Here is a 71,094-nt window from a genome sequence, read left to right as displayed (position 1 = left end):
CCGCTGCGCTCTGCGGCGGGGCGCGGCTGCCCGCGCAGCCGGCTCGCCGGGGCGGCGCAGCATCGCTGCCCGCGGCGAGGCCTTTGTGGCCCCCTCCTCCCCGCAGGTCGGGGTCTCGCCTTGCCGGCAGTGGAGGGAAGGGCGAGGGCTTGGACTGAAAATCAGGTGGTTGAAATAAAGGATGGTACCATTTTTACTGAACAATTAGATGCAGTGAGAAAGACCTGACAGCCCTGGGATTGGTGAGGCAGCGCTGTCTCGGATGACAGCCTCGCCTTAGGGTCCCTGCGCTGCCTTGGAGACCAGAGAGCTCCCAGCAAGGCTCAGAGATAGGGTAAAACCGAAGCAGTTCTGTTAAACCACATGGACCTCATCCACAGATCTCTGACTTCGCAGACTTGACAAATGAAGAGAGACAATCTGAATCTTGCTTTGCCTGAAACAAAGAATCTGTGGTTTTGGTCCGTTTCTGATTGCAGTGGGCCTAATAAAAAAAATAAATAATAATAATAGAAAAAAGAAGCGTCTGCAAGGCAGGGATGTTCTCTCCCTCTGTGGGAAGGGGRCTGGGAACAGTAGGGGGAGGGAATAGGGGTTCCTAGGATACAAGTGATTTAGATGAATAACCAAAGGGAAATACAGACTCAGCCTGATTTCATTTTTCCCTTCCCATCTTCCTAACTATGTACTGCAAAGATTTTTCAAAACTGTAATATTGGACCTAAGATGTTGGTGGCAATATAGAGGAAAGTTTAGGAAGCTGAGCTTATGCAGATCATAATGGAATTTGGGAAATGTTTTGAATAAAATAGCTTGTTTGCAGTGCATATGAAACARAAGAGTCATAGAGCATCCATTTTAAAAGTCTCAGATGAGGATATTTAGCAACTAGTAAAATCTTTTAAGATAATCTTCTTTGCATGAGAGCAAAAGAGATCCAGTAAATATTCTCTAAGTGCTTCCTAAGTAAAGATTCTAATTAGTCTGTTTTGTTTGAAGTTACCTGTAACAACTTCATAGCATACAGCTGGCAAAGCGAAGAACAGAATGACAGATTCATTTATGTTAGATGACAGCATGCCATATTACATGTTTTGTACAAAGTTGCACAGTTAGGACAGTGTGTTGTTCAATTTAAGTAACTTATGATTAGGAAAATCTATGCAGGAGGGATTTTGTTAGGAGATGGAATACCATGTATTAAAAATAATGATGTGTTATAGCAGAAATCTTGATATTCTTTCCACTATCTAGAATGCTGAAGCTGTCAAAGAAAAAAAAAAAGGGTAAAATGTAATTTAGTGAGTTATAGTGTACTGACATTGCTGAAGATGCAGCGATTTATTACAGGATAGCATAATGCGTAAAAGAAATGTCCACATGTAAAATATCAGTGTTGTATGCAGTATCTGCTGATCATTTTATAGCTTCAGTTAGCACAGCATTGCAGTATCCGCAGTTCGGCTGGTATAAGCCTGGATGAAATTGTTCATACCGAGGAACTATTATGTTTAAAACATTTATTTATACTAACTTCTGTCACTTTTAAGGTATTGGCTCATAATTGGGTAACACAAATTCAGCTGACAAGATTTCCTTTACAGTATGCACACTGTAAGCTTTTAGTCTGAATATTTAGCATGTTCCCACTGCAATACTACTTATTTTTCTGCAGTGCTACAAAGTAGCAGTAGCTACAAACTTCCACTAAAGCTGTAGGCTGTTAGCTGTATTCAAGCTCCAAGAGGTCTGTTCTATTTAGAGATTGATTTAGCAGGTGCATCTGTGGTGTAACTGCACTTTACACAGCTCTGAAGGATGTGGCCRGGATGCCTCTCAAGCTCAACTGTCAGCGGGAGCTGGAATAGGCTGCTGAGGCCTTGGATACCAGCGCAAGTCCGAGCAGCCTTCAGGAGGCATGCTCTGTGCAGGGAGACCAGGATGCTACAAAAGACCTGATCTGTATGTGTAAATGTCAAGATTTAAGTTCTATTTCCCTTTCTAATTGTGTCACTTTTGGTGACACATGTTTTTTTGGGGGGAGGGCTGGGGGTGTTAATGAGTTGACTGGTATCTTATCTTGTGTGTTTTTTTCTACTGAGTGCTTTTTTTTGTTCTTGTTGAGGTAATGTGACCTGTGACAGCCAGCTTCTCCTACTATGATGGATATGCTGTTGAAATTTTTCCTTCCTTCTGGAGGTCATCTCTGCTGTTGCATTTATGTCCAGAATTTTTACGGTTTCTTTCAAAGCTACAATTTTGGCCAAATATCTAGGTTTTCTCCAGTTCCTTATTCTTGTAAGCTGTTTCCTGTGATTAGTTCCTTTTTTGTTGTCCTTTACTATGGTATTGCTTATTCTAATTGTGCTAGTCAACTACCTCTTTATTAAAACCCATTTTCAAAATGTATTTTTTATTTTAAACCAATAATAGCTTAAGGCTTCATCACTTCTCATGTCTGCATCTGAATTGGTTCTACCTCTTGATGATGTGTCGGATGGAGTTTCAGCAATGTTTGATTTCAAAGAAGTGCCACATCTGTGGTTTCAGAATGTTCTCTCTGACTGTATTGGTATGTAAGCATAGAGGAGCAACAAAGCTTATATGGTTACTTACAAAAGCTCTACGGACTTTCAGTGAATAGTCATGGAAAAAGTGAAGAGAATAAAAAACAATGCACTCAAGTGATGCTGCCTCCAAGTAGGCAAACAAGAACAGTCATGATCTTAATCAASTATGGGCCATCATAACCTTTTGGGGAAGCTTGAATCTACTCATTTTGTTTATTTTTAAAATGTAAATTAAACACTGGCATATACCATATGTCTGCTAGTGAGTATCTTACAGTTCTTAGTCAAATCTTTTGACTTTTTTTTAATCTATTCATAAAGGATTTCAACTGTTTACATGTTCAGCTTTTGTCATTTGTCCCTTTCCTGTTTAACAGCCTTGCCAGTGAAAGTAGAAATGATGAAATATGTGGGTGCACTAKCACATAGGCCTGTTCAGCTATATTTCTCCAACAGTAAAAGAGACCTGAAGAAGACATGAAATCTATTGTGCTTAAGGAACGAGCTTTGAAACTCATTGACCACGATTCTGAATTGCACGCCACCTTCTCAGGCTTTTTACTGAAGAATGTGCAGCCGTTCAGTGATGTAAGGTCAAAGGTGTTGGTGTGTGTGCTCAGGAATTGCTACTGTCATGCATGAGCTTAAGTGATCTGAGGTCTCTGTGACATACCTGTAGATCCCACCTTAATAATAAATGCTCTGACTTTTCGGCTGTTAAATTGAAACTGCCCTTTAATTTCTCCCATTGCTTTTCCCTGTGCCAGGAAATCTAAGTTGTCTTTCTCAATGACCACACACATTTTAGTCTTAAAAAGAGTGTTTCATAGTTCTCATAATCAAAATATGTCAGCTATGGTCCATGGTGTTAAGAAACATAAATGATATGCACTTAAAATAAATAAATGCCAATTTTGAATTTTACCATAGCTACTCATAAAGCAGTAACTTAGTAACATGTTAAAATTAGGTTGACAGTAGTGGACTGTGTAACAAATAGGTATTATAACAGGAAAATCCTCCAAAGTCTATCTCAGAGGGATTTGAAGAAAATTTTCATGTAAGGGAAAAGGAAAATGCAGTCTGTTCTAATACAAAGTAGGTAAATAAATAAATGAAGATACTCAGAATATGGATGAGAAAGGCTAAAAAGCCTTTGTTTCTGTTTTGCAGATTGCTCTGTTAAGGACTGCATAAGGGTGCGTCAAGAACTGCTTTAAGAAACTGCTTTATGAAACCATTGGTGTGCTGCTGTGATCTGGTCATGTATGATAACCATTTGGTGCTCACTGGCCCAGATCAGTGGCTCCATTGTGATTGCTTTGCACTGCTCTGGGCACACAGATCAATGTGCATCTTAATTTGCAAGTACAAGAGACCTGGATACTGAAATTGGCTAGGATGCTGCAGCAATGACTTCTGTGCATCCTCTCTTTCAGGCTGCCTGTACGAAGAAGGTGGTATTTGGGGTACATGTGCTTAAAAACCCGCAATCCCTGGCTGCACAATCATCTTCTTGAAGCCAAAAGCTTCTCTTAATAACTTTGGGCAAATCTGTCGTTACCTTAAATTATATTAGAATCTGAATTGATTTTCTACTGCTCTTTAAAGCAGGGTCATAAGAAAGGCTTGTATCCATCACTTCCCCAAGTCCCATTAGACATGAACCACTGGTGAACGTTTCACACTCTTTGGATGAGTGAAAGGGATGCTATACAAGGTATAAGACAATGAAAAACTATAAGTGAGGTTCTTGGGAAATCACATCAAGCCTACAATTTTGTTGTTTTTTATTGGACCAAAGGCAAGGGATGCTGCCTTTTTTTACTCAGGATTTATTTAACCTTTGCGTTCTCATTTTTATTAGTTGCATGACATAATTTCACTGTAGAAGAAATAGTCTGTGATATTCATTTATTATGTTGGTGTAAAAAAAACAAAACAAACAAAAACCCCAAAAAGCTTCTCCTGCATGTGTTTTTAAGTTAAGAATGAGAAATGTGCAATAYTAATCTTACTTGCCCTTTTAACAGGCTCCATCTGGATATTTCATAGCACTCTCCTAGCTATCTCACCACCATCTCTTCGCTCCTCCTCCACCCCCACTAGAAGATAGATAAATCAAGGGGCTTTTTAAATCATCAGGAAAGGTCACCTGAAAGAGACTGGACGTGGGAATAAATTGTGATAAATAATGCATTGCATGGGATGCATTACAGTTTCCAGTAAACATTCCCTTTAGTAAACCAACTTTCCGGGTCTCAGTCAGACACCACTTACTCCTCCTTCCTTTTAGTCTCTTCGGAATATGGGCTGAGAATTTGTCTCTGAACACATCTTCCCACCTGTCAATTTTTCATTCTCAGGGTATTTCTTTGAGTTGTTTTTTTGTCCAGTTCAAGGAAAGCTGGGGGTTTCAAGTGCTTCAGTTCTTAGGAAGGAGATTTGCCTGCATGGTAGACTACATGCCATTAACTTCCAATATAAAATTTGTAGTCAGCTTTTAGACATCTTATACTTCCAGCTGTGCAAAATGGAGAGTTGACAGTGATAAAACTAAAAAGCAAATGCTGAAGTGAAGCTCCATTGCTCTTACTTGTATCTGTTGTTTCTTCTATCAGTAATTCCTCAATGCCTTGATCAACACTCACAGACTGTGTCCTGGACATAAAATTTCCTCGGAGTTTTTACAGACATTTCTAAAAATTTTCATTTGGAGTCCAGACAGAAGTATATGTCAGTGTAATTTACAATAACGCTCTCATGTGATCTGTGAAAGTTTACATGCTCCTGTCTCTGAAGAGCAGCTCTGTCTCTATTGCATTAATCTACTCAACATTTTTTTCTGTGAAACAAAGCAAGGTAAATTATTCTCCTTACAGGAGAAGTACCGCATAGGAAATCATCTGGGAACACTGCTTAGATTTATCCCTTTCTTACATTGTTTTGGGGGACGGAGTAGTCTTTCCTATCCTAAATCTGTTGAGAAGGGGGCTTGGGCAGTGTGTGGGAGTCACCCATTCTGCCAAGGATGGCTTTCCAGAGGGGGTGCCATGTGGAGCACCCCCTATTCACCTGTTCTGCATGGCCTTCTATCATGAGGCTCTGTGTATTCCCATCTGTACTTTTTTTCCATTCCATGTGAAGTATTTGGGTGTATCCCCCTTGTTGCAGCAATAGGGTTAGCTCTCTGAAGTAACAGAAAATAAGAACACAAAGATCACAGTTGTGTTAGTAAGTCCTTGCCATCCCCTAGTCATTTTGGGGGCAGTGCATTCCCATGGCAGGTTGATCTTGTGAATTTCTTCTTAGTTTGAGGATTCTTGATGCTTTATCCGTGCTTACAGACTTAAATGATTGTGGTTACACTACAATGACAGGCAGATAGCCCCATTTCCTTGTGCAGATCTAGGAAAAAATTTAACACCTCTTCCTTAAGTTTCCATGGATACCTTAGTGGAACACACACATTATAATCAAAACAGTAGGGAATACCATTTACAAAAGCTTTCAGTATTGCCCTAATGGAATAGTCACATTCAGAAAATAACCTTCTGTAGTAGCTCTTGCTTACTCAGCTATACTCCTGTTATGATTTCAGCCTAACTCCTTTGCAGAATGTGCCGTCTGCTCGCCACTATGAAAGCGTAACTCTCAGTTGACTAGTTAAAATCTGGTTGGTTAGTATTGGTCTCTGTGTGACGTATATGCATAGTCATGATATTTGAATTTAATCCTGATGGGTGCTTGTGTTAAAAACTTTGGAAATGGATTCTGATCAATGACTGCTTAATTTTGTGATCTCTGCAAAGCCTAAAAATTTACTCTCTCTCCTGTTTGCAGCCTCTCTTCTTGTAAGGTGTTTTCCTTTAAACCTGAAAGCTGATCTGTTTTCAGGATTGTGAGATAAAGAGAATAAAGAAACACAAGTTTGGTTTTGATTTAGCTATGAAATGTCACTCAGAAGCTGACTCAGTAGTACTAGATTATAGATTAACCACTGGCTTTGCCAATGATTTGTCAAATTTGACACTACCTTTCGCAGTTTTGCAACCACTAATATTCTCTTATTTTTCATCCTTGAGTAAAAGCAGGATTAATAGCTTTGCAGAATATCAAGGGTTTTACAAATAGTATTTCTCATGCTGAACACTAGGTAGTCTATTACTTCTCACAGTCTGGTTTTCCTTTTTAGCCTCCCTCTTTGATTTTTTGGGAAGGGTTTGTTTTCTCCTTCTGTCAAGACTAAAAATGTGCAAATTATGTTTGAGATTCCTGAAGACTGTCAAAATGACCTTAGAGGACAAATGTCTTCAAACGTTTTTCTCCATTTTCTGTGAAAAAACAGTCATTGTGTTCATCTAGCTCAATGCATTATAAGGTATTTCATGAATTTAAGAATGATGGATAACTAAACAACCTTTTTCCTCTATAAGCAAACAGTACTTCCAGCACTGTTCTTATTTGTACGTGTTAGATACATGGTCTAGAGATGCTGAACAGTAGTTTTTGTTCAGTCTTTGAATAATATTGCTTTAGATATCATGGAATCTAGGAAAGTAAATCTATAATTGCTTTATTTTCAATATACAGTGGCATAAGTTCTTGAGAGGGTTATTAGGTAGGTGTTYAGACAAAATACAGTTTTTTGTAACTCTTAATATCTTGTTTTTTTGCTCTTTTCAACTAGTAAATGTGGTATTTCACAAAGAGACTAACATTACAAGTACTCTGTTTTATGAGTGTGGCCCTGGAAACTTAATCTCACTATTGCTATTCCTGACAAGCTTGCAATGAACTAAGTAGATGAGATAGATGATGACAGATGTGATGACCTTTTTCTAAGAGGATATATTTTCACAGAACCCGGATTCTATATGTTGATATTTCTTTGTTTTCTGTTCTTATGTCTTTTTCTTTGGGTACAGGGAAGAGATAAGAAAACATAGGAAAAGATATTGTTTGCACAGAGGCTAGTTAGTGCAAAAATGTTTGAAGGAAGCGGGTTCATAGATGAATTTGCAGAAGGAAGAGTAGGTTGACTAGTGTGTGTTAAAGGTGCTTGTTGCAGAATTACGTGGACTATTTAGGGTGAACCTGGAGAGTTGTCTTCCACCACCTTCATCAGAAGCATAAGTTGTCCTTAACCCACCTTCATCATAGCATAAAACCTGGTGAAGTAGCTACTTTCTCCATCTGATCTGTAAAGTAAAATCAGTTTTGTCTGTTCTGGAATAGTATGTGGGTGCAGAAGAACTCAAATCTAGGAACAGCAAGACTGCTACTGCAGAGTTCCCCAAACTCAAAAGATCTCACCTCCATCCCTGGAAAGATGATGGAACAGATCATTCTGGATGTCATCTCCAGACATATGGAGGAAAAGAAGGTGATCAGGAGTAGCCAGCATGGATTCACCAATGGGAAATCCTGCTTAACCAACCTGATAGCCTTCTAGGATGGAATGACTGGCTGGGTAGATGAGGGGAGAGCAGTGGACATTGTATACCTTGATTTCAGTGAGGTTTTTGACAGTGTTTCCCATAACATCCTCCTAGATAAGCTCAGGAAGTGTGGGTCAGACGAGTGGAGAGTGAGATGAATTGAGAACTGGCTGAAAGGCAGATCAGAGGGTTGTTATCAGTGGCGCGGAGTCTAGTTGGAGGCCTGTGGCTAGTGGCGTCCCCCAGGGCTCAGTACTGGGTCCCGTCTTGTTCAACCTTTTCACCAGTGACCTGGATGAGGGGACAGAGTGCCACCTCAGCAAGTTTGCCGATGATACCAAGCTGGGAGGAGTGGCTGACAAACCAGAGGGCTGTGCTGCCATTCAGAGAGACCTGGACAGGCTGGAGAGTTGGGCGGAGAGGAACCTCACGAGGCTCAACAAGGGCAAGTGCAGAGTCCTGCACCTAGGGAGAAATAACCCTAGGTACTAGTGCAGATTGGGGATTGACCTTCTGGAGAGCAGCTCTGCACAGAAGGACCTGGGAGTGCTGGTGGATGGCAAGTTGACCATGAGCCAGCAATGTGCCCTTGTGGCCAAGAAAGCCAATGGTCTCCTGAGGTGCATTGGGAAGAGTGTTGCCATCAGGTGGAGGGAGGTGATCCTACCCCTCTACGCAGCCCTTGTGAGGCCTCATCTGGAGTACTGTGTCCAGTTCTGGGCTCCCCAGGACAAGAGAGACATGGAGCTACTGGAGAGAGTCCAGCATCGGGCTACAAAGATGATCAGAGGGCTGGAGCAYCTGCCCTAKGAGGAACGGCTGCGAGAGCTGGGCCTSTTCAGCCTGGGGAAGAGAAGGCTGAGTGGGGATGTTTTCAATGTGTATAAGTACCTGAAGGGAGGGTGTCAAGGRGATGGGGACAAACTCTTTTCAGTTGTCCCATGTGACAGGAGAAGAGGCAATGGGCAGAAATTGAAGCACAGGAAGTTCCGCCTGAACGTGAGGGGGAATTTCTTCCCTGTGAGAGTGATGGAGCACTGGCACAGGTTGCGCAGAGAGGTTGTGGAGTCTCCTTCTCTGGAGATCTTCAAGGCCTTCCTGRATGCGACCCTGTCTACCATGCTCTAGGTGACCCTGCTTGAGCAGGGAAGTTGGACTGAATGATCTCTGGAGGTCCCTTCCAAACTTACCAATTCTATGATCTGGGGTGTGAGCAGATTCCAAGCAAGTGGAGAAACATCAGGCCTGGGGGAGGAAGAGGAAGCTGTCAAAAGCCAGAAGGATTTCAGGGCATTCAGAGTGGAGCTGGATTTATGAGTTTATAGCATAGATGGGGAGATAGTCTGATTTTTAAAGCAGCTTGAAGGTCAGATTTATCTGTTGGCCTGACTGAGGACATACAGACCCGGTTGTGAACTATGCATAGAAGCATGATTATTCTGTTTTAGTTCTTCCAAAGCTGAGGTCAGGACTAACATAGGTAAAATAGTTTAGATTACGCTCTTTCAAAGAGGGAAAAGAGGTGGACTTAATCCATGTGGCATAATCAGTTTTTCTGCAAGTTGCTGTGTCTTTCTTTCATCTTAAATTAAGTTCACAGAGAACAGGTGATGTCTTCTAGTTACCTTCTGCTGGTGAAGTGCAAGAAAATGAGTATTACCCACAGAATGATGTGATGAACCTAGATTTTTTTCTAGCACTCTTAGCAATAGCATTAAAAGAATTACATGATCTTCAAAAGCTTGATAGCGTAGTGCAAAAGTAATTCCTCTAGTTAAATTGTAAATATTATGTGAGGCAGTGTAGAAGTGTAAATGAGGAAGAGTATAACTTGTAATGAGAAACATGGCTTATTTTTAGAATTTTATCCAAAGTTTTTTTTTTGCTTTTTTGCATGTGTGCTTTAATTGATATCAATGAGATGAATATGAGCTTTTTGTGTGATTGATTATTATGAAGTGATGTTGGAAAACTTGGATTTAGATCAGAGATTAGCTGTGGCTGTATCCATAGAAAGGAAGTGTATTACAGTCTTAAGAAACCAGCTGGATGCCTACTGGCATTTTAAAAAGAACACAACTCAGATTCTATTGATGTTAATAGCAGTGGTATTATTGGTTTCAGTAGAAACAGGAAATTCTTATGATATAAAATATGGGATATTTTTATTATGCGTAAGAATGCTTTTAAGTAGATTTTCTGTATTTCCTTTTCTCTGTCTGTTTTTTTCTGTAAATATTTTCACGGTCCATCTTTGTATTTGCAGTAAAATGCTCAAGGTTGTCGTGATCCATTTGGAAGCTGTGACATTTTGACCCTAATGCAAAGTCTCAGCAATAGAAAAAGCTGAATAAGATTTTCTTCATCAATGCAGCAGTTATCAGCTAATAGCGGTATGGTAAATCCTTTTCTTGTTGTGCAAACATCATTAGCAAGCTTTGCTTGCAGCAAAGTGGTTGTTGATACTTAAAATGATACACAATATTTTGAATGAAAATATTTTGAATTGTATTCTTTAGTGCACGAGGGCTACCCCTTTACCCATATTTCTGTAGGCATATCCTTTTTTCTTTCAGAAATGTTGTCCGAGCAATGAAGAATTTGTCCATTTAGCTAAGATTTTGGATTGACTTGCAACCTGATTGAGACAGTAGTTATATATATATAGTATAGCAGTCACTTTCACCAGCTGCTTGATGGCTGGAAATTCCGGAGAGCTCACCATTAGATATGTGCAAATGATTTATATGTGCATATGTATGACCTGTGGAAAAAGATTAGCATGTGCGTAGTAGGTTCACGTAACTTGGATTTATTGCACTCATAAAGATCAGCTGCCTATGGTGCATTTTTAGTAGGTCTAATGCATCCTGACTTACTTTGTGCATCTGGTTCATCAGCCAACAAATAGCTAAGCGGCCCAGTGGATTTGGCACATGGAAGAGTGCGTATGTGCTACACAAATTGGAAAGAATTACAGCAGCTCTAATTCTGAGGCAGTGTAGTATAGTGCAGGAATACTCAGCTGGGAGTTTGGGAGAGTCTAGGGTATGGCATATAAATCTTCCCAGTGGGTCCCCAAGCTCAGTCAGAGGTTCAGATCTATGCAGTGAATGGAATTTATTGAATTGTGCGTTATGGAGTGAAATAATTGATTTAGGAATATACATTAATATACTAATTCCATACTTAGGAGTAACATTGTGAATACACTTAAAATGCTAAAAGTATCACCTGGAAGAGAAATAGCATTGATCTTACTGTTAATTCAGAAAAGCACAGGGAGAGTCTAAGTAGTAGGGGTTGGGTTTGTGACTGCTGTAGCAGAATCACGGTAGTAAGAATGACCTTAAGATATTAAGATTGGGATATAACATACTCTCTATTGTTTAGGCATGTTAGCGTGGAGGTGATTTCACAGTGATGTTGCCTATTTTCAGGGTTGCAAAACAGCCGTAAGAGATCCAGACCGTGATGAATCCCATGGCTTTCACCTTCTAGTGGAAGTCAGGTCCCAGAAGGTTCAGCAGGTACACTTCTCTCCCAGCTAAGCCTTCTCCTTTGTAGGAGACTTTATTGCAGAGTGTGCTTGAAAAACACTGGGGCTTCTGATGGAAAATTTGAGGCTTGGTACCTTAATTTTTCTGTGCCTGCCCACTTTTAAGTTATTCCTCTTCTGCTTGATAAACCAATGACATGAAACCCATTCAACAGTTTCCCCTCCTTTTCCAACCTGACTGGATTGCTGTGCTTTATGCTGTTTAGTAGCATATCCTGCTTCCTGAATCATTGCTTTTATTTGTTGTGTTAAATTCTTACTCAGAGACAATGCATACTTGCAAAAACTTTAGCTTATCTCTTGGCCATATTATTTGGGTTATAGGGAATTGCCTATCAGCAGTTAAGCCACTGTTGAAATGAACGGTTCCCCTTGATAGGTGAAGCAAAAAAATCTCTTACTAGTGCCTGACATAGCTGAATTTAATACAATTAAATATTCAATAAAACCAGATTTTGTGCAGTTACTTGAAGAACTTTAGTTTTAGTACCACCCTAGTGACTTGTGACAGTGAGATTTAGCAGTCATTTTTCTTAAAGCAACTTTAAGGCTGCTATCTTTAAACTGACCATCTGGGCCCATGGTGAGCTATGTGTCTGATGCTTTGAGTGGATTGCTAAAACTGATTTATCCTGTGATGAATAGAAGCATGTTACAGGAGTTCCCAAATATTCATAACAGACTGATTGTCTGCCTAAGGAGATCAGCTGCTATTATCTGATCTTTCTAATTAAGTAATGAGCTTGAACCTTCTCTCTAGCTCTATTAGTAAATCAGTATCAGCTGAACATAATATTGGTGAAGTGTTCACACTACATCAGATAAGTTATTATAAATATAGGCTTTGTACTTTTTTGTGTCTTTATTTTGTGATGCTTAAAAACAAATTCTCTGCTGCATTTTATCTTAAGCAAAGTTGAAAATATAGAATCATTTATCAGAAAAATAGGAAAGGCTAACCTGACTAGCTATAGCCATAAACTGCAGAAAATAAACTGTCTAATATGTGTTTATATGAAAAGGACTGATTTAAATTAAGTCTGGTAAACCAGACCAGGTAAATCAGCAATTGAATATGGTTTATTATTAATACAGTAACTTTTGGTCTCATAATTTCACCAGTTCTCTAATTGTTATGGGACTTGGAAATCAACTAGGACCTTTTGAGTGTTTAAAAAAAAAATACTGAAGAAGCAACGCTGCTCCATTTTCCCTTCCTCTGCTGGTCATCTTGAAAATGCACAAGGCATTCCTTGGCAGTTGCGTAGGTTAGGACCGTAGTCAGAAATTGTAATGATGTAGTCAAATTCATTCTATACACATTTCGTTAAATCAGCCAAGCCCATGAAATGTATCATATTTTAGGCTGACATTTAGCAGCATTGATGTGCTTGTACTATTGTACATAAGTAAATGAAAGAATTTCAAGAAGTTTGCATTGTATTTAGAAAAAGTTTATTTTTAATGTTAGTGGAGATATTTGAGGACTTACCTCAAATAATTTGGATTCTAAATTAGATTCCTTCAGTTATTTTTGAGTGCAAATTGTCAAGAACTAAATATTTATTTATCCTGTGCTATGTTGCTGTATATCTCCTTATAGTGTGTACTTTGACACAGATTGAAATCCTTGCTAAACATGGCAAGCAAAGCTGGAACTGGAGCTCTGAGAGACTCTACTTATTGTGGTTTTTTTATTACAGAAGTCTTAATAAGCTATCCTGTTTTTAAGGACTGTTCCAAATACCATTATGCATCATTTAATGCGTGATTGTGTGATTGCTAATCATGTTCCTTGCAACTCTTTACCCATTCTTTGGTTTGTAACAGATGCTTTATTTCAGATTAACCAATCACAGTTCTTTGGAAAAAAAGAGATTTTCAAATATCAAGCTCTTCCTGGAGTTTCCTTGCATTTGCTGCTGTTCAGAACAGATTTGTAAAATTGTGATGCATGCTTGTCCTCAAGCAAACACTAACTCAAAAAATATAAAAACTCTTATATAAGCCAATATGTTTTAACATCTTTCAGTTAGATACAGTAAATAATATAATATTACAAATTTCCTAATTTCACTTATTTTAAACAACTATTTCTCTACTTGCTAGAAGAACATTTGACATTAAATCCAGAGGTGATTGCAAGACAGTTTCTTTAAATACCACTCATTTTGATAAATGGCTTTTTGACTTCCCCATATTCTAACCTGAACTCACTCATTTATTGGCTCAGCAAAATGTCTGGTACTGTCAAGGCCTGTTCTAACTGCTGAGTTATAGTGATTATGATTGTTCTTATTACTGGACATGATTAGTTACTTGTGTAATGAAATGATATCAAATGCTTTTAAACTGGTGCAACGTAACGAAACTGCTGGCTGTGTCAAAATGAGAGTAACTCTTGAGAATCGCTGTAATGAGATATTTTCATTAAAATATCATTTTACTGCTTTAGAGGTTGTAGCATTGCCTTCCATGGTTTTCCTCTCTTGATCCAAGAAAATTATAGTCTGTTGTTATTTTAGGACTCACTGTAAAATTCCTTTGTTTAACTGCATATTTGCAGGAGAGGAATGTAACTTAGATGTAGTATGATTTGTTTTTCACTCATCCAAAAATACTAGTAAGTCGCCAAAAGCAGAATCTGTCAGTAGCATTGAGCACTTGATGAGATCTAGGAAGAGTCAGCACTTCCTCAAATCTAACCTTTATACACAAATCTTGAAGAGCATTGCAAAACTGAAATGAATGGACAAATTTTTGTAAACATTTTGATAGAAAATACCTAAATCCATTTTCTCTTTTATGCAATATTTTCTGCAGGTAGCTAAGCCCTCTGGTTTCTGCTGAGCATTTTTTCTTTGTTAGCAAATATTTTTATACTTCTGGATACAACCACCTAACTGCATGTTAATTGAGTCAAATTGATTCTTGATGTAGCTCCACCCAAGACTGCAGTTTGGGTGGATGAATATCACAAGGGTTATTTAATCATTCTTCTCTTGAAGACAAAGAAAAACGTGTATACTGTCACACAAGATTTTCTTTGTTTTTATAGAGCTATAAATAACCTTTCAAGGTACACGTAGTGAAAGCTTGTAGCTGAAGACAGGCTGGAAAATAGATCCCTGAAACATGCATGCTGGAACAGGTAACAAAAAGAATTAGTAATGAAGAGAAACATTAAAAACACACAAACAGTGGTTTATGTTGATGTTTTTGTCCTCCAAAGTCAGCTTCCTAAGGACTGTTGGAGGAAATTTACTGATTTCAAAAGATACTGAATCAGTATTGAAATGTGCTGATTCGTTCAGAAAGGCAACAGTATAGGAGAAACCTGTTTTGCTACTAATTCTTTCTCTTTTTTGTGATGAAATGTTTTTCTTCGATTCTAAGAAAAATAGCATGTTGATATTGCAAAATGAAGCTATTTTGAAAAGAGAAAGAACTTTTACAAATCGATAAAGTGGCTGATAACAGCATCTAATCCAAATAAGTCCGAATGAGCTGGACAGATTCTGTGCTTGTTGTATTTGCTCTGTAGTGTTCTGTACTTTACTGTAGGAGGATTAACATTTTATATTCTTAGAGAACTTATGTAGGAAATATGAATATTTGACTTTTATAAATGCTACCGAAGATCAGAGTCAACATGTATGTTATCATTAGTACAGAAATAAATTTTACAAGAGTGCTGTGAAGATGGAAGGAAAATTTTACTTGTTGGCAGATTATTCCATATAGAGGCCTACTGCAAAGTTTCTTGCATCTTCCCTGGAAGCAACACATCCTTGATTACCAGGGCTAGCAGGATTCTTCAGTAACTAGCTCTAAGGTCACTTCTTGCGTAACAGTTCTTGTGTCATCTTGGAGCAATGCTCTGCTTTGTCTATCTTAGGTCTAGGAATTGCATGCTTTTTATTGTATGATATATACAAATAGGTAATAAAATATTTTGAAATATGCCATATAGTATTTATTACAGTTCTTTATTTCTAAATAATTTTCTTGCTCTGCAAGAATAGGCATCATTTCATACAATTTTCTGCTCTGCTCTCAAGGCCTAAATTTGGGGCAGAGGGTAGACAGAGGGAAGCATGGACAGAGTTTGTGGCATCTGTTTAAAATTCCAATGTGATAAATTTCTGCAATCTTCATAAGAGAATATACTACATGTAAATCAATCTGAGCTGTTAATACTTAGTTATTTTAATGAATCATTTCCTTTTCTATCATCTACCCATTTTCATAGGGTGAATATAAGAAGGAAAAAAATACAAATAGTGTATTTCAATATTTGTCATTTAGATTTTCCTCTAAATGAAATTTCAGTATTGTATGCAGAATAGAAATATTTATTTGAAAATTTGTTAATGATACTCTCTTCTCTCCCAGCTGAGTTCTGTCCTGCAGCAATATTAAGAGCTGTGGTATGTTTCAGCGCAGAGCGTATTGAACAGAAAAAAGTATTAGGAAAGTTTAAGAATAAATGTTTTTGACAGAGTGATTGCAACTTATCCTTACTGAGTTGTCAAGTTGATATCAACTGTTCTTTTCCTTTTAAAATAAGCCCTTTTATGATTTTACGGCTTCTGTTAGGTTTCTGCATTCACACATAGGCTATTAATTTAAATGTATAGTGTTCAAGTCGCTTGTTTCTACCATGGATTTTGAATATATTTAGGAAGACTTCAAAAATTATACCTGCCGATGTAGAAGGCAAAAGAATGAAAGGTACTCATCAAGCTTAAATAAATATTTTCAAAACAAAACTGCAGTTGAACTGCATGTTCTAAGGGCAAAAAATACAATTTATAAAGAGGATGCAAAATTTGCTTTCTTTTTTAGCAGATGTTTTAAAATAGGAAAATTTTGTAGTAGTATGCAAAACAACGGTCCTATCCTGCTTATTTTCCATACTGACAATGAAGAATTTTTGTCTCCTTTTAGATGCAGTTTCCACATCTGCTTACTCATCACCAGCCAAAAGTTTGGGAGACCCTGGAATAACGCCACTGTCTCCATCACATATTGTGGTAAGAAATGCACTTTTATTATATACTATGTGTTGACATTACTTTCTCTTGCCTTTTCCATGGGAGGTAGTTGATTTAGAAGGTTGTCATTTCTGTACATCCTGATCCCTTTTATGCTACCCATAGCTTTAAGTGAAATTTTGGTCCCACTTGAGTTGATGACAGAGCTCCTATTAGTTTCAGCAGGGGCCTAGCAGTTGTATACTGGGGAGTGGTACTATTCCTTGTTTATTCAAGTCATGCTTTATACCACATTATTGTGATTTGACCATTATGAGTGAGCCATAACCCCTCCACCTCTTTTAGTTCACATTCCTGCACTGCCCTGGACTGTGTTTTTCAGGAATTGCAGATTCTAGATAAAAGGAGAGACGGAGAAGAACTCAAGTTTAGTTTAAGCAGCTGAACAACCTTCCATATCTTAGCATAGACAAGAGAAAAGAATGCATAGAGTGTTTCTGAAATAATTTTGTATACATTCTCATCAACAAATAATGACGTATGTGCTATAAAGTTACTACCCTGTGTTGGGTTGTTCTGTCTCCACTACTTCTGAACCACTGTTGAAAAGTGAGTAGTATCTCAGATTCAGTCTCATGTAACTCTTATAACCACAAAATAAATCTCAAAATAATTCATTGATGGATATAAACATATTCTTCAGCTGTTCGATTAAAAAACAAAAATGCAATATTTAGCCATAAGTTTTAATGATACAAGATGACAGCTATTCCAGGAAATTAAGATGCAAGAAACTGATTCAGCTGGATAGGTATAAAAGGTAACAGCAAATATATTGAGTTGTGTATTAAATTCCACTTAGGTTGGAATACGGAGGTTACTGGCATTAATTTTAGGCACAAATGCGCTTTTAGGGAATTCCTTATTTTCGTGGAAGAGAGATGCATGTCTCATAGAACTGAAACACTGAAGGATAAGATGAGTTACAATTATATTTCTAATTAGTGACTCAGTGTCTGTTCTGCTTCTGCCATTTAACAGAAGGACTCTGATGCAGATGTTGCTGTGGAACAGTTATTTCTTGTTGTTGTGGCTATTGATTTTGGCACTACATCCAGTGGCTACGCCTACAGCTTCACCAAGGAACCGGAATGTATTCATGTAATGAGGTAAGGACTGCAATGCAGTATTTTGTTTTGGATGATGACAGCATGTATTGCCTGCAATAGCCACAGACATTTTCTACAAGAGCTTGAAATATCTGGATTTATCTAGCGTTACCACAGTGTACACCTTTTCTTTGTCATGATTATAGTTCTCTATTACATCTGTTGTATTCTAATACGCTTTTATAATCAACATGAATATATCCCTTTCGTGTTATTTTATTGAATTTATAAGATAACATGAATAAAAGGAGGGATTGGTGAGATTTAGAATCATTGAGGATGCAGCGATAATTACTAAGTCAGTAAGACCTTACCCATGAGATTATAAGAAAAATCAAACGTTTATAAGAGCAATCATGTCATTACCAGGATGGTGGAGAAAAGGATATTCAGCATTTAAAGAAATATTTGAATTTCTAATTCATACAGGGTTTGGCAGACTCATATTACCACATTAACAACATGCTTGTTGTGTAGGACTTGTGGTAATATCACAGGTGCATAAGTCAATGCAGTGCAGTGTTCCCCATTAGACTAAAGTAAAAGTGGGTAAGATGCCTGAAACAGCCTATATCCTGGAATCATACTTGTATGCAGTTGCATGTATAATACTTTTTTAGTCATTTGTATCCAGAAATTGGTACTTCGTATGGCTGATTTAAGCTTTTTAGGATTAAATTTGACCCAAATCCCTGATAATGATACTGCAAAATAAGCAATCAAAAAAAAGCATAAATGTGAAAATCAAAGTTTGATGGGAAATCTGTTCAGTATTGCATGTAAGGAAGGAATAGAATAGATGCTATTGTTATGTTATTTTGATTTATTTGTTGATTAAATCATCAGTCATCACCATTTGATTTTTCCCTTTACAGATCTGACGCATATGAATCCAATGCAATCACAAATGCAAAAGTTATTGTGGTAGTTCCCTAAAAGCGAAGCACCACAAACCATTTCAATATTATTTTTCACTTTTTCTTTTTTTTTAATTGTGTAACAAGACCAAGATACGGAAAATTTCAGGCATAAACAATTGATCTCTGAAAAACTTAGCTATAGAAGTTCCTCTGAACAAAGCTGCTGTTGTAGCAATAGGTAATTTACTATTTGTTGCTTGTAATGCTGAGAATTAAAGGACTGTAAAACTAATCTAATGTAGTCCAGTGTGATATATGGTAATTTTTCTAAGCAAAGATGCTAGCTGAATGGAGCTGTTTAAATCTCAGCAGACAATTTGCACAGTCAGCCTGAATGATCAGTTTGTATAACATTGCAGAGTATTTCAGGGAAATGTGATACAACCGGTGATACGAAATAAATTTTAAAGGGAGATAAATTTTGAAAGAGTGATAGGCCATATGGCTACAAAGATGTATTTGGAATGTTTTCAGTATGGACAAGTAGTGCTTCAAGGCCTTTCTGTGTCCCATCAGTCTCTTGTTCTGCTAATAGCCTAAGAGCTCCATGATGCTAGAAGTCAAAGGACAGGTTAACGTGTAACTGTCTCAGCTAAGTTACTTATCACTGTCTCCTAATCTCTTTCAATAGTAGATGATTAAATCAAAGTTCTTAAAATAAGCAAAGCTGGATGAAGTGAGGGAAGTTATCTCTGAAACTATACCTGAGCAACCGTAAATCATATCTACAATGTCATTCTTGTAACTGCTGTGAAGATTTTACTTAGGGATATCCCTTAAACTATTTGTATGCAAAATTTTACAATTACAGAATATATATTACAAAATAGTTAGGACTTGATTTTGCCATTGGGTTTATACTCTACTGCAGTTATTTAGAAGCTTGATTCTCCTTCTGGGGCCCCTGGCTTGCTGCTGCAGATCTCAGGGTTGAGACACTGAAATCTGAGTGATATATAGCTAGCAGGGAGTATATTCCAAATCTTAAATGACATTTTATCTCTTGTGGTTCAAAATACCATAATTTATCACACAATCATGATTTCATACGTATGTGGACATTACAGGATCCTGATGTAAAAAGACATCAAATAAATTAATTCATTTATTTTTCAACAAAAAGAATCCAACAGATACTTCAAACAATGGAAAATACTTTAATAACAAGAATGTCTAAAAAATATTGACTGTACTTCTGACTGTGAAGTTGTACTGAAAAAGTTCATAAAATACTTTGCTGGCAGGGAGTATATCCAGACTGCTCATTGTCTTGTTAATGGCAGGATTTGGGCAAAGATATAGCTGAAACTGAATTACAAAATAATATGTATATATGAAATCAAAAATTCAATGAAGAGAGTTGTATCAGAACAAGTCAGGCAGTAGTTAAGAAGGCATTAAGAAGTTCGCACTCTGTATATAATTAGGCTTACACATGGGGTGATTTACAAATATTTCAGCGGAGTAAATGTCACTTCCCACCCAAACTTGAGAATGTTTACATTAAAATAAAGCATACCAATGATACATGGTCCTCTTTGCTGCTTAACATTTTTTCCACTTTCCCTCTCTAGTGTTGATCCTTTCCAGACTTTTGGATTTCTGACTGCCTTTTAACAAAGCTGCTTTTCTGTAAAATATCTCAAAGAGGGTAAGATGGTTTCAGTTAGAAGGTCCTACTTTGGTAAAAGAGTTAACGTACACAGTGCTTTAGTGCTAAGTTAGACTGTAGAGTCTCAGCAAAGTTGTGATTCTAGACATATAATTAACAGGCAAACAAAATCATGGCTCTGACTGTGTGTTTATTTCGTGTGAGGCCCAGTACTTAAACAGATGAATTTGTAGGCATTGACCTAGTAAAGTGTTTTGGGCATATGCTTAGCTTTAAATGTATGAGTAACCTCATGGATTTCAGTAGACTAAAGCATATATTTGGAATTGGGAATGTGTTTCTGGATGACTGATGAATATCTTTACGTTGTTTGCATAACATAAGTTACTGTTTTATCAATTTTAGGTAATACTTCATGCCTGTAAACTCCTATTAGTTCCCTACTGCTTCTATAAAGATAGTTGTGTTGCCTTATGTCAAGTTCTTGTTGCAGGGTAGAAGTATACATTAAAATGAGTGTAATTTTCTGCAAACCTTGAGTCTATGAATAAATTTTTGTGAACAATCTGGCTATGACTTCAGTAAGCACTTCAATAAGAAGTGCAGTGCCAGAGCCATAATGAAACACAGTTCCATGCTATAGAACTAGTTAATAATTTCCACTGAAGCAAATATATGATGTTCTATGCAGTTTTGAAAAACTCCTATTGATTTACGTGCACTTATGTTTAGCTGTAAATGCTTTGGCTGCTGATTAAACAGCAACAAACTGAATTTAAGTATTTCATAAATGAATACAAAATACAGAGAAAAATATGCATGATTATGAAACACATTGCATCCTATCTTTGGAAGGAAGGAGAATGTCATTTTTTTTAGCATAACTTCCGACTCCTATTTTTTTTCTTCTCTTCCTTGTTGGATTGTGATTCTTGGCAGACTCATGCTTGAGTCTCACAGATACACACTCAGAGGCATTGAACTACAATTTGATGACCCCACTGCTTCATTTTCGTTAATGTTATGCTGCTGCTCTGGATCAAGTTCTCATCACTTTCCAAGGATCACTGTTTACTCTGACTTGTAGCCAGATTCATGTTTAAGGAAAGACATTTCTCTGATCTTAGTATAATCTTATGATCCTTTCCACATTATTACTTTAGCTCTTTTTTACAGTTTTACTATATAATTAGATCTTCTGTGGCTGTGAACTGTTCTATACTGCTCAGGTAAGCTACTCTAATCAGCCTAGGAACTGGTCTCAAATATTTAAATTTAGGCAAAAATTTACCCTGAGTTCTTCTTGAGTAGACTTTTAGCTGTGACTCTGCTTTCAGGAAATAGCCTTCACATGCATTTAGAGTACTGCTGGCTTGTATTGGTTCATGCTCTTAATACACGTTTCAGATTTTTTTTTTCTGAAGAGCATTATTGCCATCATTTTACCTGTATCAGAACCATGAAAGAAAAGTGATGTGACCATAGGTGTTGAAATCCTAGCCTTACTTATACTATTGAAAGAAGCCTCTTCTAAGTGGATTAAACCTAGGATTTCACGTAAGAGTGTAGCAGAGTCAGGAATTGGGATACACAAGCTATTGACTGCAGCTGCTTCTCTCTAGAAAAGATGCCACACAGAAATGTATTTAAAGCTCTGAGAGCAAATGATACAGTCAGACTTCCTTTTTAGAAATACAGGCTGAGAACTTTTGAACTGGCTCAACAATTTCAGTGTCTAGTTTCCATTAGAAACTCATCAGGCATTGAGCATTTCATTCCTTAGTTTTGAAAATTTCAACCATAGAGCTGAGCATCGATTCGTCATCGTTTGAACTTACTTATTCCAGAAAGAGAAAATGTCTCTATCCTTAAAAAAAATAAAAAGGTGTTGTTATTAGCCAGCATCTTAGCACATGTTCTATTTATGAAGTTTCACACCAGTGACTCAGAGTGAATCACTAATGATTTCAAGGCAAAAACGATACCATTCTACCTCCTCTCCATTTGCAACTGGTGTGTGGGATTTAACATTCTGGTGGAATAGGCAGTGTTTTCTGTTAGTGGGCTGTGGGATTTGTACTTCCTAGCATTGGAACCATATGTTTACTCTAACACTTACTCCAAGGTTTTCGGAGATAATCAACTACATTTCTAGCAGTAGGTGAGAAGAAATGAGTAGAAACCAGTGTCCTTGCACGGCTGATAATAGCCCTGGGGCTGAGCAGCAGGGCCAGTGAGTTTAGCGAAGAAGTTTTCCCGTGGATGAAAGTGAAAAACATCCATTTCTCATCATACTTTCAAATCAATAGAAGTGCCCTCTATATTAGATTAAGTTCCTAGACACGTGGGGATTCCCAGCCATCACTGATACTGCTGCAAGGAAGAAGAATGACATATCCTGGAACCATCTTAATTTTTCTTTTCTTTTTTTTTTTTTTTTCTGGGAAAATGCTAAGAAATAATATAGAGGTAAATTTTCCAGGGAACAGTTTTGCAATTCCTATGATATATATCCAGGTTTTTTAAAAAACATAAACCTTTTTTTCCCTTTTTGGATCTAGTTGAATGGTCTTAAAGCTTCCCAGCGCTTTCTAAGATCCTGTTCCTAGCTGCTTATTACTTTGCCAGATATTAACCCCCTAGTCTGAAGTTTTCTGTATCAGTTTTCTGCCCCAGTCGGGAGATTAGTTACCTTCCAACTTGTTCAATTGCCTCTGGGAGTAAAATGGAAAWATACATTTTTCTGAATAATCTTCCTATGCTGCATAATCAAGTGCCACAAAACAACGCAATCTTCTTGTGCTTCAAGGTCTTTCAGCAGGAGAATGTTAGGAAAGTGTATTTTGCTATCCAAAGGAAAAGCACTTAACATTCAGTTTAATAATGAATGTAATTGCTCTGCTGATCTTAACTTGGCCTCTTTTTGAACTGCATTATGATTATGACTGATAGTTTGCTCAGATTTTCCACTGACACTTAAACATTTATCTTTTTTTTTTTTCCCCAGTGCTGAAAGTACTTGTATATGATGAGGAAACAGTAATTTGAGTTCCTTGTTCTACCATTCTCCTTTTCTGTGAGGGAGAAGTGAAGAGAAAATAGAATATTCTCAGCTATTTCTCTAATACTACTTTTTACTGTATGACCTTAGAGTTTTCTTCCTTCTGCAGACTTCTTGCTGCATTTAATACAAAGGATGGAGAGTGTTTCTGTGTTCGATGTTCTGATTTATCTTCCTTATTCATTCTGTAAATCAAACTCTGTCTTACTTCACATTGTGCAAATCTGAACTGAAAAATGAAACAGTTTTCATAGGCCTTTTTGTACCTTTGTGCTTCTCAGGTTGTGAAGATACTGTCACAGTCTTGATATATAGTTTTATCTGACATTTTTATACATGGTAGTGAGGGAAAGGTTTTGGTGCCTATGAGATATTTGAGGGTTGAGGAATCATCTGCTTTTAGAGAGATTGTAAAATCTTTATAGCATTTTAGACATTTAAAATACAAGTTCTTTTGGTTTCCAGGGAGTAGAAAGTGCAGGGAAGAGTGTTCAAAATCTGCAGACCAGGTTTCAGAGTTTCAGGTGTCCAGGAAATTAGGAACATGCACATTCATTGGATATTTGCTACACTGATTTGTCTGGCATCACAGAGCTCTCTGTAACAGCAGCAGGAATGTAATCAACTTCTGCACACTAGAGTCAGCTGATTTAAACAGGTCACTAATTCAAAATAGAGAAAAATATTCTCTTACAAATGAGCATGCAAGCAGTCTGATTTAAGATTGCATAGCCCACTGGTTTTGAGGATTTGGCTTTTCATTCTATTTCAATTCTTAAAAAAATATCAGACAGTTTTTCCATGCAATATTTATTACATATGTATGTTTAGTTTGAGAATATAAATGTAATACTGTTTCCTTGTTACTTCTCTATGGCTTATTTCAGGGAATCTGTATTTTTATTGAAGAAATAGTATGATTATATCCTTTAAAGCTATACAACTAGATGCAAAAATTATTGAGTTGTCTGAAATAAAAATGACAGTCTTCTTTTCTTGGATGTGAATAAAAACACTTGGTCTTACGAGGACTGAAATTAAAATTCTTGGAAATTATTGTTTTCTCACACTACACTAATTTTCCTGCTGCTCTGAACATGAGTGTCACTTACGGAAGATGGTTCACTTGTTTGATAGACGATGGGAAGGTGGAGATCCAGGCGTATCCAATCAGAAGACACCAACTACTATCCTCTTAACACCAGAAAGAAAGTTTCATAGCTTCGGATATGCAGCAAGAGATTTCTACCATGACTTGGATCCAAATGAGTCAAAGCATTGGTTGTATTTTGAAAAGTTTAAGATGAAGCTACATACCACTGGTGTAAGTAGTAACTAACTCTCTTGGATAACTGTGCATTTGCTACTCAAATCATCCRTGGAGGATGCTAGATCTTGTCTAAAGATTGTAAATGAGGAAGCAGCTTCATTTATATGTTTAGAAAGTAAACAAATTAAATGAAACACTTCAGTTAACATATTTTGGTTTGTTTTGCTTCTCATTGTCTTTGGCAAGTTTGACTGCCTGCTTTCTAGATCGTAGCAGTTTGGTATCTACTTTCCTTAGATCTTCCTGTCCTATCTTTTTTCAGTGAAATTCATAGCTGTTTAGGGAGTCTGAATGAGGTCTAGCTGCTATATAAAATCCATTCAGAAAGCAAAAATGAAATATAAGAGTTGAACTCCTGTGCACAGAAACAAATTCACCCAGATTACTTGTAATAATTTTATGTTATTGCTACTGATTATAGTTTTGTCTTCAAAATAAATTGTTCTATAACTTTGGGACTTGGCCAGTACTTTATGTATTGAGATGCTTTCTGGTTTCATGTGTTGGTAGGAAGCCAAAAATCCATGCTTTTTGCTCTTAACTTGGATTAAATACCTTGCATATGCCATTTTGTTACAATTAATTACAGCTGCAGTTTATTCTAATTATTTAATATTTAGTTAATAGTGCACTATATGCCTACAATTATTTGTAGATATGATATGTGTATAAAAAAAGATCTAAAATAAACAGCAAATATTATGCTCCAGGAAATTCAAGTGATGGATTAGATCATCTTCAGAACAATTTTGTCACTTTTTCCTAGCCAGGTGGATAAAGAAGAATTCCTTTTCCTCAAGCAGTGGGAATTAATTGTATGTTTACTTCTTCCTTTGAGTAACTTCCAGTTATTTTCTTTCATGTAGAATCTTACCATGGAGACAGACCTGACAGCTGCAAATGGCAAAAAAGTCAAAGCACTTGAAATATTTGCTTACGCCCTGCAATTCTTTAAGGAACAGGCATTAAAGGTAGAATAATGCTTCCTTATCTAGAATTTCTATATTTATAACTGAGAAAAATGTGTGCCTAAGACTTTTAACCTTGCCAAGCTTTAACCTTAGTAGTATTTGATGTAAACAAAGCACGGCAGCTGTAGAAATGCTAGGAAGGCTGTGGACTCTGAAGAGTTCATAATAGCCTGAAGTGATTTCCCTTTGCACAGAGGAAGCTTGATTCAATAATAGCAAATGTATCACTGTGATACAGGTTTTTGAATATTTTTCTTACTGATATAAATCTTTTCTATTGCTTGAAAAATGTTGATCTGAAAATAGAATTTACAGTTGCGGGAGCTGAAGATCAGCATTTCACTCTATCTGTATATTTAACTTCTCAGGCATTTAATCTGAGACTGGCTTCTGGCCTTGGCCCCTGCAGTTCTGCTGCTGCTGGGCAGTTCATTGTTTTGTGCTCACTCAAGGTTCTCTCTTATGGTAAAGACTTTGTACTGTGAAGCCTTGTAGGACGGGCACCTACTGATCTCTGCTGTTCCAATGTAACATTGTCTTCAGTGATGGAACAAAGGGAAGTCAGAAGAGCTGAATTTATTCGGTAATAGAAAGAGATTATTAAAAGCTGTTTTACAATTTAGTGAGTTGAATCTCACTGTAAGTCTGTACAGTGATGACCTGTTGAAGTGCACAAGATAAGCTGACGTGGTGGCAGCAGTGTAATCATGCTTGCACAGTGGTCTGTGTAGGCTGCTTGTTTGCCTTGAGAAGCTCAGTGTTTAGGCTGTACGAGGCTTTGCAATAGCACAGGTACACAGCCTTCATTATCCAAACCAACTCGGATACTGCTGCACAACATTTCTTTATGCTGTTTCACACAGTTAAACCGCAGCACACGTTACCAAAGAGCCACAATTGGGCTCATTTAATGGTATTTCCATCTTGTGCTGACGGTGTGCGTTCACGGGGTGAAATTCAGGTCATTATGCTATGAAGTGTTATTTTTTACCCTGATCTTCAATGTACATTTATATAAAAAAATCTAACAAGCGTTAGGGAGAACCTTGAAGTAAGACACCGGTTATGGGTTAAATTCATATTGTGTTCTGAAACAGAGCCTATTTACACTGCCTTTAGTGTCAGGTTTTGCCTGCTTTTCTATACTTTTTTTTTTTTTTTTTCCCCTCCTGTGGCTGCTGTTGGTAGCAGAAAGGCAAGCTATTGGTTATGAATTCTTTACAGTAAAGAAAATAGATTTTCTAAGTTTCTTACAGACGAAGGAAAATGCATTTTATTTTCTGGTTTCACATTTGAAATGCCACAATACTTCTTTCTTGTATTTTTTTTCTTGGATCCTAGGAATGTATTTGATATTCTCTTATAAAATATATTTTCCCAGTAAACAGTTTCTGAGATTTAAAATCTCATTCAACAGCCAAACATGAACTAAATACACATCGGCTTCAGATGCACCACCATAATGTCAATGTAAACAATAGTAGTTGATAGGCCAGATTAGTTGTTAGATCTTCACTCAAGCACGTGTTGTTTAAAAGAGCCTTGTTAGAAAGCTTACYTGCTTTTCTGAATGGGGTTAATTTAATATCTGTGAGATCTCAGTCTGTTCTTAATGGCTACAGAGGCACAAATCCTGTCACTGCAATTTGAAATCCTTGTCTGGTCAAAGACTGTATTTGATGAGAATTTTAAAGGACTGACCTGAACCTATGCATAGTTTGGGGAAATTCTTACAATCCTTATATCTGCTATGTTCCCTCTTCAGCATTGCATCCTTTCTTGATGTTAATAAATAGATCCCTGTGATTTGTAAGTGCATGCTAAAACTAATTAGTCAAGCCGTGTAAATGGTCTGTTACTTTGGATTATAATCATCTGTCCATATGAAGTGCCCTGTGCAGTATAAAAGTACTATTTTTCTACCATGGATTTTTGGATTATGGCATAGCTAAGCAAACACAACACCTTGGCACCGCACATGCAGAAGCATTTTTTTACATTCTAAAGGCCTGTTGTTCACCTTTCTGAACCTTGCCCTGTTTGGATGGAGATTTAGATAGGACATATGGTAATGACATTTTACTTGGAACCTTTCCCAAAGCATGTCAGTATATCACCTAATTTGCAAATGCAATACAGACTTTCCTCTTTTTAAGGGAAAAAAAAGAAAAATAAAGGAACTAAACTGCCATTGAATGTTTGCTTAAAGCAAACTTCTCAAGCAGCAGTCAATTTTTTTAAGGTTTTAACTGTAACTTCCTCTTACTAACTGAATTTAAAACTTTGATTTAAAAGTGAATAATGTATAAAGAAGTCATTGAAAAATCTAGACTATAAAATATAATGTTCATGACTTATACCTCAAATATTTTTCTGTATATTAATCAAGATGCAAGTGTGAATTCTTCAGACTAGCAGCAAATACCACACTATTACTAAGTATGTACATAAACATTCTGTAATATCCAGCAGTGCATGAGCTGCCTTTGGAAAAACTAACTTTCCTACTTCATGTTAAGCAGGAAACTTTTTTAGAGGTGTCTGGTAGAAGTGTCAATCCTAATTGAAGGATTTGACACAGTAAAGCTTTTTTAACATGTTAGCAATAATTTAAATATTTTGATTTGTTGACAGGAAAAAATAGAGAAATTTATTGTTACTGGATCTAGCAGAAAATAATGTCTTCTCATAAAATTGGTACCCATCATCTTACATTTATTTCTGTTTTCCTTTGGTGTAGGAGCTCAGTGACCAAGCAGGCTCAGACTTTGAAAACTCTGAAGTAAGATGGGTTATTACAGTGCCTGCTATTTGGAAGCAGCCTGCAAAACAGTTTATGAGACAAGCTGCCTACAAGGTAAGATTACTGGATGAAAGTAGAAGTGCCCCTTTAAAGCTCTACTTGGTAACCTAAATGATAAATTGTATTATTTGGGCAATTGACACTAATATACTCTATATAAAACTGGTCTAGGAAAGAGCCAGACTAGAAACATTGAAAAAAGAAGGCAACTCTACAAAGCAGTAGCTTCAAGTCGTATGTATTCATCTCTTAAATGCCTTTTTCTTTCTATTTAGATTTATATATTAGTGTCCCTCACCACAAGCTCTAATGTGTTAGTCATTTTGTACACTGTATTCCTGCTGAATTCAGTGAAAATGGAACAGATGTAGTTTTGAGACCCAAGGGAAATTTGATTTCAGTACTGGACTCAGTTTTGTTTTGTTATTTTCCTTAGGTCATCACAGGCCTTTAAAGTATAAAAATAAGGAAGAGGAGGGAAAACAGAAAGCCTCCTCAGTGGGAATTTTTTTTTCTTCTTTCCATTTTCCCATGGTAGGAATGAAAAGACTGTGAACTGGATAGTTTGGATATTAAATTATATGCAAATGTTATTTTCACTAGTAAAAGATTTCTGTGCATTTAACCCTCTCCTCCTCAAATGCATAAAATATGCACACTTGTTATATCCATGTCCTTTACTTCAGATTGTTCGTCTTTGATGTATTAGATGTACATGTTCTTCTTTTCATCAGGATATTCATATTATGTTTTGTTTTATTTATTTTTGGTCACATAGATTTACATAACCCATGGCAGCAGATGCACAATGCACAGTTTGTAAGATACCTGGTAGTTTGAGTAACTTGTAGAGTGCTCTTGGGAAGCACCCAGATTTTTCTAACTCTTGTTTTTACCCATCTCTAATGTTGAGCAACATTTTTCTTAACAGTCTTTATTGTGGGATTGCTAATGATAGTGCCAGAAGCAAAACTCTTAAAGTTCTGATGGAACGACACGGTTGTAGGTAAATCTGAAACACAAGAGACCTGTTCATTATTTTTTTATATTGTTGTCCGCCTGCTGTCTGTGTGCATGTGTGCTTGTGAAATGGGAGCTGTGTAAGGAGCAGGACAGGGTAAGGTAGATCTCTTGCCATTTCTCATTCGCGGCACAATGGAATGTTGTTGACTAGTGTCTGTGTCTGTGGTTTTGTCTGTGATTGTGTCTTTTTATTGGCAAGCTTGATAAACAGCAAGGACTGACAAGGCTTTTAACTCAGGGTGTGTGATCAGATGCAGGAAAAAAAGAATTTAGGGAAATAATTGAATGTTCACTTAACATATATGTTTGATGTTTAAAGTAAACAAGGGATGAAGAAAGGAAAATGGAGAGTTCTGCATTGTCATTCACTCTCAGATTCCTATTGCCGTTCTGGTCTAGCATGCTCTTCAAACCTGTACATAAAGAGAGATTAAAATTTCCAGCCCTCGTTACTAGATTCTGTTATGTGCAAACATCCTGAAAATGAGAGCTTGCTGTTGTAAGAGTAATCTGGGTGTTCAGCAAAGTACGAAAAGGTAGTGGTAGACATTTTGTTACTGGAAGTACACTGAAGTACRACCATCAGTCTAAGCTAGCTGATGGCTAACTAGTGGGAATTGTTGAAGAGTAGTGTAAATCTGCTTTAGTTAATCATGGGAAGTGACCTAGCTCTTAAGAGAATAAAAGCACTGATAACTTCAGTCTTTGTTTCATGCAAAAGTCCAGCCCTTCAGGAAGTGTTAATGGTTGTTTAAGCAAGTTAAACTGCATGAAACTATCAAAATCAARTAAAAAGTATTGTAGATCTCTTTTTGCACTCAGGATTTGGCTCCTTCTATCCAACTTGAAATCCTAATGCATCTCTGACATCCCTTCATCAATGTTTTGTTGTTGCCAAAATATTCCTAACCTGGAGCTCTTAATCTACTGTAACTTTGACCTCCCTGTCCAGTTGCTATGCAGCTTGTCCTTTGAAYGTGTAATCTGAGTGTTTCCTTTGGCTCACACTTCTTCTGTCTCTACATCCAGCCTATGAAAATTTTGGTAATTCTGTCTGCATAACAACTTTTCCTGTCTGTACATACTGCTGAACTTCATCAAAGCTGTCACTGATTTTGCATCTCAGTTACTACAACATTCTTTCTTTGGCTTTGGCAACTGTGATCTGGCCTAGTTTGTGTCCCTTCAGAATACTGCCATTAAAAGTTTGTGTAGCCTCACTTTTGACAGGGGATTGACTGCATCTGACTCCTTCATCTCTGTCACCTTTGACATAAACTGCATGTCCTGGTCATGAATATCTGTCATGCTAACTCATTTTCCTCCTCTGAGACCCTCTCTAAAATGCCTTTTCTCATGCCTACAAAAACTGTACTATAATTGACTTACTGGTATGTGAAAACTGCTCCTGTTACTTCTTGCTGTTACCTCGTCTGCCCTGTCCTTATTCATCTTTTGTACTTTTCTACTCTTAACTCTTTTTTTGGTACCTGAATTGTTACCTCTTTGAAGCAGGTATTTGTTTATTCTGGTTTACTTTGCTCTCTGGAGCCTCCTGAAGGACTGAATGTAGTAGGCTTTAGAGAGTTGCATGTCTTTGCAATCTCACTATGCTGAGTCAAAACTGCTTTCTTCCTGAATAACAGTCCACAGAGACTTCTTTATATTGCTCCTACTTAAGTCCTATTTATCCAGAGACAGTCATAAAGCCGTATGTGCCTAATGAGGTCTGGTACCCTATGTGTTCTATTTCACTTTTTTTGCTTTGGTGCAGTTTTAGCAGCGTTGTACTTAGCAGTCTTAGAAGAAACTCTGTTCTTATCAAGAATTTGCATTGTGAGTGACAAATTCAAATTGCTGATTTTTCTAATTTTGGAGACATTGGCGGTGCGGTCTRGTTGTATAACATGTGACGCTGTCCTGCTCCCCCCTGGGTGGGGCCTGCCCTTATTCTTACCCTTGCAGCAGCAGCCACATGTGACTGCCTACACTGGGCCTGAAATTGCACCCTAACATGAAAAAATGACTGCAGTCTGGAGGCAAGCCTCTTCCTGCTYGTGAACGTGGCCTAGCACTTACAGCATCACAACAACGGCCCATGAGCGTGGATGCAGTACCAGGATCCCATCTCTGTGCCTGATTTCACTAACAAGTGAAAATTCACTTAGTTAGTCTTGTATTATTGATGGCAAAAAAAGAAGGTGCCTGTTAATGGAAAGATACCCTGTAAGGGTATTCAAGACCATTTATGCTTAGTATGTAGAAATTGGTTGAATTTAGTAAGGATGAATAGCTGGTTCAGTCTTACAGTGCTTTGCTGTCCTAAAGTTTCACTATGAGCAGCACTTTTAAACCCTTATCCAAATGAAATCCAGGTGCTGTAGGTTGTTTATCAGGGAACCCAAGATTTAATATTCCTAATGGTGTTTCTTTTTAGTAATGACAGTCTTCTGGTTCATGTTTCAATACATGTTCTTGGGCCATAGTAAACACAAGGCAGAATCTGCAAGCTGGAATTTCTTGAATATGCTAGTAAAAATAAGGTGTAGGGAAGGGGTTAGAGTGTGACAGGAATATGTCACAATCCAGAATGCAGAAGCTATAAAATAAAGAAGTGAAATATGGCATGCCAAGTGTACTCAGGATAGAGCAAAGGAAAGAGAAGGCTAGCCTATTTTCATAAACTTACCCCCAAAATCCAGTAATCTTAAAAACATCGGTCAACTGGTCAGTTACTTAGAGATAGTGTAAGTTTTTTTTTCTTCTTTTTTTTTGTTTTTTGTTTTGTTTTTGGTTTTTTTTTGTTTTTTTAGTATGTACTGTGGATTCTGAAATGGAATTCTAGGGCTCTGAAGTAGATTTGTATTCCAATTACAAAAATTTGCATGTATAAGCTCCTATAAACAAACAGAGAGGCACTCTAGACTATAGGATTARGTACGAGAGCCTGAAATTCTGATGCTGCTTTTTTTAACCAGCTCTTACCCTGAAGGTTTTTTAGTATTTTCACCTCAGTTATGTCATGGAATGAGCATGATAAACATTATTTAACACATTATGTTCTTGGTTTACATTACACTACATTGATCAATGCTAGCCTGCTCTATAGAGAAAAGTAAATAAATTTGATAACTGAGTAATTTGTTGGCATATGAAATCTCTTGCCAATAAAAATGTGAAGTGAAGCACACTGGAAAGGAGCACTTAAATGAAAAGGTTGTCCTAGGCAGTTCTGAATGAATCATATCGTATCTGAGAAGAGATGTGAATGTGACTGTGAGTATACTTCTGTCTGATATGAAGTTATGTTAAAAAAAAAAAAAAAAAAAAAAGTCCTAAACCACAAAGCAAGGTGTTACCATGATATGGAATGGGAACAGCGAGCAATATGGAGAATATTGTAACAATTTTTTCCTGTAAATAAATATTACAGCCTTATTTGGATACTGTGCGTAGAACTGATGTTGCCTCAAAAGGATATTATTGAAATACARCAGATTCAGAACAATTAATATGACAACAGGCCTCGAGAAACTCTGTTAGATCACCCATAGAAAAGACTGGAACCTTAAAAAGGAAATGCATTGGATGTTATACCAAAAGTTTTAAATGTTAACTACCAACCATTGTTTTCTAACACCATTCATTCATTTTGTTTCTGCACACAACTGAGAAGAGGATTTTAGCTAAAACAGAAACAGGAAAATTGGCATTATCCAAGGCAACACTTTTCATGCAGGTGATGAGTATGTGGAATTCATTGTCAGAGGATGTGATTGAGGTCGGATACTGAACACTCTTCAGAAGAACTGATAGTTAYAGGACTGTGAAGGATATCCCAAGCTGTTAGATTTATAACATTTTGTGGAAAGGATGTAAGACTTCAAGTGTCAGGATTTAGCCAATATCCAGGTATATTGATGATAATGAGGTTTAATGCAAAAAACAGATTGCAGCAAACAGCTGTAGAGAGTTTTTGGATCATGCTATGAAATGTCCCTCTCTGGATAACAGAATGTCTATCAGATGAAGTATTGTAGTAAGTGAATTTCAGTTTAACACAGTGTTTCTATTTACTGATACTTACTATTTMTATTACAGTATTTTGGAAAAAAAAGAAGAGATTTTTAGATTCCTTCTGTCTTGAAATGGGTTAGAATGACCAAGGAAGTCACATCTTTATAATTAAAAGAAACATTGGCTTACATGAGCCCATTTGTGACTAACCTAATAGGCTGTTGTAAWTCTCTAGAGAGAAATTTCAAAATGTATCTATAATAAAAATAGGACGGCTCTCTTTTTTTTTAATGAGGTATTGTCTCAGATATGCATGTCTGTTCTATTGTTAAACACTTTCCAATAAAAATGATCTGCTTTTTGGAAGGCATTAAGAACTGTTTTTTTTTTGTTTGTTTGTTTGTTTTTTTTTCTTTTTTTTTTTTTTTCATTTTAGAGGGAGGAAAGGAGAAGGAAAAAGAAAATGAGTACACTAAAATAGTTGTCATCCTTCCAGCTAGTAGCACAGTTTGGATTATCTTCTAAGGTAGAGAGAGCTTTCTGAGAGGCAGGAAGCTAAAGACAATAGTGATTTCAGGACAAATAAAGGGATTTCCTACAGACTTCAGTTGTAATCAATGGGAGGTGTGACAATATAAAGTAAAATGGACTGTAACTGACAAATAAGTAATTTTAGTTAAAGGACGGTAAAATGCATTAACAACATACAGTCCATATTAGAATAAAGCTTTTCAGTTCACTAGAATTGTCATCTGTATGACTTAGTGTAGTTCCATTTCTCCAGTCTCATGGGAACATGTTGCAGATTTGGAAGCCTTTGGTTGTATTGACACAGAGGCAGCAGCTGGCCCTAGCTGCTCTGACAGTTTTTTGTATGGACAGCAGGAAAAATGACTTTAAGTCCCTTTTCCACCATATATGGAGAGAGTGGAGCAGCAGCTCTGTGCTAGGCAGGCCATTTACAGGTTTGTGAATTAATGCTGGGCTCTTTGCCAGTATTTGCTACCTAAACTACCCTTTGATGCTATGGATGGAAACACTCTATAGATTAGGGCCCAACTCACAGCCATCAATGAGATAATACTGATGAAAAACTTTGTGACCTAAACTTTCATTTAAATTGACACCATGAGCTTGCATCTGCCGTTTGCATCACTTCAATAGGAGTTATGCCAACAAGAAGATTGCATGGCATAGCCCTGTGTGTATGAGACGGTGAGGGAAGGAAAGGGCTGAATTCACTGTATGCAGTACACAAGCTGATAGCAGAGAATGCTTTCTAACTCCCTGAGACTCCCTAGGAGCCTAGGAGTGTAACATGAAGATACAACAACTAGTTGCTGCTAAACAGGCAGCTGCTGCTCTCCCTTCTTCCTCTGGTTGCATATCCTTCCTGTCTCTTTCTTTGTGCTGGCACTCATCTGACAGGTGAGACAATTTAAAAGTTAACTGGCTGAAGGAGCTAAACTTGCCGAAAATAGCCATGGCCGCCCACAGAGATGCAGCTCAGTGATGGGGTACAATTTGCTGTTGCAGCTGAACTGACCTAAGTCCTTTTTTTCAGAAATTATTTATGCTCTTCTAGTTCTGAAAAGTCTGCTCATGAGTTGCTGCTTTTACAGTTCTGTCATTTCCTCTCTTAATTTGATTGAAAAAGACAAACAACTAGAGAGACTTAACCAGATTGACACCTGTGGAGCTAAGCTAAGCTTATTCCTTTGTAAGTATTGTCCTCTTTGGTATGTAAAGCACATGCAACTGGAATTTAGTTTTGTGTCTAGGCAGTGTAACAGACTTTTGCTATAAACTACATAAAAAGCCAGTGGTGTTCAGGCATAAGCAGCACTGGAAAGCTGGTAATTTCTTTGAAACAGTATTATTGGAGGCAGAAGAGCAGAAGTGTGTTAATGCATCTACTGTCCTGATTATTTGCAGCTCCTGCAATTCTCTTGAGTCCATGCTTTCGCTTTTATGGTGTTAGGATCTTTAACATCGTAAGGATTAAAATGTTTATGAAGTGATATGTTAGGAAGGATACTGCATGTTGTAGCTATGATTAATTAGGAAAGGATAACTAACTGAGGAGTGAAAATCTACACAGTGGGAATTTAGCACAGTGGGAAATGTGTATTAATAAATCTCAGTTACACACATGCTAATTACCTAGGCAGGTTCACAGGCATTTGACAAAGCTGCCTGCTAATTCAGTTCTGTTAAATTTGACTTATCTATTTGTATGGCACAATTCAGGATTTTTGAAGTTGTCTTCTTGTTTTGCCAGCCAGTTCAAGTAAAATGAAGAGTTTTCCCAGCATTCTGGGTAAGAGTAGATAGATCTGTGCTAGTCTTGTAAGGCTGTATGTAAAGCCTTGTCTTGTAAAGCTATATATAGTTCCTCTCCTCTAGTAATTGTCTCAATATAGTGGAATCTACTGCCTAGTGGGAAGGAAGGTGAATATTACATATAGTAGTGGAATGTGTTTCTGAGGATCTTGTAGATCCTTATACCTTGAAAGGCATTGAAAACAATATAAATCGCTGAAAATAGGAATATTCTGTCCAGCTGGAAGAAAGATTTTACTTGAGAGGAGGTTCCAGCCAAAAGAAGAAAACAGCAGTCTGAGAGGCTTTAACTACAGTCCAGAGGAGCAGGGAAGAGATACAAGTTCACAAGCAAGCATAAACCAGTGCAGACAAGGCCTAAAAATAGTGGGTAGGATTATTTGTAGTAAGTTCATAGAAAGGACAAGGAAGGAAGATAGTAGATCAGTCAAAAAGACATCTTAGATGTCAGTCTTCAGTTACAAGAAGGATGGCAAAAAAGAAGTACAAGGTGTATATATAAGCTGAAAGTGGAAATTAGTGGAAAATGTTAATGTAAAATCAGAAGCACTACAGTACAAAATAAGATGCAACTTATAAAATGTACCAAGCGTATAATTTTCTTAGAGAAACTGCTCACAGTAAGGGTCACTTGTCTTACTTTAATGAAACCAGCCTGAGCCATAAGGACCTACAGCAGAGGATATTTTGAAACAAAGAGAAAGGGAGAACCTGAGATGCTAGGAAAATGCTTTAAATAGGAAGACAGAAAGTCAGGCTTCTCTGTTGTGGAAACTAGCGCAAGCCTGCGGTACAAAGAGCGTTTATGCAATAATAGAACATGCAAAATTGAAAAGCTTATGAGAATTTAATGGTGTTTGGGGGAGGTTGGTTTTGTTTGGTAGCTTTTTATATTGAATGCTAGTCATAAARCTTGCAACTGATGTCCTTCTGCATTCTGGGAAATATAATGTAGTGCAGCAAATAATCCTTGGTAATGCCACTTAGTGCCGTGATTTCATCTACTGCATAGATGTGATCTGCAGCAGTAGTCACTTGGGAGCTAGCTGTAGTAAAATCACCCTTGCGGAAGTAAGGACTCAATGCTACTGATGTTTCATGTAGCTTGGAAACCCCTGAGACTGTCTAGCTCTATTCCTTCTTTGAATTCCATTACGTATTTTAGAAGCTTCAAAGGTTTGCATTATATACACATTTAGTAAATTTTATTGTTTTATAAATTAAAACCAGGAAATTCATTGTACAAAATCCAGACAACCAAGTCCCAGTGAGTGTAAGTTTTGATAACAGAATCAAGCAGTGCTTACATTTTCAAAGAATCATAAATTAAGATTGAAAATATAAAAAAAAAAGATTATAAAAGTAAGGTATGAAAAAACAGTCTAGAAATACAACCTGTACTCATAGCTGGTAACAAACCCCAGGGAAAAAAAAAAAAAGTGAGGCAGCCTGACCATCCATTGCAAATGCATTTAGCTCAATAAGACAGCTTAGCCATCTATAACAAATAGGTTTAACTAATCAGTAACCACACAAATGCAGAAGTTCTGACTGTAGCCAACACAGCTCCACAAAATGCATTACTCAAAGAGCATGCTTAAAGCTAAAGGCACACATCACTGGAATTCCAGGTTCCCCATTCATCTTCTTGCTTTTCAGACTGGGGTAATGTAGTAGTTTCTGAACAGCCATTAAGAGGGAGCAGGATTACAGGCTGTACAAATGATGAAGAATACTTACGAAAAATTAACTAGGAACTGAATTTCCCTCCCTAACGAGAGCAATCCCTCAAATACTGGACTGAGGCAGAATTTTTTCGGTGCAGATCGTATTAGTATCTTAAATTATGGTGTATCCTTGATGCATTAAACTGATTGTTTTAAATCATTTCCTAAAATCACTGGTGGCTGATGCGCAAGGCTACAAGAACTTCTTGGGACTGATAGGCTTTTTATGTTTTCAGATTTCAAAATAGTATAGCCTTCACATCAAAAAGTGTAGCATGAATAATGTTTCTTTTTGATGCCCAGAGACTCAAATGAATGTTCTAATTGCAAAGATGACTGAACTATGTACAGAAGCTTGTGAGGCCCTGAATACCTGTGGGTTTATTATGGTGAGTCTGATATTTCTGTTGTACTGTCAGATACAATTGATTCCCTCTCACTGATACATAGAGGCAACAATTTTACACAGTGGTCACAAAGAGAAGAAATGAAAAAAGGTAGGTCTTTTGCATTTAGGAAAGATTTTTAACAGTATTTCTGGACTTTCTCAGCATATATCTCACCATTCTAGAWTCATAGAAGCATTCTTTGAAAGCATTTATTTCTATTTGTAAAGGTGTCTAGTCTGACCTTCTACTTGAAGTGGGCTTATTTTCACCACCAGGTCAGGTCAGCAGAGGCTTTGTCTAGGCAAGTTTTGAGCACCTGCAAGGACACAGATGCATCTATCAGTGATTGTTCCAATGCTGCATCAATTTCCTAGTGAAAATATTTTTTTTATATATATATATATAATACTCAATTTGAACTCACCAAACTGCATTATGGCTGTTTCCTCTTGTTATATGTGCTGGCAGTGCTAGAAGACTTGAATTCTACTGTCTTTGTAACTGACCTTCAAATAGTGGTCACAGCTATTAGATTGTCCGTTGGCCTTTTCTTTACCAGACTAAACAAGCCCGCCCACCTCAGTCTCTCTTTACTGAGCATGTTCTCTTAGTAGTCTTCCCTGAACTCTCTCCACTTTCTCCATGTCCCTCTTAAACTGACAGGTCCAAGAGTGTCCACTTCATAACCATTACAGAGTTCATGCTGTAATCATTACTCATTGAAATTAGCAGACAAGAATACCAGCTTCGTTGTTATTTTCCAGTGTAAATACTATAACAGAGGACTACAAATAAGTCCAGTGGTTTCTTTGGAAGTAACAACAATAATAATCGTCTACACATTGATTAGATATTTTCATCCCAGCTTTTTGAAGTTGATATCCAAGGGATTCATCCACCACAGAATTAATTCTGATTATAAATCTAATAACTAATCTAAACTCTTTGCCCCTCTAACATACACACGTATGGACAAACTTTTAAATGATATATATTGTTGCTGTTAACTGGATGTTAATTTACATTGTTCTAAGTTCACCACATGTCCTATGTAAGTGCTAGTAGCCTATTATCATGTATCCTGATTTCATGCAGATTAAAGGACTTCACCTAAAAGCTCCTTTCACAGGAGTTTATAGCTTGTGAGTTCCACCTTCAAAGTGCATGAGGCGCCCCCAGTTCACTCTATATAAAGACTGTAGGGAGGCTGTGAATCTTCTGTGGGTTGGTTACTTTGTGTGAGCTTTTAGTATAGGCAAGCCCTGTCAATTCAAAAAGCACTGAAAAGTCCACACACTCGTATTTTAAAAGCAAGGAAAAATTATGTAAATGTACAGTAACAGATTCTACTTCTTCACTACAGAAGGGAAGATATCTTGGGCCACAAAGAGAGATCTCATGATAATCCCAGTATCTTAAGGACTGTCTAAAGATCAAACTACTTTGGAGCTGGTCCTTCGCTGCCTTTCACATTACATAATCCTATAAGCCAGTGGAAAATGAATAAGCAAAAACTATTGCAGCAGTCTTTTAACTTCCAGTTCTGTGCACAACCTCTCTTCCCACTCCCCCAGCCCCCCATTAAACCAATTGGCTCTTAGGCATCTCATCTTTCATAATTTCTATTTCCTTTGTCTGCACAAACTAAGTTGTTGCTATTTTACCATAACCTGAGATTTCATTTATGTGCTCTCAGGCAGGTTTGTCACAGAGGGATGAACATCTTTGTCCTGTCACTTAACCATACAAATGGGAAAGCTGACACTGAAGGAATTCTGTAGCTGTGGTACTTAGCCATTATAATTTCACTTGTAAAGTGCAAAATATTATCAGCAGCACCAGATCACAGTAGGACAAAGGACAGCTTATGTCACAACTCTAATTTTAGGTCAGTAGAGCACATGGACTTTGGAGGTTACCCTAATGCTTTTTGAAAGTAGAAATAAATCAAAAAGTTCTTGATTCTGTCAAACAACAAGTATCTCTCTGACAGTATAGATGTGACAGTTTTGTAGGATCAGCCATTGCCCAAACATTGCATTGACTGGATGAAAAAAAAATGTTAATCAATTCTATTTTCATCTAGGCAATGAAATCCTGAAACTGAACTTTCCAAAGGAAGGCAGCACCTATTAGCTGCTTCTCCTGTCTTTGGAAAACCCAGCCTCTTCACTGAGGTCCCTAAGAGGAACCTGAGTGCTTTTGAAAATCCTCCTTTTGTTGCTGTTGAGCAACTTTAAGAGTCTGTCTCTTCATAAAAATGAACTGAGCTAGATGAGCTGTCTGTCTTCACTCTGTTGTATTTATTCACCTTACTTACTGCACTGAGATACTCTCATCATTCTGAAGACTAACCGGTACTTACCGATGTATGTGACAGTTTAGTGATTTTTTCTTTTTTTCCCAAAATTTTCTTCTGAAGGCATCCTAATTTTTAAGGCTTAAGATGTAGCAAAACTGCATGAACTGTGCTTTTCATGCAGCACTGTGATATCCGTTAGCCCCACTCCCTGCCAACGCAACTTCCCCTTATAAGCCTCTGTGATGCTGCTGTGAATCTTTCCCCATGTTGCTCATCTTCTTTCCTGGCATTCTCTTTCTCTGTAATTAGATCTCAGCCATTTATTTGTGACAACCCAGTTTGATGCCATGGAACTGGAGAAAGTGTTAGCTAGTGAAAAAGGAGGAGGATTAGAGAAGAGCTCACTTACCAAGGCACTAAGTGGATGGCCTTATCGTGAAGCCGTTAACACAATGACCTGATTAGTTTAAACAGTATAAATTTCACAAGGCACTTAATTTCCAACTGCTGTTTTGTGTTGCTTTGATTCAGTTACACAATACTTTCTCTATGCAGGCTGTGCAGTTTTTAACTTGCAATTGTAGCTTTCTTATTGTTACTAATTATAAGAAATATCTTAAAAAATACACAAAGATTGATGTTGATTCTTGTTGATAAGCTTCTACTTATTTGGTTGAATGATGTTTTCTTGAAGACCTTCACTTCCTAATGAACCACAGCTTAAGCAGGGTTTKCCAGCCCTGTTTTAGACTATTCTTTCTTCACACTACCTCAGGGATATGAAAGTCTAATTTTAGTACATGCAAACTAATGTAAATATTTCCCTTTTGGATGGAGAAAAGTTCTTGAAAATTCTGTGCAAGACAGTACAGCATTTTTACTGTTGCTGTTGTGCTCTTGCTGTAGTTTTGTTCTCCATAGTTGGCGATTTTTCATGATCTGTTTTCCACAACAAGCTAGACCTATGCAACTATGTGCATATGTGTATACCTTCCTGCCTATATGTCATCAGCCAAATTAGATAGAAGGGTAGAAGCCTCAGAGCTCATTGAAAATAGGCAGCTGCATACAGGAAAGCATTGCTGTAAGTTCCTTGACAACACAAAAAGCTGTAGCGGGAGCTCTCAGCCCTCACATCAGTCAATCACGAGGCTTCAAAAGTTTCACTACTTAGGAAGCAAGTTTGGCTTTGAGGTTTTTTGACTGAAGGAGAAGTGTGTGTGTGTACAAGAGAGAGAGGGATAGACACACAAAGATAGCACACATTTCTAGGGCAGATAAAGCTCAAGGTGGTAAGGATCAATATGAAAAGTATGTGACTTACTCCAGTTAATATCCAATTCTAATAATAAATTAGAATTGTGAATTCAACAGATGGAATACTATTTTCTGTACATGCTTTTTTGCACTAATGAAGACCTTAGTGTCAAGTATTCTGATGAGTTTTATTGCTCAGAGAAACTAGTATACTTCATTTCAGCATGTTCTTCTGTGTTATGGATCATAGTGCTCCTGCATTTTGTTGTTTGCCTGCAAAAAGATGCCTAACATATCTTTGTCAAAATAGAAAAAAAGGAAAGCTAACTGTTGCTTATAGTAGTTTAAAAAGATAGGAACTGCATTTTGTGTTCGCATACCTTGTGAATGATGATGTGTTTTCTAATATGCCATTCAGTTTGAGTCAAGTGCTGTGTAACAAAGAAGGCCTAGCAGAGGTAGCATTCTGCTGGCTGCGTTGTAAGATACACCAGCGTGGCACGCTGAATGTTGAAGGGTCTAATTATGGTGGCTTTCAGAGATGGGAGCCTTTCATGAAAGGCTAGCTCATGGCTTTCTGTGTGCCTTTTTAAAAGACTCAAACTACACACAATATTGTACTACACTGCTGTCTTTCAGGTCGTAGGTGTTACAGTATTTAAAAACCTTAAATGTGAATTGTTCCTTTCATCATGCATCACAATGTAGCATGTGAGTGTGGATTTTGAAAGTATCATTTTTAATCTGTAGTAATAATGCTTCTGCACATTGAATGAGTCAATATTAATGAGTTCTCTGGAGATACTCTGAATGTAGCGACACTGAGCTACAGTCCAGATATCAAAATCTGTTAGTTCTGAATTAGTGTAACACTTAGCAGCCTACAGTTTTGAGGAGTGTATTTATGGTCAGCTATATAGCTCTATCTCATGTGGGTGATGTATCTTAATGGCCACAGCAGCAGAGCTAGTGTGGCAGGTTAAGAATTTGCCTGTGTCTAGGTGTCAAATTATGTATGCCACGTAACTTGAGGCTTGGAGCATTCTCAGGTATGCTGTTGATGGTGCATCTTTTTGATTGAATATTAGTACACTGGGACTAACTCAGATATCTGTTTTTACCAGAGCAGATGAAAGTCTGAGAGTCCCCTTATAGAAGTATGATATCCTAGTGCTCACACAGATGAGCAAAGTGAGCACTGTTTGGGGTAGGCTTTTAAAGCAGTTCTTCTTGTCCTGTTCTCTGGTTCTTTCAGGTATATAATGCAGGAATCTTTTGGAAATAAATTAATTTTTAAGAATTTTTTCATACTAACAAAATTTTTGCATTTCTGTGCTGAGTTTTATGCATTAACATTCTTGGAAAAACTGCTGCCTGTTTCCTTCATGTTTCATAAGTGACTAGGTTTTTGCTGATCCTGAGTGACTGGAATATCAATACAGAGTCAGGACATAGGTCTGTAACGTAGTCCTAGGCAGAAGCAGTGTACCACTGCTAGAGTGTTCTACATAAACAATGTCTGTGGGATTTAACTTCAGGTCTACCTCATTCAAACCTGCTAACTACTAAATCGCCACTCCTAGTTACACTAGTACTTAGGCAGCAATGCATGAGGGTATGTATGAATATAAAATATAGCAAATTCCCAAACTTTTATGGCTCAAGACTTTTAGCRAATGCTTCACCATTTGTTTGTGTTGGCCACATGTTGTTTTCATTCCTCTTTCTCTGCACACTCAATGTTTTTCAACATTGACTGTCTTTTTCTTCTTAGCTATAATGGTAATGGTATTGCATTTTGTCTTCATCTTCTCAGAGCTTGTATTAAAATAATCTCATTGCTCTGTTCCTCCCTAGCACTATGTGTGTGTGTTCACATTTCTTTCTCTTTCCCCTTCTCCCCATAGATGTGTCATTYTGTGTGGGTTTGTAGATATATATATATACAATAATATGCTATTTATAATACTCTGTGTAGAAATGCTGCATATACAATGTAGTATGTAAAGAGTCAATATTGTCCCTTAAATACAGGATGTCTTGTACCTTCTGCTGTACAAGATTTTTGGATTTTTGATATGGTCTTTTTTTTGGTATGAAATAACATTCTTCATTGTAACTGGGCCTTCAAACTCTATAAGGAAAGCTTTTTAACAAAAAAAAGGCCTTTCTTCATGAAATTCCATTAGGATCAGCTGTTCTTTGAACTGTGAAAAACTGTCATTTATTTTATCTTAAATGTATTCCTCAGGAGATACTTTGAGTATGCTATATCTAGACAGAAAAAATAGCAAGAATAGCATCTACTATACTGGAAGGAACTGAGAACATGAATTTGAATCCAACTACTGCAGGATAACTGCCTTCCTCTACTGAAGTGCAGGCTGCAATGTGAAAAGTTCATAGTACAGACTACTGCTGGAGGAGGGGAGCAATCAAATGTTATTGTTTACTGTTTTCCTTTGGGAATCTGAAGCAAAATACACCCCTGCTCCCCAACCCCTCCTCCCCAAAACAAACGAAGAAAACCCCAACCAGATGGCTTTGCAATTAATACAATTCTTCCCCCCCMCACCCAGGTTAGGAAATACCAATGCATTTCCTGTGTGTGCAACTTAGTTCTTGTCACCTCTGGGAATACTTTATGATGTAGTCTTTGGGTTTTAATATGCTTTAGCAATGAATTTATTTTATATTCTAACAACCAGCAATACCTATTTGAGTGCGTAGGCTGGACATGAAACCAAGAATTGTGTGTGTTACTAATGTATGCCCAATTCATTGAGCAAACTAAGCATGCTAAGGTTATCCACACTGATGGTGATTAAAACACTTGCTGCTCAGATTCAGAGCTCTTATAGGTCATGATAATGGATTTAATATATGTAAAAACTACAGCAGGGAAGTAGGGAACTCTCCAAGACAATATTGGATAGGACAACAAATAACTGACATTAAACTGCAGAAATAAAAATTCAGATTAGACTTCCAACAAAATTTTCAAAAGCAAGGACAATAAAGAATTGAGATTGTGGGAGGTACATTTTTGGAGGTCTTTAATATGTTAGATAAACAACTGTGAGGAAGGACCAAGAAAGAGTTGATTTATATCTTGARTGTTGCTCCTTCCAGTTCCACAAATTAAAGCTTTGTGTTTAGAAGAGCTCAGCTGGAAATACCTCGTGGTGGAGTGAGCTGGCATGTACCCAGCTTTGCTTGTGTTTAGTATATCTAGACTGGTTTGAGGACAATTYGGGCTTGTGCTAAGGCATAATTCAAGAACTTCATTCCCAGTAAAGCCCCAGCTTTACCTAAACCTGTACCTGTACACATGCTTGCGTGTAAATGGTATGATGGCAGGAAAGTCTGCTTGGACTAGTGCTTGACTGGTAGTCCTTATATATCTTGTAGGTTTGCTCTGGCAACTGTCAATCWGCATTTTCCAAACTTTGAAAGTTTGGTATGGAGAAATACAGGAGAAGGGACATGAAAACACAACTTTGTCAACTAATGTTCAATATTTTTCTCTAAGCTCCACTCTGGGAGTGATGTGGTTGTGTGAAAATTTGTGGCTTATTCAAAAATGTTGTGTTTGAAAATTCACTATCTAGAAAGCAAGTAGAAAGAATGACAATTAGTTTTACAGTTTGGGTTTATTTTTAGGCTTGTTCTCATTATATTTTACAAAATACGCCTTATTGTTGTGCTTTGAGTCTTTGAATACTGAGCATTTTGAAGCTATTATAAAAGAGGATGTGCCTAAAAGCAGTGGATTGAGGAATAACAAATGTTGTGTTTAAGACAAAAGATGCACTTTTAGTAAAGTGTATTCTACGTGCCTGGTAAGCTGTGGGGTGGGGAGACAGTCACTTTCAGCAAAGGTAACTAACTGGGGAAATTCTCCCCAGATAATGACCCACAATATATTTATGAGCAAAATTATCTGGGCTAATGCAATTCCAATTTAATCGTCCACTTACCCTATGTAATGCTAGGATATAAAACAAAGCATACTTAAAATATCATTGTGTGGAAAAGAGGCCAAAGATATTTCTTCATTTCTTAAAGGAGACTGGAGGCCTCTCTTAACAGGTAGATTCATGGATTAATTCGAGCTTTGGGCCGTTCATCATGGGTTTCAAAATGACTTTTCCTTTTCCACCTGTCACACACAGCTGATCAGGTAGACATTCAGCATGGTAAGCGCATGTGTATTTCTCTGTTTACAGCTTGTGAAGTTGTGACTATACATAGTAGGCAGGATGATTCCGAGATCAAGACATTTAGAAAATGGTAGCAGCTTCTTTGTGCGTTGAACTTGGAGGGATGGCCTAACTGACACTGAGAGCTGGGGAAACGCTTGTTCACTTGCTGGAAAGGGTCTGATAGGTTGCAGTATTTCCCACCCCACTTCTCTGATTAATTCTCTCTCACAGGCAGGAATGGCAACTCCTGAAAATCCTGAGCAGTTGATCATTGCCCTGGAACCTGAGGCTGCCTCTATCTACTGCCGAAAACTTCGCCTTCACCAGATGATAGACCTGAGTAGTAGGGCACCTGTTAATGGTTATAGCCCAAGTGACACAACTGCAACTGGATTTACACAGGGTACTTTTTCTATTAACTCACTTTAGATTCTTATGCCTAAATGTGCATTGCTCATTAGGGCTGTTTTCTTACCATTTCTTGTCTTTACTCTCTTGAAATATTTCAGGCTAGCATCAATTTGCTTTTAACATATTATTTCATTGTTTACTGTAATTAGACTAGCTTACATATTGATCCAGCAAACAAGTTTGCACACACTTAATTTTTCACATGCAGGTATCTCCATTGCCTTTATTGGGATGTTGTGAGACTCTTCTAGAGATTAAAATTAAAGAGAACCATAGTATTTACAGATCAGGAGCTTTTTTTTTTTTGCCTTAATTAAAATTAATACTTTATGATTGGGTCAATTTTTATCTTAAGTTGGAAACAATTATGTGTTCAATTTGCTTCATTACTGGATGTGTTATACACCTGGGTCTGCAGTGAGACTTCTTAGTTTGAGATGTTCTTCCAGACTTTTTGGCAGATAGTGCTTTGCGATGTCATCCCTATGAAATACTTAGTGTTAATTACTAGCAACACTAAGAAAGCACAGCACTGGAATTCAGCAATGAATTTATCTACATGTTGAAAATAAACTAAATACTGCACTTCTAATTTATTGGAACATGATTGGTTGCTAATAATCAGTATTAGAAGATTGACTTACAGTGAGGGACAGAGATTGGACAACAGTTTAAGTCACTTGGCAAAAGATCCTTCATCACCAAACATTTTTGAGCTTAGCTGAGACTGGAGGGGAAAAAGAGGAATGGGAGGAAGCAGCAGTATGGTGTAATCATAGCATAACAGGTCATATGTTCTGTTAATGTGAATTATTGTTGTTGTACTAACAGCAGTGGTGGTGTGCCAATCTATTCCAGAGAGAATGTTTCAGAATTATTTGTATTTCATCACATTTAGTAAAGCAAACCAGCATAAGCAAATGGAATATTAAGCTAGTAAAGCCATCCTGTACTGGATGGGGGTTTTTTTTGGTCAGACTGACTCATCATGTCATTTTATCATATCCATGCACCTACTAGCTAGCAGTTGTCAGATGTGTTCAGTGTTACAGAGGCCCACACCAGGCACAGAATACAATTCCTCTGCAGTCCCCTCACATTCCTTCCTCTGTGTTCATGTTTTGTACCATTCCTCTTCCATGTGATTTTCTGTGTACTCTCTTTCTGGCTCTGTGGGGATTTGTCTCTAGGAAAGTAAATTATCAATGGAAAGAGTTTCTCTGATTAAGGGGGTYTTGAAGCTGAGTAGGAGCTGTTTGACAGATTTTGGGATTCTGCTAAAGGGTCTTTTCTTGGACAGAGGGTTATTGTTCTCTTTCTTGACTTCGTAAGGTGAAAGCCATTGTTGATGAGAAAGATTAATTAAAACAGAATTAGTCAAAATTAAGGAAAACAAAGTTTCAAGTGAATTAATTTGGGATTGGATTTAAAATTTCATATAGACGTGGCAAGGACCCAAGAAAAGCTGGGAATGGATTAAGAAGGAAAATCCTTTAAACATAAACAGAGAGAAGCACTTCRAGGACCATATTGTTGCTGTGAAGTCAAAACCAAAATTTTACTCTTCATAATGGCTGGGTTAATTTTACTTCAGTCATTGTTAAAGACTGGATCTTATGTTCATGTTATTGCCCACCGAAGTGAAAGGACTCCTGCTGACTTCTGTGGGCTCCATGTCAGGCCCTTTCTTGGACCTATTGCTTGTTCTGTCATGGAATACTTCATCACTTATGCTCTTGGTATGTGCTGCTTAGTCAGTACTGTGAGGCTTGCATGGCTTGTCTGCATCATAGCGTCTTCGTGGAAGGAGTATCCACAAAAGTAGAGCTTCTGCTCTTCTTCTAGTGGTAGAAACCAGAAGAAAAATGCATTCAGCAATTTGCATGCTTTTATTTTCAGAAAAAAATGATATTTTCCTGCATTACATTTGCATTTCTTTCTGCAGTGTTTTATCTGCCTTTAAGGTGAATGAAAATTACACAAGAAATGATATTTTCGTTGTCCAGATTTATGAAGAAGCTTAATAGCAAAGGCTACTCTTCACAGAATGTTTTGCATTTTTAAATGTCTAAGTAGAAATTAATATTTATAAATTAATTTATAACAGTGTTATTAGATTATACTTAATTTTTAATTTGTGTGTAGCTAAATTATTCTGTGCCAGTGTCCTCTGCATATTTATAATAGGCCAAATCTTAGTTATTAGTCAAGGAAAGATATAATTGATTTGCTTAAGAAAGAACTGCACTATTAGGTTTTGCTGTGCAGACTATAGCTAAAAGCAGGATTTCCATACATAAAGGTCAAAATAGATATTAATGTCTTTAATTGCGTCCAGGTGCCTCTGTCCTGGCTGAGTTAACAGAGACTCAGACTTGGTTATCTCTTTGGGCCTTAAAAAGTTATGAAACTGTGAACTGATGTTTTTGGATACTTGTTTTGAGACAGGCTGAAAGGTCATGACTTAAGGGCTCCAAAGGTATCCTTGGCTGAGCACCCAAAATCAGTAGTAGAAAATCTTGAATTTGCTCTGCTCTTCCTGGAAACATTTAGGAAACTGTCAGTCTCTTGTGGGCTAGGGCTGCCACCTTGTGGCAAAAATACTCTTAGCATGGCTGGCGACTGGGACACCTTGTTTCAGGCTGCATTTTTAAAACCAGAATATAAAAAATAAGTCTGGTAAGGAAGGACTTGTTTGGGGGTTTCATATTAGCCCATTGTTTTTAATCCAGTTACTATCAAGGAAGAACAGAATGTCTAAAAAACATTTTTTCCCTTTCTAGGAGTAATGTTACATTCTCAATGCTAAAGCAGTAGTTTTTGTTCATCTGTTCTATTATCAAGTGATACATAGAGATATCTTATCTGGCTTGCATTTGCTTCCTGTATTGTATGTTATCAATTTGTTCATGACATCTTATATGCAGTAATTTTCTTTCTCTCAATGACTAGCTAAGGAACACGTCCGTCGTAATCGACAGAGTCATACCTTTTTGGTGGAGAATGTCATAGGGGAGATCTGGTCTGAACTGGAAGAAGGTAGTGTCCTTTCTTGAATGATTTTTTCTCCTTTGGGTTTTATATTGTGGGTGAACATTGCATTTCCCACAAATCTGCTGTGTTCCTTAGGGTTCTCAAGCTGATTATAAATAGAAAAAAATAAAAGTACATGTGCTGCTCTTAGTTACCAGGGATGAGCTGCAATTCTACATGCTCTAGCAAAATATGGCTTTTTAAGTAGATGATAGATAGGAATCCAGGTTTTAAAATATAGACTAGAACAAATTTCCTTAGAACAGGCCTTGTATCTATGCCATAATAGTAATTTGGAATTGGTACACCAATTGGTACACCATACACTAGAATATACCAGTAGCATAAGCAGTTCCATTAATTCACTATGGCACTCACCTATGCTAAACTGCTAGCTTTTGTCATCCAAATTTCATATTTATTATCAATCACTACATTATAATTGCTAATAATGATCAAATTTTCAGTGTGGATATCCATGACTCCATGTAAGCCATCATCTCTGATGGTGATAATGTCTACAAGAAGTTTTCATAGCAATATCCTGTTGTGTTAATGCTGATGAATATATCACTTGCCTGTTCCTGTTGCAAACCAGGTGATCGTTACATCGTCGTTGACAGTGGAGGAGGCACAGTGGATATGACTGTTCATCAGATCAGGCTCCCTGAAGGGCATCTTAAGGAACTGTACAAGGCAACAGGTAAATGACACCTTCACTGATTGCTTTTTTTTGTGTAATATTTTGATGTGTCATTGAAGGTAATCTTTATTACCTTCATTTACCACTACATTTAATTAACAGTTCTTCCTGAAATAAGATCAGCATTCAAAATTATGATAACCTAACTGCTGGTCAGTAGACAAGGGTAAATTATGTTATTCTTCTGACACTTTGGGATGGTAAACCTGACTTTGAGAGGGTAAGAAACTGTAACCTCCTTTGTTACTCATTCTCTGCCATGGTCCTGGTCTGACTTCTGCTAACAGTCATCATCTCCCTCCCCTTTCACAGGTCACCTGTATATTGCTGCTCTGTTCAGGTATTTCAAGATATAACATAGAAATAAAAATAGCTGAGTGTCATAACAGKATCCTTGTAAAGTGACTGTTGGCACAACCAAATTTTCCCCAAGTTTAAGGGGAAGGTAATATATTCCAGTAATTTCACAGGCAGTGTAACAAGTAGGGTACACCATTCCCTTGGAAAAATGCACAATGATTAGTCCACAACAAAGATGCAAAATGCAATTCCTTGAATGATATTCCTTTCCTGAACTCCAGATCCACTTGGAATTGGTCCTGTGCCAGTCTGTTAACCACATGGCAGCCTCTATTTATTGCTGTGCCTCTGTATTACTGAGCTAGTCCTCCGGTATATGGTACTTTGCTGAGCATTCTCAGTCTTGTTGGCTGCAGAACTGCCACTGGAAAGAAGCTAGTAAAAGCAAGCAGGACATTGTACATCAAGTCCATCTATTCCTGAACACAAGTCCAACCTACATCTTCTCATATGTGGATAAGGAGGCAGTTTCCTCTGCTTCTAATAAAAATGTTTCTCTGTCKTGTGGTCGTAGTACTGCAATGGTGATGATGGTGTAGGGGTAAAAGTATGGCAAAGGTAAATTATATTTTTATTAGATCAACTGATATCTTTACAAAAGGTACCTCTTTCTGTATACCTCTCTATGCTATGAAATTCTTACTAGTGCCAATCTGATGTATATATGGTGAACTTAAAATCTAGGAAGAAGAATATTAAAGCTGTATTTTGTCTGTGATACAGGTGGGCCATATGGTTCTTTAGGTGTGGACTATGAATTTGAAAAGCTCCTGTGTAAAATATTTGGAGAAGATTTTATTGAACAATTTAAAATCAAGCGTCCTGCTGCCTGGGTAGATCTGATGATAGCATTTGAGTCCCGTAAAAGGGCAGCAGCTCCAGACAGAACCAATCCACTGAACATTACTCTGCCTTTCTCCTTCATTGACTATTACAAGAAGTTTCGAGGTCACAGTGTAGAACATGCCTTAAGGAAAAGCAAGTGAGTAGATGTTTRAACCTAAATAGATGCAAAATTAACAACTGACTGTGAAGACAAATAATTAAAATATCCTAATTACATGTGGACTAAAAGATAATAATGTAAAAATGTAAGATATTAATGAGAAAATAAGATTGCCTGAAGTATGGTTTCTAGAATAAGAAGTTCTAATCAATCTCTTGCACAAGCTTTTCTGTACAGGACTGTCCCGGTATTGCTTTCTTTGACTTTCATTAGACTATCATTCACAGAATCACAGGATGGTTGAGGTTGGAAGGGACCTCTGGAGATCGTCTAGTCCAACCCTCCTGCTCAAGCAGGGTCTCCTACTAGGTTGCCCAGTGACCCATTAAGTCACTTTCCTGAATTTGACCATGTATTTCAAGTCATTTATTTATTGATTTTATTTCAGAATCAAGCACAGATGATTCTTTTAAAGTCAGTTCTGTTTTGCTAAGTACTCACTTAAACCGAAGACCCATTTCGTCAATGAGCGAGTAATAGAGTAAGAGAGTCAGAGATAACAAATAGAGAATTTAGATGCCAAAAGTTAATTACTGAGAATGATAATTGGTAGAAGCCTGAGCCTTGAAATTAATCCAGGATCATGAGACACATAAATCTATCCATAATATGGATATATTTATGAGCAATGCAAGATCATAGGTAAAAACATATGCTATTGCACAGAGCTGGGCAAAGTGAATGTATTCTTATTTTGCACTGATGGCAGGACTTTTCCTCATAATATTTTACTAGTTAGATCATTTGCTCAGCAGATGGGGAGATATAATCCCCCTGCTACAGTTTTAGTTCATGACTGTCAGTTTCAAGAAAGCACTCTAAAAGACAAGATCATGGGTTACTGCAGAAAAGGGAGTAAGGAGAAGGTAGAAGTGGACAATTTGCGTCTTTTGAAGTTCTGCTAATGATGGCTAACGCCATCAAAGAGAATAAACCAGAGAGCGCATGAATCTGAAGCAGAATGCTTGGGACCTGAGAGCAGAAGACATGCTATTTAATACTTGACATTGGTCTCTTCCTGCATTTTTTTCTATTGAATGTTAAATATAGCATGCAGGCTGAAACTTCTGCATCTCTTTCTAACTGTCATTTAGTAAAAACCTAAATGACTTGGATCCAGCCTCAGAGTCACTTCCTAAATGAGACTTAAGCTCTGAAATCATTTTCAAGATTTCTGGAACTATAGCTCATCACAAGACCATCTCCTTCTTGTTAGTAGTCTTAATGGTGCCTTTTAGAGGGAGTACTAAACATTCCCCACAAAATAAAAGGGAATTAGGACAGTAGAGGATAGAAAGAGTGTAAAGGTGATATATATACATGAATGAAAAGGATATTATCAAGCTATAACTGGTTTTTGAATGTGGATCAATGATGGAATAACATATGCCTATATTAATTTAACAAACATGCCTCTCATTAAAAAGCTGTGCTCCCTTCTGCCTCCTGAGATTTCCTGTACACTTGCTTGTTTTCCTTGTGTGTTTCCAGTGGCTTTGGCCTGCTGCTGCTATAATGTAAATGTTGCCCTTCTGGGGATGAATCAGTGCTGTTTCAGATGAGCAGGCACTGGACAGACCRGCAGCTATTTCAAAAGGCAGTTGAGCATTGGTAATGCTATAGGAAGCAATCAGGCAAAGAAAACAACAATTAAACAAGAAAAAGAACAAATCTCCCTTGAAATTTTACTTTGCTCAAGTTGTCTTGAGCCTGGGGTGAGGCCAGGTTCTTTCCCCCAAGCAAACAACATGCAAAATCTGTAAACTCATTCATTTATGTGTCTTGCAGGTGCTTGGCTATTTCTTACAACTAGATTAATTATTTTAATGTCCTTCTTCACTATTATTTTCCAGTGTGGACTTTGTGAAGTGGTCCTCCCAGGGAATGCTGAGGATGAGCCCTGATGCAATGAATGCTCTTTTCAAACCTACAATAGACCAGATTGTTCAGCACCTTAGTATGTATCTGTGTATAATCCCACTTTCTACCTGAGCTGAGACTGAAGCTTCATTTGCCTGTTTCAGACCAGCAGCTGGAATTATAGTCAAACAACCCAGCTAGGCAAGGAATCTAGTTCTGAAACTTGTAGTGCTCTACAAAGTAGTCAGGAAAGTAATTTCAAGTAGGGAACATCACTTAAATACATTCTAGTACAAGTTCTTGAGTGTGATTCAGTCTTGTTGCTGTCTAAGCTTAAATTATTCTGTATATCCAGGGCTGCAAGCATTCAGAAAGCTGAAGTGTACTGATTAGCCCAGATCCTACTTTTCTTTTTCCTGTTTCTGGAAAGAACTAATTAATGCCAGAGACATAATTATGTTTCTGATTATTCCTGTTATTAAGACCTCTAGTTCATTTCTCATCAGTGGGTGGACTTATAAAGTCACAGTTTTTTCATAGCTGCCCAAATCACTGACATCTCTAAAACACAAATAATAAGTGATGCATCTTGGTAAAAGTTTTTCCAGGCATGGATTAAGCACTGCTGGATATATTAGTCCAGTAATAGAAAGTGACATGCGTTTATTGTGAAATTAATTACTCAAACTCTGCCTCATGGAAGACTTGGTTGTATCAAGTAGAGTATACTATATATGCTGAGCATGGTATTATTACCTATGCATTACAAAGCACTAATTGAATTGTATTTGGAATACAGTATCCAATTTTGGTCTTTCTATATGAGGAATTATTAGGTAAATTTGAGAGGATACAACTTAAGATAAAAAATATAGAACAGCTTATATGTGAGCAGGAAGGAATAGTTTGRATAGACATCTCAGTCATGCTGCCTCAGTTATTTAAATGAACTAAGAGTGAGCCTTAGTTGATGTTGAGTGATGAAACTATTTGCTTTTTTGTAACTAAAGGATGTGGGCTTAAGCTAAGAGGGAACATCTGTAAAAAGGCAAGGAGGTATTATTTTGCAGAGGGTACACATTGTGGTTAAGATGGTAGGGTCCAGAACAGGAAGTGAATTTAAAATTGGATTAATTCTGTGGAATGCAGTAAAGGGTCTTTGAATCAGTTAAGTTTGGGAATATCTCATTGTTACTTGCAGTGACAAGATGACATCCATTCCTTTGCCACATGAATTCTGACTGGCAAGATTTCTTTGCAAATAACTGTGCATCTCCCTTTCGTAGTTCAAATTAAATAAAAATTATGTTTAGGAAGCCTGAGTGCCACTTCTCCTTCAGAAATATCCTATGATTTCTAATAAGTTTCTATTCACAGGCATTGCCCCAGTGAAAGACAGAATGGACAAGACCGTAGCCTCTTCTGTAGAAGAGGAAGTAAAGCTGAAGTGGAACTAGTGCATGCTAAGTGTGGTGGAGTGGGCATAGAGTCCCTCAAAACATGTGGCACTTTCAGATCTTGTGTATATTAGGATATTACAATTTTCACCTTGCCATAAGGCAAAAAACCTAATGGCCTTTGTTTCTGTTTAGGTGATGTGTTTGATAAACCGGAAGTGACCAATGTCAAGTTTCTGTTTCTGGTGGGTGGCTTTGCTGAATCCCCCTTACTTCAACAAGCTGTCCAGAGTGCTTTTGGTTCCAGATGTCGAGTCATCATCCCTCAGGATGTGGGGCTCACTATACTCAAAGGAGCTGTCCTCTTTGGTCTAGACCCTGCTGTCATCAAAGTGCGACGTTCCCCTCTCACCTATGGTGTTGGGGTGTTGAATCGGTTTGTGGAAGGGAAACATCCACCAGAGAAGCTGCTAATCAAAGATGGCACGCGCTGGTGCACTGATGTTTTTGACAAATTTATCTCAGCTGACCAATCTGTAGCCCTTGGAGAAACTGTGACACGCAGTTATACACCTGCAAAACCTTCTCAGTTAGTAATAGTGATCAATATCTACAGCTCAGAACAAGATAATGTGAGTTTCATCACAGAATCTGGAGTGAAAAAGTGTGGCACCCTTCGCTTGGATCTCACGGGAACTGATGCTTCAGTGCCAAACCGACGGGAGATCAAAACACTCATGCAGTTTGGGGACACTGAAATCAAAGCCATAGCCATTGATGTTGCCACTTCTAAAAGTGTCAAAGTTGGTATTGATTTCTTAAACTACTAGCAGTCCGTTTTCACCACCATGGCCTGTTCGTGAGACTGTTCTTCCACTATTTCATTTTTTGACATACATATATCATGTAATCAACTTGAATTTCAGCAGGCTAGATGAGGACAGCCAGTAGGTAGGGATATGTCATGTTTGTGACCTTGGATGACCAAAGGCTGGATCTTAAAAGACCCTTCAAAAGTTTGGGGAGCAAAAGTTCCAGAGGTAGTAAAAGTTCCTGAGTTGCTCAAGCATGCTTAAAGCCCCACCATTTTTAAGTAATGCTGATTGTTGTTGGTTGTTAAAGATTAGTTAAAAGATATAAAATCATTATGTCTTTGTTGTGCCCTGCTTCCTCTTCCTCCCTAGAAACACTCACCAATTCACAGGGTGGTTGTAGGGATTATCTGTATGAACAGCACCATCCTCTGAAAAAATTACTAGCTTACAGTCTTCTTTTGTTCTCTTGATTTTGCCCTGTACTTTCAAAACTTTAAATGCTGAAAGCCAGACACTTAATGAATAGAAAATGAGTTTCATAATTTCTGAGATTCCACTGAAAATAAAATCCTTAGAATCCTTAAAATTAGATTTAAAATACAAAAATATAATATATAGGGTGCCTAATATTAACTGCTCCGTTTTGGAAATAAAGCCTCTTTGTTAAAAGCTCTTAGAGCTAGCTTTGAGTCTGATCAGCCAGCATTGTTCTCATTTATACTTTGGAAAATTATTAAAAACAAACCTATTTTCCTTTAAGGCTATTTTAAACTTTTTTTTTTTAGTCTCCATCTGAAATCACAGAATCACAAAATAGTTCAGGCTGGAAGGGACCTCCATAGATCAACTAGTTCAGTCCACCTGCTCAAAGCAAGGTCAACTAGAGCTGATTGTTCTGGACATTGACCAGTTGGGTTTATGAATATCTCCAAAGTTGGAGACTCCACAGCCTTTCTAGGCAACCTGTTCCAGTGTTTGACCACTCTCGCCAAAAAAAAAAAAAAGATTTTTTTTTGTTTAAATGGAATTTCTTGTATTTCAGTTTGGCCCATTACCTTGTCTGTTTACTGGATACCACTGAGAAGAGTCTGTCCCCATCTTCTTTATGCCCTCTTATGAGGCATTTATACACACTGGTAAGATCCAACCCCTCCTTCCCTTCCCTCCCCCCCAAGCCTTCTCTTCTCCAGGCTAAACAGCTCTCTCAGCTTCTCCTTGTATGTCACAAGCTCCAGTCCCTTAATCAGCCTTTGGGCCCTTTATTGGACTAGCTTGAGTATATCCATGTCTCTCTTTTACTGGGGAGCCCAGAGGTAAACCCAGCACTCCAGATTGGGCCTCAGCAGTGCTGAAGAGAGGGGAAAAATCACCTCCTTCAACATGCTGGCAACACTGTTCCTAATGCAGCCCAGGATGCTGTTGGCCTTTGCTGCAAGGAGGGGCACGTTCCTGGCTCATGTTCAACTTGCTACCAAGACCCTCAGGACCTTCTCTGCCAAGATGCTTTCCAGTCAGTCAGCCTCTAGCCTGCACTGGTGCATGAGGTTATTCCTCTTGAGATGCAGGACTTTGCACTTCCCTTTTATGAACTTAATAAGGTTCCACTCTGCTTGTTTCTCCAGTCTCCCTGTGAATGGCAGCACACCGATCTGGTCTATCAATCACTCTTCCCAGTGGTTGTATTTTTTCTTGTTAATCTCTGTGTTAATTTTTGGAAATACAGTAAGCTGATGGCTGTCCAGGAAGTTTTAAACAATTTGAAGGGGAGAAAATGTCCAGATCAAAAGAATAATAACTTACTTTGAGTAGCAAGCATTTTAATAATGGAAAATATATTTCTGTGTTGAGTTAACTTGCACTGAAGTGGAAGACAGAGGCCAGGAGAACAAAACTACAAAAAGGATTAAGTAGATAAAGCATTCCTTAAGTAGCTAGGGGCATGCAACTATACTACAGGGGGAGTACAATGATGGTCCCAGTAAGATCTTGCTTACCAAATAATAACTTTCTAGAAATATTTTCTGATGCATATTCACCTGGAGAATTTCTTCTAGAGCTGACAGTTTTTATTTTGTAAAATCCTACAAGTAGGTAACTTGTGAAACCCTGGATCTCTATCTGCCATGAACTGACAGCTTCTAATGCAAATCCAAATCCCTATTCAAATTTGCAGACTGATACTAATCTGTAGAATCACCCCCAAATGCTGACACTTTCAAAGCTTTTATACAGAGTTGATTACCTGCTGGAATTCATTACATTTTTGAAACTTTGCAATGTTAGCTGTTAAACTTAACCTTCCTTTCTAATAAGTTGAGCATGAGTTAAAGCCATTACTGACACTTTTGGGAAATAAAAGTTTTATCAATTACTTCACTAATTTACATTCCAATTCTGCACTTCAGATTTCTATGTTTAACCTAGAGTTTTGCCACAGTAAAGAGTGCAGAACTAGCTGGCCGCATTTTGCTCTTGAATTTTGTGTCTCCTGCAGAATTCCTGAGTAGAATGTGAAAATAAATGTTTTGCATTTGGTTAATTAAAAAAAAAAAAAAGAAAAAAAGACGACTATGGAGAATGCTAGTCACTGTATCTGGCTGGATACTTTCTATAATTACAAAGTATGCTTGCTAGCATTCAATTTCCTGCTGCCTGCTAAATGCTTTAAAAGCTAAATATTAGAATTTTTTGTGTGTTGCTTTCCATGGTTTACAAACAAGAGAAACTTTAAGATGAGTTATGAACAATATAATTTTATGTATATACAATATTTAAATATTGTACAGACTCTTTCTTTCTACAGTGCTATTTTCTTGTATGAAAATGCTCTTTGCCTCTGTTGAATTCATTCAGCTGTTAATTTTAAATAACATAGTTTTTCAGTCAGCTTCCATAATTATAGGCTTTTAAAGATGGTAAGATATGAAATGTAAAAGGCTGATTTTATAATAATAAGAAAAAAATGCCTGTGTGTCAGAGAATACAGCGTTCTTCCTGCAATGCAAGTCATACCAGTTAAGCATATTACATGGATGCACTAGTATGTTGGTAGGATTTTCATTGCTTTGTTTCAGATGGTCACCCTTCCATTTCTAACAGTTCATCATAATAATGGATGAATTCTCCTGTAAAATCATGTTAAAATTTAGAATGTATGATCTGGATATACAGCTTCTTTAACACTTTTTTTTTTTTTTTTTTTTTTTTTTTTTTCTTCTCTGATTAAAAATTATACTTGTTAAAGCCAGGCAATAATGACTTATAGTAGCTGCAGATCAGGTGCAATGGAAACTGCTAGTCTATCAGTGCCCATACACAAAGTTCCTACAGAAAAGCAGGCTTCCGTATCTTTGCATTCTGCATTTCACTGAATGGGTCTGTTCTACACACACTTGTTTCCAGTATATTCGTGGCCTTAAGTTAGGGCAAAATTTGGTCTAGTAAACTTTTGGTTATGTGGCTGCACCTTGACTCCCCTCTCCTTCAAAGAGGAGACCCAGTACAGATCATGTGGCTCGTGATTTTTGTGCTGTTTTCAGCCTGTTGGCAGTGAATAGTAACAGTAGTTTCTGCAGCTCTTCAGAAGTGTAGTTTTCGAACAGTAGTGATTTTCTGCACTTTTGTATTCACCTTTTATAAGATTCTATGTGGATCCAAGCAGGGTTTTGTTAATTAAATGATTCTGCTGTAACTGTAAAATGTGAAGATTTGGCATATTTTTGCACTTCCTCATTACCAAGCTTACCTTTGCAGAACAGGGAACTACTGAGCAAACTCCCACCTGACCTCATTGACCTCTTTACACCCAAGAATGGAAAATTAGCTTGTTTCTCTAGTGAATTAGAATAAGGAAGTAGAATGTTATGCTATTGTCTGTAGTCTGTAACCCTGTTGAACAACTTTATATGGTAAGTGACATACAGATGCCCGATTTGATAGTGAAGGTTGCTAGGCTATGAAATTAATATGAAATTTATTAGGGAATGAGTCATTTTTAGAATAGTAATTCTGTAACTATAGCAAGATATTCCTGCAGAGCATTTTTTCTGTAGGGATTTCAGATGGCATTGGGCAACTTAGTGTTGATAAGGCCTGCTATCCTTAGGCAAAACAAGCAGCCTTGACAGAAGTTTTTCTTGAGCAGCAACTTGTAAGTGTGGGTCAAAGTTACATGGCTCCAGGCTGAAAGTTAGCAGCTAATTGTGATAGAATTAGAATTCTAGAATTGTACTAGAATCTGATAAACGTACAGTGATGGTTATAACAGGTAATATTGATATGTTCATACCACTGTATATGTATATACAGGAGTTTTAATGCATTATTATGAGAAGGCTAATTATATATTGCAGAGATTTAATCACCAAGATAAGCTGCGTATTTATAATATGAAGTGGCTTAAGCGGCTGAATAGTTTAAAAGTTGTTGGGCATAATGTCACAGTACTCACCTGCTTAAAATAGTCTTAAACTATATTATAAAATGARCCATTGTGGTCTTGTTCACCTCTGTGCAAGATAAGTTCAGATTTCACTGATGTTTGGAGCTGTTCACAAGTTGTCTGGATTGTATCTTGAGTGCTTGTGTCTTCAACCATGTCAAATAAAATATGATAAAACTAAATTTTATTTCTAGATGTTACTGTTTTTATGAAAAGCACTATAAAAAGTGAGAAAGGCTAAGTGGTTATACTTATGCACCTTCATATGCATAACTGAGCAAAAGCGATACCAACTGTACATGCTACATATCAGATTTTTTAAACTTGTTTGGATCTGTGGATACCTAGAGTCTTTGCCTAGAAGTTGCATGCCTCTGTGTAGTATATGCAGATCTTCAAACAATAGGCTGCTTCTTTTTCAGTTCACTTGTTTATTTCTTAGAGGGAGTCTGTGCCTGTGGTTGAAATCCACTGTCGGAGATCATACTCAAATTCCACAAAGTTTGTGTAGCTTTGAATAGGCTGTTTGTTGGGTTTAGACAATACCAAAAAAACAGATAACGTATTTTCTATAAGATACTATGAATCAGAATGAAAGAGCTGGGAAATGGAATATACTCAACACTGAGGACATACTGTTCTTGCCATTTCTTTAAGGCATTCTCTATAGAACTTTCATGTCAAGACATACGACAGTGCTGCTGATTTTCATTGTCATCTAAGTATTACTGTTAGAGCCTATTGAGAATAACTAGAGAAACATATAATAGCATGTGAGATGTAAAACACAAAACAGTATGTGACTGTCGATATTCCATAGTCACTGCCCACAGTGGCAGGTCTGAAGGAAGACACGTGTTCAGCAGAGGGTGAACATCTAAATGGTGTTCTCATCCAGGGTAAATGCGAAATTTTCATAATTAAAATCGAACAGTTCATCTTAAAAATTTATCACAGAAAGGATTTAAAGTACTTGCTCGAAGCATTGCCAGCGGGAGGAAGAGGGGAAGTATTTTTTAAAAAACTACGCAGATTTTTTAAAGAATACCAATGCATGAGTTTCTCTCCCAAGCCTTCCAGTTGCCACCAGCACCGACACATTTCCCCCCAAAATACTCCCGGGTACGTGCAGGCAGGGCCCTGTGAGGCAGCGAAGCCGGTGCCTTCCGCCTCCAAGGAAGAGACGGTGCGAGCCCACTGCTCTCTCGGGCAGGCCGCCGCCTGCCCTCGGCCGCGGGAGTTCCTAACGGCCGCGGGAGGGCCCAACGGCCGCCGGAGCGCGAGGGGCCCCGCAGCGCGCGGCAGGCCGGGCCAGGCCGAGGCGGGCGAGCAGCGCGGACGCTGTGCCGAGTAGGCGCCGCAGAGGGCAGGCGGGCGGGGGCGGCGGTGAGCGGGCGCTGGGCGGGCCGGCAGGCCCTCACGGGCGGCGGCCTGCCCCAGAGGGTGCCGCAGAGCTGGGAGCCCGGCAGGCCTCAAAGGGGTGGGGGAGGCAGGGCGGGTCGCGACAGCGGTTGTGCGCAAGGCCTTGCCGTAGGTGTCTCGAGGGGCACATATCCGCCTCTGTCGCAGCTGAGGAAGTGTGCGTGTGGATAGGTCCCACCGTGGCGAGAGGTTTTCGTGGGGAGTGCAGGCACCATCACTCCTGCGGCAGCTCCACAGCCTGGCCTCAGCCTCTTGTGCTACTGTTTATCACATTTGTGGATGATGAAGGAAATTAAAGACATCACTGTGCTGGTAGTGTTGACCATATCCTTTCTTTCTGCTTTATTTTCTGACCTAAGCTGTGACAGGAAGTATTATTCAACCCAGGTAATGTGCTAGAAACTAGATTCTTTGTAGCTTCTTTCCTCCTGCTTATAGAGTTAAGCATTTATTGCAAATTCTGTGTTGACACTTGAGTTTCTTATGGGAAACCTGTTGAACAGTTTTTGCTGTGTTTGAGAACTCGGTTCCCCCCTTTTTTTTCTTTATATTGATGCCTTAAAGGTAACTTTTTTGTTGTGATATAACATCTTTCTCTACAGAGTGATCCCTTTCCACTGTATTATCTTCTTTAAGGTCCTTTATTTCACTTGCTATCCTGAAGGCCTGCTAGGCTACTGAAAGCTTCTGGTATCATATATTAGGTCCAGTATTATCTAGAATATAGTGATCTTGTGGGTGGTGGTGTCTTGTAGTTTCACAACATCATTGCCGTTCAAGGTCTTATTTAGTTGCTTATCGCTTTCCAATCTGTGGAAGCAGATAATGCTCTGAATTGTTCTTCGGATTACTGTTCTGTTGTGATTTAATGTTTCCTTACATATGTAACATTTGCAGGTGAAATGATTTTTCTGCCGTATTGGAGCAGATTATTATTCTGCTTCCAGACAGCTTATAATCAGGAATGTGTTCACAGTAGAAGTTTACCAGTCACCTATAGTTTCCTTGAAAAGATTGATTCAGGTGCAGTGGGTACCATTAGAAGTTTCATGTAAACATTATTGGTTGCTATGAGTGTTTTCCTGAAAGGAATGATAAAAGTGCTTGGAAAACAGAGACCATTATTTATAGAGATACAATATAAATCATAAATGTTACTCAGTTAAGATGTTTAAAACAAATAGCTACAACCAGAGGGTGATTTCAACCAGTAAAAGTGACCCCTGCTCACTCTGCTAGCAAGCCTAGAGCTAGCACTATTATCTAGCTACATATCTTTAAAAAAATCAATTACAGGAGTAAAATAGCACCAGATTTACTGATTGGACAAATTCTGTTTTTGGTCACACTAGCATAAAATTTTAGAATTCAGGTTGTTTTTGAGGAGCTGCTGTGGGTTTAACTGGAAAGAAACTGAATTTGGCCTACTAACTGAAGGGGTAATGTGTTTTTTTTCCATAATATAAGGGCGTATGATTTTAGATATACTTATCCATTTGCTTTCAGTTATGATATCTGTCCGAAAATATTTAGATGCCAGAAATCCTCCAATACCCGGATACACAGGTAAGCAATATGTTCAGGCCTCTTTTCTCCCAAAATTATAACTGAACTAGTCAGCAATGAATTCCTTTGCTGAGGAGAACCTAAGGTGATGAATGGGCCATATTTGCAGCTTCTACAACATCTCCTGTCCCATGAAGGCTTCTCCATTTTATGTGAAGGACCAAAGCACATTAGTATGTTTTGTAGTACTCCAACATGAGTTTTTGCCATGCAGAGATGCTGAGTCAGAGTTGTAGCTTTGTATTACAATCTATAATCAAATAATTTTTTTGCGAATTGTTCATTCAGATGAAGGTTGCAGTCTAGAGCTGAGCAGCAGCTGCAGTTTTTAGTCTGGCATAGTGCGGGAGTTTTAACTGTATTACTTTAGCATATAACAGAGTCCTACTCTTCAGGTTGAGCTGTAACATAATTAGTGCTGCACTTGTAATGAAAATAGATTATTACATGGTGACAGTCCTCTTTGAGGGTTGGTTTCTCATCTGAAATATTTTTTTGATAGTGCAGTTCTTTGTTTTAATGTAATCACAGTTTCTAAGCAATTGAAGATGAAGCTTAAAAATTGCACTTTTAGTAAACTCAAATTGAATTCTATTATTAAAAATGTCTATTAAAGTTAATTCTTTCCCACAGATATGAAGTGACACAAAAACTGATAGAAAGGACTGTACTCTCTTAGGCCTTGTCAAAGGCTGGTTTATTGCCGAAACTGAGATATCAGGCCAAGAAACTTAATGTGGCCAGGTATATGTGCAAGCCTTTTGTGCATTTGTAGATCTAGAAATGTTTTGTAAGGTCCTGCTGCATTTAAAAGCTTCTATTACAATTTGAGCAATGTTATCTTTTATGCTAACTGTTGCAGGCCATGTTCCTCTGAAATTCTGTAGCATTGGCACTAGTTATGGAAGTGATTCAATGGTGTACATGACCTTATTCTGCAATGCTACTCAAAGACGCAAAGATGCGAAGAATGAGCTGAGACGCATAGCAGCCACTACACCCCAACTTCCACCTATTTGCCGCAATGAAGATGTTTTACAAGTACTTTATAACTATAATTATAAACACCATCCTAATAGGCTAGGTACTGTATTTAACTTGTAATGAACTTGATTTCAGCTAAACATTCAATTAATGTTACTAGTACAATGGGAAATATAATTACAGTCTTCAGGGACACATTAAGAACCAAATTTTGCTTTCAGTGTTCTAGCCCATTGCTCTAATTTCTAGGGGATTTACATACATGTGCATTTACTGACAGAACTTGGCCCTTTCACTAGATACTTCTTTTCTAAATCTTAAGATTTTCTCATTTGAGTGTGTTTATATTTAAAGTTACAGCCCCATCTTAATAGGAAGTAATTTGTATGAGTCCTACATCAGTTCTACTGATATTACAGAAATCCTTACTTAAATAGGGTCCAAATCACAGAATGATGATAGAGCAATAAATAGAGCAGTGCTTCTCACTGAGATCTGCAGACAGCGTTTTCATGCTGATGCTAATAATCACTGAATGAAACAACTTATAAAAAATCTTCCAAGAGCTGTGTCGAACTTGCCCACAGAGGTTCTCTTCTCTGTTTCCTAAGCATCTTAAACATCATTCAAACGTCCCTCTCCAGTAGAATGGATTTGGAGTCCCCTTACCAAATTCAAGAGATGCCTGATTTTCAAGAGATGCTGAACAGCTGCAGCTCAGATACACAATTATATAATCTGCAGTTCTCACCAGTTTATCTTATTTGCTTATCTCATTTAGATATTGAAGTCTAAACATTTGTATTTACTTTTTTAGGTATAAATTCTATGTTTTGTTTATTCTCATTCTTCCTTTCCTCTGCTCTGGTAAGTAGAGGCATTCTCTCAGAGGCACTGCTTGTAGAATGACACAAGATTTTAGAGAGGAAGAATCTGGCAGAATTTTGTGCTTACTGTTTCTTCAAAGAAGAGATCTGAAAGTCTGAAAGATGGTCAGACAAACAAAGATGTTTACATTAAAGCCTGTGCAGTTCCACAAATCTTACTGTCTGCAAAAAGCAATTCCTTGCAGCAAAAATGTTGTCTTTCGCCATCCTAACAAATGTCAGGAATGCTGAGTAGCTTGTGGGGAAGTGAAGAAGTCAATGCTCTGATTATTTGTCGTGTGTGAGTTCATGATAGTACTATCTTCTTATCCTTGACTTAATATATGGACCTGCTTATGGATATGCCTAGTTTAAACATGTAAATAACTTCATTGATTTCATTAGTCACATGCTCAGAAATATGGCACAGATTTCATTACAGTGCTGGATTAAGGTGCACAGACAATGCAGGAAACATTCCTCATGGAAAAGCTAAATATAGATGCTCTAAAACAGCTATGATAACACTAGCAGTTTTAATGATGTATAGGGCAGCTTTAAAAAGTTGAGTCTGTATTTGAGACTTTTCTTACAAAACAAGTCATTCAAATGAAACCTTTAAATTCCCAGAGAATCTGCTTTTAAGCTTTCCTGAATCCTACTGTACTAAACATTTATATCTAATTGTTCAGAATATTAAATCACTGTTCTAATAGTAAAGATTATAGTAGTGGTAAATGGTATGACTTTTTTAACATGGGGATTTAACTCCTACCTTTACAACACATTTCACTGCAGCTTTAACTTCTGGCTACTTATGAACACATGATGTCTTTCACATTTTAATGAATCTTACATTGCAATTCTTTAAGAGTTTCTCTCCCAGTTCTTCAGGCTCCTACAGAATTTGAGATTCTGGTCTCCTCATTCAAAGTTCATTCTCTTCAAACATTTCTCAGACTCCTTAGTTGAAATAAATTTAGACTGCTGAGTATCTTCTTTGGGGAACATGATCTCCAAATATAGATCAAACCTTGACATCTTGAATTCTCAGTTTTCATTGTATTTCAGTCTTGTATAGGATGTCCCAGAAGCCCATTCTACCATGATTACTATAAAAAAAATCTTCGGTTACAACTCTTAATTTTGTCACAATCCCTTTTCTTCCTATATTGCTTCATGTTTCGCTTAGCAGCAGCTACCTCTAGTGTTTGAACAGAACAGCTATTTTAACAGCACACAGCATAGTAATCTGGCAGTTTGAAACACTTGTGTCCTGTTGAAACTTTTGCAGGCAGGAGGCAATTTCCTTGGTGGGAATTTCCACAGTGCAGTGAAAATGACACACACACACACACGTGTGTGTGCGGGAGTATTTTCACTATGTAGGGACCATTTCAGAGCTTATTAAATTCAACAGAAATGCTCACACTGACTTTAGAGGAGCTTTAAGTCCAGCCCCTCCTGGCAAGCCCTCAAGTCCTTTGTAGCCAGAGAAACACATATTCAAAAGTATTGGAAGAGCTGTCTGGATAAAAATGTAAGCTTGTCTCAGTGTCACCGAGGGGTGTATCAAAAGCAACCAAGCATATATTCCTCAGCAATATAAAAGGCCTGAAGAGCAGTGTATGAAGTATGTCAATTAACTGCAAACACCTCTTGTAAGCCAGGAAATTCTGTATCTTTTGTGTTCAATGTATAATTTTGTAGGTGCTGGATATAATTTTGAAGTAGTATCTATTTTCTCATTTTTCAGGTAGCGTAATAATTGAGAGAAGTTTACTGGATCCCCCTATCCCTGGTTGGACTGGCTTTGTGCCTAGAGCAAAAGTCACTGAACTAGGACACGGTGTTCGTTATCGTGTGATGGCAAAAAATTGTTTTCAGGATTTTAAGAACTTAGTAGATCGAATCCCCTATGATTCTTCTGTCAGCGTCCACAGGTAAGCTTACATAAACATGAAGGAATGAAAAATGCAGTGCAGGCTCACTCTGTGAATATTGTATACTGCAGCAGAACTCATAAGTAAAAGTACAATACTGGATCGAATGTAAGAGGTATCATCTGAAGAGGTATGTAGCCAGGATTTGGTTGCGGGAGAGCACAGGTGTGTCACAGTAGTAACCGAAAGAGATCAGGTTTTGCAGTAGAAAGGAATGGGGAGACTGACAGCTGTGAATACCAGGGAGTTTGAATTGCTAAGCCATAGTAGTCCAAGGAGTTAAAAACACGACTCCCTTTCCTAATAGCAACAAGGAGTATTTCCTTCCCTCTGAGGAATCAGTTCTGCACCTCTACTAGGAACTTCCTTCTGCCATCAGCTGATAAGAGAGGACACTAGACTGAACATATCCTTTTCCTTTGTAGTACAAAGAACAACTTCCATGCTGACCTGATGCTTCCCACACAAAAAACACACTATGTATGGTACATATGACATCACTGAGTATTTATTTGCTAACACATACTGAGGTTGCAGTTAAGGCATTGCAGTAAAATGTATTGTTCACAGAGCTTTTACTCATCTAGTAGCAATCATACAGAGCAATTTTTCTTAGCTCCCCCTGCACTCCCAAGAAACCCTTACTTGTGTCARTATTGACTTCTCAAAATCAGTGGAGTTGAAAGAAGTTAAGTGACAGTGGAGCTGGATCCAACAGAAAAGATGCAGGAGATAATGTATTTAATTGTGCTGTCTTACACGCAATACTACAGTATTATCCTTCCCTTCAGATAATTTCTCCTCATCTCAGGATAGCAGTAGTATCTGCAAGGTTTTGGGAGCACGCAGGTGCCTAGTCCATGCAAAAGCCCATAGCAAGTAGTACATAGACAGGTAGGAGAATAGATACCTTTATCCGCTCAGTGCAGAGTCAGCATTTAAATCTGATGATTGTGTAAAACATCTGAGGAATCAGGTAACATAAATGAGGATGTTCCAAAACTCGTATAAATTATTTTTATGGTTAATTTCTTTTGTCTTAGAGGGGAGATGCATGAGATGATTGAAGTTCAAAAAATACCACATGCCTATCAAAGATTCTACAGGCCTGAAGGGATGATGCCAAAATACACTGGTCACATCCCACGTAAGCATTTATCATTTCCATCCGTTAGGGTCAAGTGGTATGTAATATTAACTGTGTCTTTAGACTTTTTTCCTTTGCTGTTAAGGATGCTATCCAGTGAGTAACCTTGGTAAGTCTTTAAAAGGACTTTAAATGTTTTAAATGAACTAAACAAGTACAGCAAGATCAGATAACCGCATGACAATATAGATAATAAAAATTAATTAGCACTGCTGCAGAGTCCTCACTAAAGCTTGATACAACTGCTTGCCAGTGTCAACCTATTACATGTCCTGCTTTCAGGAATGAAGAAAAGACAGGCTTTGCAGGACACAGTGAAGATTAATAAACACTGACTACTCTGGGAAAAAATGGAGAAGAAAATAGTGATGGTTCTCAGTGCTAAAGGAGAGAAGTCCGTGCCAAGTACTCTGGCCTTTCTTCTCTATACCTGTGCAGATCCATCCAGTGTTTTTGCTGACTGCAGTTAGATCTCTCAGAGCACAGCAGGAGATAAATTAGGCTGGGAAGAACCTAAGACATCACATATCTAACCTTCCTGCTGCAAAACAGTATTTGTTCTGCCTAAACGATTCCTGACGTTTGTTTAATGTTTTAAGTCTTCTGACAAGGCAATGTTGCTACCTTCGCAGGCAGTTTATTTGTGTTTAACTGTCCTCATCTTTGTCAAGTCTTACATAATGTCAACTCTGAATCTGTGGCTGCAGTTGAATGCTGTTAAACCGTGTCATATCCCTAGAGGACACAGAAACATTTCATTCCTTTCCTCTCTGTGGCATATTTTAACATTTGAAGAATATTCATATGCTTGCCCTCAGTCTAATTCTCTAAATTAAAACCCAAGGCTTTCAATCAGATTTTGAAGACCTATGATTTTTTTTTTTTTTTTTTTTTTTTTTTTTTTTTTTTTTTTTTTCTATTGCTATTGGCCATTTTGGGGGATGAAAAAGTGGATTCTGGTTTCTTGCAGATAAACATCTCATTGCTGGGAAGACGTTTGGAAATCTGTGCCGAAGTAGTTCTGTGTGTACACACACAGAGGACTCCTATGGTGCATATCTCACTAAGAAACAGAATGCCCTGGTGAAGCATCAGCAAACAATGAAATATGATGTTAATAACTGAGGCATGTTGTGTTTTTGCCTTTTACAAACACTGATTAAAGGTCTTGTGTGCAATCTAAGGGGTGTGTGTTTAAACCTTGGGGCATTGTTGCAGCAGTTAATATTATACTACTTGGATGTGTTTTTGATAAATTGCACTTATGAGGTAACAACGAATTTTGTAGTTATGAATCATATACAGTTTTGCACTCATGTAGCTTTTAGCAATTTGCATTGCTAAAGCATTCTGCTCGAATTCCTATAGCGCTGAAGTTCTGATAGACTACTTGTGCTACTAAATCAAAGTGTTTTTAGCTTTTGGACTACATGGGAAAATGTTGCAATGGAAAACTTAAATGAGTGAGAAACCAGCAGGACTGCTGCAGGAGTTTAGGCAGGATACATTAAGCTATAGCACTTGTAACTGCAGATTAAAAATGCAATAAAATAGCCTTTCTCTAACTGCAGTAAGCCAAGCTCTACACCAAGAATAAAAAATAGTCCACCTGCTAGTCATCCCCACTTTTAACTATGGGTCAGCTTTTCTGGCCTTTGTTTCGCTCAGATATTGCCGATCCTAAAATCTCCAACTCTTCCATTGTGACTATTATGGTACATGCTGCTCTTTGAAAACCAGAATCTGAACAAAGAATGTTGAAAGACGTAGTTCTAGACTCAATCACTTAATTGCTATTATTTTTCTCATAATTGATGAATGTGAGAATCATGTTTTCTTAATAGATGCACATTGCTTCACCACCTTAACCTGTGAGGCTGGTGAAATGACAAAAAGGTATAGTAAACCATATATAACAGTACTTTCAGCCCTGCCTAATTTATGAAGGGAACAGAACAGCAACAGAACAGCTCACTTAGCAAGAGCTGTAGTATAAACTCAGAAACTTAAGATTTGTTCCATCTATCTTACCGTATTCCCTGACAAAGGTAAAATGAAATGTTTCCCCCATTGTTCCTATACCCCAAATGCTTCACATGAACAAAGGAGATTATGGGATTGGTATGAGAATCCTAATGTGCACAGAAACCCCAGAAGAGTTACTGTTTAGAAACACATGGTTTGCAGATATTCTTTGACATGGGCCTGGTTGGGAAAGACAGAGCAGCTGGACCTGTTTTAGATACCAAAGCGAAGCAAAACCAACTGGTGAAATTTCCCAAATTTACTGAACTCTTGTGGGTTTTTTTTGCTGTGTTAGATTATATTAACCTTCCTAGAGTAGCATATTCACCTGCATTGAAATAATTACTTTTTTCATTATATACCAGCTTAATTTTTTGTTCTTTCAAAATTATTGAAATCTATGACAAGAGGTAGTGATATGAGGAAAGGTTTGATTTCTGGTTTGTTAATCAATTCCATAATATCTCGTTCTTCACAAGTGCTTTATTTAATAGCACCAATTTCTGCTTTCAGGTCTTGACTTCCCTGCTAAGCATTTAAGTTGCAGGGTTTTTTTTTTAATCTTTTAACCTTTATCCCTTTGAATTTTTTTTCCTCAGCCTATAATTTATTATACAGTCTCCTGTCAAAGGAGGAGGTAGACTAGGTGATTTTTACTGTATTGCAAATTATAATTATTATCGTTATTTGCATTAGTAATGGATTCATTCTTATCACTGAAAACAATTCCATTATCTGATCAGACAGTTATCTTCACACTGTCCGTGATCGTATATTTTCATTAGGCACCTCTTTCTCTGTGGGTCAAAAGGAGAATTATTCTTTAGCGCAGTCACTCTTCTCTTTACTCTTAACGTTTCCACTGGTTAAAAAGAAGTTGTTAATCCCCCACGAACGTCCTTTGTAACAAAAATATGCCCTTTGCTGCTCCTGTGTTATTGTCCCTTCAGACATGGCAAGGCAAGGAATGGCATGTCTGTGCTATGAACTGCCCTTCAGTGTGCTTTCTGCCACAGACACTGGGAGGAGGTTTGTAATTCAGGTTCAGTGGGAGGAACTGGGAGGTTGATTGTCATGACCCAGAGGAGACATTTTGACTCCTTTTTGAATTAAACTGAAGGTATAGGGGTTTGTAATCTCCTTTTAATGAGTTGAAGAAACCTCCTTGCCTGAATCCTGTGGAAGAGGCAGTTTTTGGAGTGTAATTTTTACAGAGTGAGATTACAGAGGGAGCAAACACCTCTCAGTCTCTGATTCCCCATTAAACCAGCAAGGGTATAAAGTGGTCACGTGGCAGCGCTGTCTGCACTGCAAGCAAAGGGGAGTGGGGTTCGGTGCAGGGGAAGAGCTGAGGGCCACGAGGAGAGGCCAGAGCCTCCCTAAGAACCGCGCGAGCCTTGCCGGAGCTGCCATGGCAGG

General features: G+C 37.7%; 2 protein-coding genes across 2 annotated transcripts; both read left to right on the top strand.

Annotated features, from left to right (window-relative positions):
• Window positions 1-16,495: 16,495 nt before the first annotated feature.
• On the top strand, window positions 16,496-59,904 carry HSPA12A (heat shock protein family A (Hsp70) member 12A). The gene is made up of 11 exons (XM_085319096.1): window positions 16,496-16,606; window positions 17,609-17,736; window positions 24,467-24,653; window positions 25,526-25,630; window positions 28,371-28,487; window positions 45,928-46,099; window positions 49,060-49,146; window positions 49,739-49,843; window positions 50,927-51,185; window positions 53,063-53,166; window positions 54,662-59,904. The coding sequence occupies exons 1-11, from the start codon at window positions 16,496-16,498 to the stop codon at window positions 55,294-55,296; spliced, it is 2,010 nt and encodes a 669-aa protein (XP_085175222.1). The 3' UTR covers window positions 55,297-59,904.
• Window positions 59,905-62,616: 2,712 nt separating this feature from the next.
• Window positions 62,617-68,775, top strand: SPMIP5 (sperm microtubule inner protein 5). The gene is made up of 5 exons (XM_085319095.1): window positions 62,617-62,710; window positions 63,573-63,794; window positions 66,317-66,503; window positions 67,547-67,650; window positions 68,621-68,775. Exons 1-5 carry the CDS (start codon window positions 62,617-62,619, stop codon window positions 68,773-68,775), a joined length of 762 nt encoding a protein of 253 aa, XP_085175221.1.
• The last annotated feature ends 2,319 nt before the right edge of the window (window positions 68,776-71,094 follow it).

This window comes from Rhea americana, unplaced genomic scaffold, assembly GCF_003343005.1.
Source record: "Rhea americana isolate MKP2758 unplaced genomic scaffold, rheAme1 scaffold_57, whole genome shotgun sequence".
Taxonomy (NCBI): Eukaryota; Metazoa; Chordata; class Aves; order Rheiformes; family Rheidae; genus Rhea; species Rhea americana.
Note: the sequence above shows the minus strand (reverse complement) of the source record. Positions and strands in the feature narration are given on the sequence as shown.

Coding starts and splice junctions, on each gene's coding strand:
- SPMIP5 (XM_085319095.1), top strand. CDS start 62,617: ATGATTTTAGATATACTTATCCATTTGCTTTCAGTTATGATATCTGTC. Junction 62,711..63,572: donor TCCAATACCCGGATACACAG/GTAAGCAATATG, acceptor TAACTGTTGCAG/GCCATGTTCCTCTGAAATTC. Junction 63,795..66,316: donor ACACCATCCTAATAGGCTAG/GTACTGTATTTA, acceptor CTCATTTTTCAG/GTAGCGTAATAATTGAGAGA.
- HSPA12A (XM_085319096.1), top strand. CDS start 16,496: ATGAAGAATTTTTGTCTCCTTTTAGATGCAGTTTCCACATCTGCTTAC. Junction 17,737..24,466: donor GAATGTATTCATGTAATGAG/GTAAGGACTGCA, acceptor CTTGTTTGATAG/ACGATGGGAAGGTGGAGATC. Junction 46,100..49,059: donor TGCAACTGGATTTACACAGG/GTACTTTTTCTA, acceptor CTCAATGACTAG/CTAAGGAACACGTCCGTCGT.